Here is a 72,089-nt window from a genome sequence, read left to right as displayed (position 1 = left end):
ATGCCACTGTTTTGCTGATGTCACTCTCATCAGAGCTGTATTAGTGTTAATGTCCTGATTTTGATAGTTGTATGGTGATTATGTAATAGAATGTTATTGTCTTTTAGTAAACATATACTGAAATATTTAGGATATTGGGATTAAAGGGGAATCATGTCTGCAATATACTCTTATATTGTGCTGAAATCTTAAATACACACACATATGATAAAGCAAATATAAGAAGTTAATACTGAGAGAATCTGGGTGAAGAGTATGTGGGAATACTTTGTGCTATTTTTATAGCTTTTGTGGAACTCCCAATTTATTTTGGAGTCAAGAGTTAAAAAAACAAGGCATGATTCTTTTAGCCTTACGTTTCTTTCTAGATGTTACACATTCAGTATATTTTCTCTTTATAGCCAAAAATGTTGGAAAATTAGTCTACCTTCCTGGTACTAACCTCTTTGTTTTACCATAACCGGACTGCATCTCTAAGTTAGTGAAATTCCTTTCTTCCAGGTGATCAGTAAACTCCTAGTTGCAAATTCCAACGAAAACTCAGTCAAATCTTACTTCATTCCCTGACAGCAACGGTATACATTGTTGATCTCCTTATTGATACCTTTCTTATTAGCTAGACTCATGCTTGTAACCCTGCTTCCACAACCACATACCAGAAACATCCCCTGTTCAAATCTTCCAACCTAAATGTGTCTCTTTATCTTTCCCCTTCTCCTCTACTCCCCACCTGCCTAAATATGTTCTTCCTTCCTCTTTATTTTGGGGAATGACATTGCTGTCTATCTATTTACCTGGGTCAGAAACCACTTTCCCCTCACTCTACCTTAAATCAGTCGCAATTCCTATAATTCTATGAATTTCTCTCAAGTCTAGTCCCTTTATCTTTGTTTCTATTTCTATGTCTATTGCTTTAGCTTAGGCCTGTTTATTTTCATGCTTGAGTTACTCAACTGTATTACAGATTTTGGACTCAGAGAGTGTTGGCTTGGGCTTCCTAGCTGTGTAAAATTAAGTGGGTACCACTCCTTGAGACTCAAGTTCCTCATCTGCAAAATAGGATTAATAATGTATATATAGGAAATTTTTTGGTGACCATTAGATGAGGTAAGGTATCAGGCAGTGTGTGTTAGCTGTGGAGGATTATACCTATGCTAGCTGCTGTATTTCCTAGACTGACCTACCTTTCTAGAAGTGTACTTATTGTACTGGGTCTTTGCTTTTATTAAGTGAATGCTGCCAGTGAGGTCAGGAGAGAGTGATGGCATATAAGGGGTGAGAATAGTCAGCTGGTTCAGATAAAATGCCATTCTCCTTTGCTTTTTTCATTAGCTTACCAAGGAACAAATGCATTGGTAAAGATTCAATAAATCAATTAATTAGGCAGCCCTTTTAAGCAACAATGGAAATAGGAGTCAGGAGCTCTGTTAATACCTTGTCTTGGGCAGATCAATGCTCAGTGCTTGCTCATGTACTAAAAGCACAGTCACAGGTCAGTATTATGTTTGCTGAAGGCTGATTGGTTATTTTACTGAATGGATGCTGCAGCTCTTGTGTCAGGTTTTATATACTTAATTTAATTGTTGCCACTGGCAACAGTGGGATCCATGTTAACTACCGATGCCATTTATGCTACTGAAGCAAAGTCTGTGCCAGCATTTCCATTAGTAATCTCTATGTTTAAAAGAATACTGATTGAATAAAGAAACAAATGGAAGGAGAGAAGCTTCAAGAATTCTGAAGACAGGGAGATAGGGCCACTCCTGGCCAAAAAGATAAAGACTGTGCATTAATTTGTTCATTCACTCAACAAGTATTTACTGAACATCTACTATGTCCTAACCAATGTGCAGAGTATACCTGGTCAACAAATCATAGTCCTAAGCTTCCATGAAGTTTATAGTCTAGAGTGAAACACAAATGATAAGTAGATAACAAACAAGCAAATATGTAATTACTAATTGTGAATAAGTATGATAAGGAGCATAAACAATGCTATAAAAAATTTAAACTAAATGGTGTATACATAGAGTCAGGGAAACCCTTTCTCAGATAGTGATGTTCAAACTGAAATTTGAAGTGTGAAAGTTGTTGCCAAAGTTGGGCAAGTTCTAGGGAGAGAGACCTGCATATTCAAAGTTCCTAAGACTAGAAGGGGGTTTGGAGGGTCCAGAGGTGCAGCAAATTGGCTGGCTTGGTAGGAATGATTGTTGATTATGGTCATTGTGAATTTATAGTGAAGCTAAAATGTCCAGGTTTTTTTTTTTTTTTCTCCTATAGTGTCAGTCAACTCTACAGGTGTAGGTGTGGACAAGTTAGACAGTTGGGCTCATTTGGAGTTGGGTTTTGTTTTGTTTTGTTTTGTTTTGGTGAGTGTGATGATATAGAGAGAGATGGAGAGTTGAAAGAAGTGCAAGAGAGTACTTTGTAAATCAATCTTAGGATCTAAAATGAAGACGAATGGAAGTAAGGCAAGAGGGATTGTATGCCTAGAGAGTAAGGAGTGGGGAAAATGAGTTGATGGACTATAGATAGAGAGGTTAAACAACATCCAAGGGGTGACAGTGAGAGTGGGTATCTGAGGCCTAGAAGAAGAGCATTTTGGTAATGAGAAGTTGTGAATATGGGGACCTTCCACTTAGAGGGATGGAAGTGCTGTGGTGTTCTCAGAAGTCTGCCTATATTGGTAGTTTTACTACCTCTAGATTTGTCTTCATCATCTTATGTGCCTTTATATTTACCTTTGATATTCACCACTCCTCACTCCCTAATACACGGCTTCCTCTAAGTCTGTCTTTCCAAAACTTAAAACCCTTTTGGAAAAAAAATCCATTATCATTAAAACTTACTTGCTTCTCTACTCCATTCTCTGGATCCTTGCTAGTTGATATGTTAGTTAACAAGAAAAACAAATTCAGTTAAAATTAATTTAGGATGATAGTTTAATTTGTTGTTCCATATAACACATTTTCATTTTAGCAGAAGCTTTTAATAACAAATAGAAAAGAGTATCTAATATAGAAATTCAAGCTAGAGAGAAAAATATTGTGGTGCAGAACTGTTTTTTTTTGGGGGGGTTGCCTTTATGTAAAATCCTGGGGATAGTCATTTAATTTACTTATATCTGGGGTTAAGCCTAAAGATGACTAATATGAGAGTCTTTTTTGTTTTTTTTTTTCAAAGCTGTAGCAGAATTGGAGACATATTACTTGCTGTAGTGTGAAGCGAATCTAGAAATTTAGTCCCATTTCTAACTTTTGGAGGTAAAGAAAGTAGACCTAGAAAGCAATATTAGTTCTCTCACCTAGTTACTCAGTTAGATAGCGACTCAAACCCCTGTCTATACCACACTATATACACTGTACTTCTTATCTTCCAGAGACATTAAAATTGAACCTTCTCAAATAGGTGGAAGAATGTCCTATTATAAAAGTCATTCAGAAATGGAGATGCTACAGCCTTCTAAAATACCCTGCACAATATTTAGGAACCTTTAATAACAGGAAATTATCCATTACAATTCAGCATAGGGTAGTGGAAAGAACTCTGGTTTTGAAATAAGACATGACTTGTGGTCATAGCTGTGGTAGGCTGTCTCTAAAATGTCCCGCAGCTATCTCTCCTTTGCCATATTCATGCCTTTGTGTAATTCCTTCCCCTTGAGCGTGGGCTGAAATTAGTGACTTGCTTCTAATGAAGAGTATACAGCAAAAATGGAGAAATATCACTTCCAATCTTATAAAAAAGGTTATTGAAAAAACCTGTGTCTTCCATATTGGGCACTCTCTTTGCTGTGTCTTAGCTCACTTTGGGGAAGCAACCTGCCATTTTGTGAGATAGCAGCCTGTGTGACAACGAATCCAGGTCTGCCAACAACCACATGAGTGGATTTGGAAGTAGATCATTCTTCTCTCCTCCACTTCAGCAGCCCCGTGTTCAATTGAAAGTGAAATTGTGATGTTGGCTGGTAGTTTGGCTATCCTGCAACCTCATGAGATACCTTGATCCAGAGGTACCCAGACAAACTGAGACCCTATTCCTGACCCACAGAAACTATGAGATAATACATGTTTGTTTTAGTAGCATACTTTTGTGTTAGTCCTTGCCTTTCTGGGGCTCAGTTTTTTCACGTGTGCGTGTTCAACAATTGAACCAAATAGTCTTTGAGGTCATTTATGTGCAGATGGCTGTTAGTCATCTAATTCCTCACGTGTTAGCATAAGCCAGTTCTATCTAATTGTATCTTCAGTAGTGATGAAGAAGAGTCAGCCATAATTTTCTAAAAGTAAGCCTTCAAATATTAAGACTATAGGAAAGCCTGTAGCCTCCCTTCCAATCCAACATGTGAAAATAATATGAAACCTTTGATGTGTAAGGATTTGGTTTTATCTTATTAATCTCTGATGCTAAATTTATTTATTTCCTTAAATAACACTACACTGTTAAATGCTATATCACCTAAATCTTATTCTTTATAAAATCTTAGAAGAAAGGGCACATAGATGCATTTTTTGCCTATATAACTTGACAGGGGCTTTTTAAAGCTTTAATTTCCAGGAAGTAAATGTCATGATTGGATCTTATTTAACAAAACAGTCATAAAGACTCAGTCTATTTACCCTGGGTAAATTGACAACCCTGAAGATTGTATCAGAAATGTGTTTTCAGTATCTATTTGGACAGTGCATTTTGGATGTGGGGATGACTACGTAGTCAAAAATATTTTTTCTAAACATGCACAGAAGTCTTTCTGCTAGGCACCTATTATTAGATGGCCAATATCTTGTTATTGATTCATTGATCTGGGTTTTAGCATATGTTTTCCCAACGGAACAGAAACTACTCTGTTGGCACGCTAGAGGAATGAGGCCAATTAGCCCTCAGAGAATCCTAGACTCCATTCATTTGTGGTAATTCTATACAGCAACTCATTAAAAATAATAAGAGTGCTATGTAAAACCTTCTCTGGGTATTGATTTCTGTTTCTCAATATGTTGTCTTTGAATCGGAGCCCTTATTTTGTCCACATTGCGTGCCACTGCCTCTCCTGCAAAGCCAAAGAAATGCGTTTGTTTGGTTTGGTTTGGGGTGTGTGTGTATTCGCGTGTGTATTGTGTGGCATGGTGGATAAATCTACAAAGGAATGATTGTGGTGTCTCATATTAAATTTGCTACTTTATGTTATTAAGCTATGGAAGTTAGCCAGGAATGGAACCCACATTGTAAACAAATGTTTATAATCATTAATGCCAAAATGGTAAAAAAACAGACATTTAGAAGCCAAAAAGATGAAAGCAGACTGTAAGCAGCACATACCATTTTTCTGAAATTTGTTGAAGATGCTAGAACTTAGCCACTCAGGTTCCGAAATCTCTTAGGTTATCCAACAATGTGATTCAGCCTGATGAATGAGGGGGTGTGCTGGCAGTGCCCACAGGCCACTCCCTGCTCCCTTCGCCTCTCTCGTCCTTGACAGAGGTCGTGTAAGGAGACCGCTAACTGAGTGCTGTGATAGCTCGGCCAGTGGTGAGGTGACCTGTGACTCAAGGCTCAGGGAAGACCACCAACTGCTTTCAGCTAGGTCAGTGACCAGCTGTCAGCTGGGGAGAGTCTCCTGTCAGTACCAGCCTGGGGGAGATTCAAAGTGCTGACCTGGAGGGGAAAGGGCAGAACTTCTCGAGAACTCACTCCATTTGCATTATAAAGACAGAGAAGGAGGTGACTTTGGGAGGCAGCCCTCATTCCTTAGACCTCCCACAAAGAAGCAGATGCATTAAAGGGGTGGAGGCATGGGGCGAGACAGAATTCTCCTTCTTTGTTGATTCACTGCCTGATTTTTATGCGGCTTTAAATGCGGAGGCTTTCCTTTATTAGGAAATGTGCTTTAGACTAGGCTTAATGCTGCATCTCGCTGATTTTTTTAAAAACTTGTTCTCACGAATCCTTCAACTTGATGTTAGCTAATTTGCAAATAAGAAAATAAATAACTTAGGTTTCTTTGCAGGGCTAGAAAGTGGCTTTTAATCCTATAATGTTTTCCTCAGTCATCACCAAGCTTAGTGAAGGGAACAGCCTTAAAAACAGAAAGCTTTGCAGTGATTCCACAGCGGTGTGTGCCGTGGAGAGAGAGAGTGTCTGAGAGCATCATAAAAACCAGGGGAAAGGCGCTCCATAAATATGCGGGTAGTTATTTATTACAAAATAAATTATGTATTGACATGAGGAATTACACCATAATTTTCTGTTTGAGATGGTACCAAAGTAAATTGGTTTCTATCTAAAAGGTCACATGGAATGTTGGCTTTGTGTTCCTGTCATGACATTTGCCTTATTGACATTCAGGAGCATTCCCTCTGCTTCATGCAATCACTGTCTCCTTTCACTGTGTTTACAGATAATCCAGCAACTTTGCAGGCCAAATGGTTTTCTGAATATGAGCCCACAAAGCATTGAATCAGACAGCCTCCTGCTTAGAGAGTTTTCAGCACAGTTCAGCCATAAGGCAAACATCAATAATTGCTTTAGAAGGGAAAGTGACAGGAAATTGTTCATAATTTGCCATCACAATAATTAAGAGTGGCTAGCACTATTGCAACCACTATTTAATTTCCCCTTCTTTAAAATTAACTCTGTTATTGTCACCAACTGCTCAGTGGTGAGACCGATTAACACTGTTTGTCTGAGGGCTTCTATTCCTTGGAACGCATCATTCACTCACCTCCATGTGGAACCAACTATGCATCTTGATCCAAGCTGTTTTACATTTACAGTGAGGACACGCGTGAGCCTTAAAAAAGTAGCCCAATTGCTAAACTGCTGTTTAACAGGCCTCTCTTGAAATATCCTGAACTGCATATGGCTGAGAACAAATAATCAAATGCCTTACAGCCCGGGGAAAAAAGGAAAGTAGAAAGTGTCTTAACCATTGTTCAGTGGTTTTCATGCCTGATTTGGTAGGTAGAGGTTATCCGAAAAGTCAGTTCCAGTGTGCTTAGAAACCTTAATGACACCTCTCAACTCCCTTGGCAGGCATATCATGAAGGGGAACAGGTTATTAGAGGCCAAAATTAGAAACCGCATCTTTGGTAAATGAACTGATTAGTGTCATCCTGCGTCTGAGCTGCTCACGGCTAGAATGGCTAGAGTTTCGGTCTTGGGTGTCATACTTCAAGCACCTTCTCAGGACTCCAAAGTCACGATGCTCTCTGTACACTTTCCCTAGCTCAGCACACCCTGCCTCTTACTGCACTAATTTGTGTGTTGATTTCCTCTCTTTTATCAGGCATTGAGCCCTTTGAGGGCAGAGTTTTACAAGCTCACAGTCCCCAGCGTGTAGCTTAAAATAGTTGCTGAATAAATATTTGTTGGCAGACAGACTAAAAGATGAATGACTGACAGTACTCGCGCGGAAGTTGGGGGAGAACATCTCTGCACTGTAGGTCCAGTGGACTATCATTAACTGTCCCAACCTAGGAGGACCCTGGCTACAGAATAGCAAATTAGATTCTGTTTAAAGAAGAAAGATGCCAATTACTCTTAGGTGAAAATTTTGCTAAAATCCTTATTTATTAATTCAACATAATGTGTTGAGTGCCTAGCCTATGCCAGGCACTGCTTTAGGCACTTGAGACTTATCGATGGGCCAAACAATTCATGAAGTTATTGAATTTATATTCTGATGCAAGAATCCGGTAATTAATAATAACCATAATAAGTCAGTCATGTATTAAGCTGGAATGTGACATATACAGTGAAAATAGTGAAGCAGGGGAAATTAGGTTGAGGTACTAGGGGTGGGTTGAGGCATGGATGGGTCTCAATTTCGAATAGGGTCAGCAGGGTAAGCCTCATTGGGATGACAGCATTTTGGAAAAGACGGGAGGTTAGTGTAGGAGTTACTATGTGGCTGTTAGAAGAGGAGCATTCAAGGTATAGGAACCGCCTGAGCAAAGGCCCTAAGCTGGGAGAATGCCTGGAGAGTTCTGTGTGGAGGACAGGGAGGTGGGTTAGAACAATCCACAGGGATGTAGTAGGAGATGAGGTCAGAGAGGTAATAGTATACCCGATCAAGGGCTTGGCTCGCCATTGTAAAGCCTTTGGCCTTTACTCTGAGTGACAGGGTTAATCTAATTCACTCCCTCCTTTGTACTTGGAACTCCCATTTCCCATTTGTACTCATATCTATTTCAGCAAATAACACATCATGTTAAACTGTTTGTGTCTTTTTCCCTTGCTAGACTCTCGGGTTCTAAATGCAATTTTTAAAACTCATTCTTCTCTGTATCTGGACCAGAAGAATGAATGCACATTATAAATGCTCCATTATTGTTTGTTGAATTGAATTATGACAACAAACAAATCACAGGAGTAGGGATCGCACAATATTGTAAAGGAATGCAGATCGCAGATAGTTTCTGGGGCAAAAGAGTTGGTGCAAGGATGCATCATACACTTCTCAGCTATAGGCTAGTGTTTTTCTTTTTTCTTTTTTTTTTTTTAAGATTTTATTTATTTATTTGACAGAGATAGAGACAGCCAGCGAGAGAGGGAACACAAGCAGGGGGAGTGGGAGAGGAAGAAGCAGGCTCACAGCGGAGGAGCCCGATGTGGGGCTCGATCCCAGAACGCCGGGATCACGCCCCGAGCCGAAGGCAGACGCCCAACCGCTGCGCCACCCAGGCGCCCCTAGGCTAGTGTTTTTCTGCTCAAGTCCTCTAATTTTTTTCCTTGTGTGCAGTTTTCTCACCATCGTCTAATGGCTGCTTCCAAAAAATCAGCTGCAATGCTGAAGCCGACAGTATCTTTCTCTCTAGGGAAACTTTGGTAGTTAAGGTACTGGTCTCATGAGCTAGGACTCTGAATATCAACCTCAGATGCACATTGGAATCCTTGAGGAGCCTTTATAAACTATTGTGCCTCATCACAGAGCAATTGGACTAGACGTTCTGAGGGTGGGACTCAGGCATGGGTATATTTTAAAAGCTCCTTGGTGATCCTGATACCCAGCCAGAGTAGAGAGCTATGGATCTGGAGCTGTTCCAAGACTTTCAGAGGTGGCCCATGTTCTTTATGAACATTTGAGCTACAACAAAGGGAATATAAAAATTTGGTCATTTCCCCAACCCATCAGTTCTTGGTAGAGGCATGGCTTTTGCATCATGGTGGCAGCTCAAGGGTGTCTTATTACATCTGCATGTTTGTATAGGTACAGGTGTGGTGGTGAGAGGGCAGAGCTTTGAAGGTTGTCTTTTCTCTAGGATAACCAACTTATTTGTAAATCAGCCCATGTGAGATACTTACAGAAGCTAAATTAGGAGACAATTCCTGGGCCGTCTCTCAGAAGAACACATATCAAAGTGAACTTGCATTCTGGGAAGCAGTTGTGTTGGCTACATATCCTCAGGGACAAATGAAACAACCTTGTACCCCAGCTTGGTTCTCACCACAGGATGAGTACTATTCCACCATGGCTTGGCACATTCTAGTCTAAAGATTGTGAAAGCATACCTATGGCCCCCCAATTTAGGCAACCTATGCATTTATTTAGTCACCTTGGGCTTGGGTGTCAAATGCCAGCTACTCAGTGGTAGCCGATCCTTAGCTGACCATGTGAGTGCTGATGGTGCCTGCTGCACACCATGGTCATGTATACATTTACTCTTCACAAAATGTTAAAGCTGGTGTTTTGACATACTTGGGAAAAGATCTTGCCTTCTTAATTTAGTCGTCTTTCAGACTATTCTCAGTGCCAGAGCAAGGCCGTGCATCATCAGGCTCTGTGAATATGTGATGAATTTAATTCTTTTATATCTTCATTTTTGCCTTTTTGTGTGTGTGTCACTAAATACTCTTGGTGTATCTACTAGGTACCGTACTGCATTCTGGGAGCATAGGATAGGTATGGTACTCTTCCTTCAGCTCACATTCTAGAGAAGGAAATGGACATAGAAGCAGAAGATCAGAACTTAATATAGGAGCTCTTCAGGCATGGAGAAAGATAGGAGGTAGAGGGAAGGTCTTATGAGCTATGGGTGCCATGAAAAGTGAGGAGTTAGGAAAATGCATTAGGGTTTAGAGAGCAAATGTATTCCTGAAGTAGAGGGAGTGGAGGGGATGGTGGTAGAGGTGAGGCTGGAGGCATAGAATGGGATCAGATTGTAAGGCATTTTCATGCCAAGGAAATTTGGACTTGATCCTGAAAAGGCAAGGTGGTACAAATGAAAAAAAGATAAAAATATACTTAACATTTGTAATCAGAAAAATCTGATTAAATTCTGACTCTGCCACATATTAGTTGTATAATGTTGTACTAATGATTGTAAATGGTCCATTCTCTATTTCTTCATCTATAAACATGATAATAAAATAAACATGATAATACCTACTTTGCAGGGTTAGTTTGAGGGCTAAATGAGACAATCCTCATGAAAGTTAAGGGCAGCCATATGATAGATTCTAGAGCTATGCTATCCAACTACTCACTTAATTAAAATGAAGTAAAATAAAAAGATCTATTTTTGAGATGCACTAGCCACGTGTCAAGTGTACAATGCCATATGTGGCTAGTGGCTATCATATTGGAAAGCACTGATATAGGACATTTCCATCATTCCAGAGCATTCTGTTGGGCAATGCTACTCTATAGAGGTTTTCCTTGCCTTTCTGGAAGCATCAGGCTTCTAACTGATGTGGTTAATGTGTTGATAGTATGTGATGTTGTATTCTAAGAAAGTTTTTCTTCAAAATAAAGCTTGGAAATGTGTTCAGATCAAGATTGGATTTCTCTCTGAGATGTCAGTCAGAAGCTCACACATAGGCCTGTGCTGACATGCAGCTCCTGCTCCCCAGATCTCTCTTGCAGTCGTTCTGCCTGCCCTGCTTCTAGCCTTGGATTTATACTGAGTTCTCTCAGAAATGGCCACAGTAACAAGCAAATTGCTCTGAGCTGAGGCACAAGTTTCCCTGGGGACTTACTTCAGGATCTAAACAGCATTCTCTATGGAATTGCCTATAGGAGCGACTCATGCCATTTCAAATAACAGCTTAATTCATCCTGTTCCCTTTACTAAGGTTTCGTAGCCCAGAACATCAGGGATGATGGCCATTTCTGGTGACAGGTAGACACCTGCACTGAACTCCCAATTTATTTCAACTTAAGCCACTTGCCCAGAAAGAGTGTATTAACTTCCAGTTTCTACTTAACTTTGATTTTGCTCAGGGAGTCAGCTAAAGTTGTAAGTGCAGGTCCTTTTCCCACATGGAACAGTTATTTTCAGGATTAAAAAAATTTAGAGGGACCATTGAGAGAATGGAATGTATAAAACTTAGTAAATTAAAAAAAAATTAGTTAAAGCTTTCCTTAATCACCTTGGGAAAAACAGGTTCTTGCTGACAATTGTATCATGGTGCTATATTATCACATAATTTATTTTGTACACATGATTGACTTTTACTTGAGAAGCAAGAAAGCCCATGTGGACATGTTAAAAAGAAGTCAAGTGGGAGACCAGCTAGGAGAAATTAAATCCATCAGTGTGTAAATATAATAAGGTGAAAGGAATCTGGCATTTATTGAGGGGTATATGCAAATGCAGTGAGTTGCTAGAAGGGATATTCTCTGGGGCCTGCAATGACTCAGGGAATTTTGAAGAATTGGCAGAGGTTCAGCTGGTCATGAAAGGTGGTTGGGATTATGGTGAGAAATGGGGAGGGATTTCAGACAGGGAAGATGCGTGAAGTTGTAGAGATAGAAATGCAAAAACTGTCTTCTTTAATGGTAAGTGAACAGACTATTTTGACCAAACACACATGTATTATATAGATAAGAAATAGATGAGAAGGAAGGGTAGCAAGGGACAGATGTTGAATAATATAGCAATAATTCGGGAAGTTTTTTTTTTTTTTTTCTACCCCACACTTTTGAGTCAGAAAATGAGCTAAAACATTTTCAACATATATTATTTAATTTAGGCTTTGTAACAGTCCAGTGAGGTGGGTATTATTATTCACATTTTACAGATGAAGCAACTTACATTGAGAGAGGTTAAGTAGTCTTCCCAAGGTGTCAGAGGAGGCAGTCCTCCATGGATCTTTTGCATCTCTGTACATCTTTAGAGCAGGACCACTAGCTGCCTCTGTTCTGGACTAACTTTTCATGGATGTTTGCATAGCTAACAGCTTTGAAAGGTAGAGCCAGTATCTCCTTCTGGAGCAGGGAACAGGTTTATTTATTGTCTGGTGTAATAAAAACAATGTCTTCCTCTGGGGCTAAGATTGAGCAAGTTTGCTTGCCCATTATAAAAGATTTGGGTACCCTGAACTCAGGGTTCCTTTCCTGGAATGCCATGTGTAAGAGTCACTTGATCCTTTCACATTGCCCTGTGGGAGCCGAGGCTCAAGGAGGTGGAGTGAGTGGTGACACTTTTGGCTACCTAGTGCTGTTTCTCTGAGTAGTTTGTTTTTAATTAAACTTATTTGTTTTTAATTATATTTATTATTTATTTGATTTTCTTATCTCTGACCCAGGAATTTTATATCTTCTTCCAGCATCTCTGAAACTGTGGCAGACTAACTTGTTAGCAAAAATTAATAAAGTGAGGAGGAACTTTATTATTAGAGGAATAGGGGCAGGGTGTTTTCTGCTTTTAGAGTTTTACTTCTCTGAAGTTAAGAGCTAGATGTTTAAAAATTCTCTGCATAGGATCTAGCAGAGGATGCATGCAAAAAAACATAACAACTAGATCTCTCCTCTTCTCTGTGAGTGAGGGTGTGGGGGGAAGAGGAGCAAGTGCTGGAGCAATGGCCCAGTTACTTCTGAGGCCATTTCAGGCATTCTGAGGCTGGCTGCAGGCTGTGTCTCTCAGAGTAAAGCTTGGCTTCTAAGCACTGTTGTTTTGCAAAACACCATTGCAGTTATGCTAGGTGACCTCTTTGCCCTCTTACTCTTTTCTTAGATGGATTTTTTAATAATAAAAGCTCAAAATGTCATCTATTGCTCCTGCAGTGTCATTTATGGTGGCAAAAATTTAAATATTTTCTTCCTTTGTTACGTATATAATATATTTTTTTAAGTAGCAATGACAGACAGATGAAGGGAAAGGCAAATAAACTGCATCTATTTATATATTATTATCTCCTGACCCCTCTGTCTTCACTAATAGTTCAGAACATCATATCAGGTTGTCTTTTTAAAATAAGAAGAAAACCTCCAAGAAGAATCCAAGTTGGTAGAACCTGAGAGCACAGTTGCAGTGCTTAGTGTATTGTATTCTTTTGGGGAAAATAAAATTGCTCAGTGTTTTTTATTTCTGAATCAGTTGCCAATGTTTGGTGAACTTTATCTACTGCCCCACATTCCCTTAGTGAGTGGCAGATTTTGCAGTGACATGATTATGTTGCTATCCTTCTCAGGAAGTCCATGGAGGCAACATTTCATGTTTCTCTGTCTGGAGCCCAGGTGTCTTGGGAACAGAGTAGCACCAGTCAGTGGTAAAAAAGATTTTAATCTTTAAAAAAGGTGGCATGATCTTTATTAGATCATTTTAGGAGTTGTAGATTAGTCAGCCACAAATGTACTATGTAGGCATGAGCCATTTTCTCTCTCTCTCTTTCTTTTATTTTTTGTATGTATCATTTTTAACATCTTCTGAATCCATGGATAACAGGTTCTTAGGTGAAGTGCTGAGTATGTCACAGAAAGCCCAGTAGAGTTAAGTGTGCAAAGTCAGTCTGAACATATGCTGTAATAGATTTGACCTCGCAGAGCACTACAAAGAGAAATTGCAGATAACCATCTGAACTGACTTCTGAAGCTTGTAGTTCTGACTCCCAAGATACAGAGAGAAAAGGGAGACCAAACAGGTTGGAATGAACAACTCAGAAATAGCAGAATGTAATTGAGCCAGATTTTAAAAGTAAATAAAGCTACAAAAAATGATTTATTCTCTAATACTTTTTAAATGTTCTTTCTTTTGTTCCCCAAAATGTACTTGAAGTACAGTAAATAGTTTGTTATTCATAATCTGCTTTTCCTGATCACATTGATGCCTATTTAAGTGAATATTTGATCAATATATAAACATATATATATATATATATATATATATATATATAAAATAAGAAATCACTGGAACCTCAGACTGTAAGCAGGTGACAGTATTGTACAGGTAACCTAGTCCTATCCACTACTAAGGGTAAAAATAGCCTTAACAACAGTGATTTAGGTTAGGGCTTGAATGTTTCCTGTGATGGACATCGCAGTAATTTATGGTTGGTTTTTGGTACTACAAAGATAAAGTGTTTAGGGGCATAAAATTGCAGATATTATGAAATATTATAGCAAGCATAATTTTTGCCATTTGTGCCGTGAACACACCATTGATAGCATATATACTTCTTTTACTACTGAGATCAGTTTGTTTGCAGTCTGTGTTTTATGTAATCTAATCAGTAACTAGTATTTGTTATGCAGCTACCTGGGTTTAAGATTAAAACATGTGGCCATGGAACAGTTCTAAGCTGTGTGGCTTACCTGGAGTTCAGATTTGTGATCTTGATATTCTGTTACCTAGACCCATAAAGAACATGCTCCAATCAGCTAGGCCATAGGAATTTTGCATAGTCTTCAAATATATAAACACAAACATATACCCAGAAGCTTTCGTATTTGGACTGTTACTTAAATTGTGCTAGAAAATGGACTCTAGAAATCATATGGACTATACGAGTTCAGATTTTGCTATTGCTACTTATTGTTTACAAGCATAAACACACTCTATATAATAAGGGACAGTGGAAATATCAGGGCAAAAATTCCAGGGACCACAGAAAACAGAGTTGTGCCAAACAAGGCAGAGATACATTAATTATATTGATTGAACTTCAGGTTGCAGTGGCCTTTGACTTTTTTCTTTCATTTAGAATTGCTTTCTTTTTTTAGTAGTGGAATAGCTAGGTTTCCATGTGAAACAATTTGAGAACATTTGCTACCTACAGCAGTGTTGCCACAGTACATTCTTATAAGTGTCAGATGATATGCTGGTGATTATGGCTCCTATGCTGAACAGTTATTTCTAAACAATGCTTTGCAAAATACTCTACTGTGTAATTTGTTTGTGTAGTTACAAACCTACTGATGGCACCCTTTAGAAAAATGTTTCTTTACAATTAACTCCCATGGTGACGATAGAGCAAGATGACTTCCAAGTTGTCTTTCTTGCATTGTGTTCCTCTTTTCTGCTTCTTAGGTTTTTCCCTCCTGTTTCGAGTCTCAGAGCAGTATAAATATAAGATCATGTCAGAAGTCTGATAGCTATCATGAGACACGGTTGCATATATGCAGAATGTCGAGGCTTAAGCCACCAGGTTTGCATTTTGGTTCATGAAAAATGTACAGCCAGAGTGCTGAGCATGCTGTTGTATAGACCTGAACTCGCTCTTGGTAAAATAAACAGATAAATAAATGGTAACTTGGAATAAAGGGAATGTTTAATATAACTGCCAACAGAAATATTCAGTGCAATAAAACAACCCATGTGAAGGCAAACATATTTACAAACACAGTCACATTATGTGGATAGTTTTTTTTGTGTTTCCTTCTCTAGTTTTGGAGACTCAGAGCAAAGAACAGACAGTATGTAGGGAAGCATCTCAAAATGATGGTTTGTGTTTGTCCTTTTTTGCATATCTGAGAATGAAGCAACTCAGCTCCAATCGCTATCATTGTGCTGGTTTTTAAAAGTACTTGTCCTTGTTTTATGGAACACACCAAGCCAAGCACAGCAGCCTCTGTGGCACTGTGCTGTGGGGTGCAAAGTTGAAGCCATCGAACACTGAATTTCCCCAGTGTGTCTCAGTGGCAGAACCCCTTGTGCTAAATGTGTGTGTGCTGTTCCACTGAGAAAATTCAATGTTCAACAGCTCTCTGAGTTTCTCATTTCATACCTACGGAGAAGAGGCTCAGTGCTGCCTGTTGAGTTTCAGTGTGAAGTACATACAGATGGTCTGGTTCAAGGTTCTTTAAAAGGCACAAAGGGGAGGAAATTTCTGCTTATTTTTTCCATTTTACATGCATTTCTTCCCTTTTAAAATGTATATTTTGTATCATTAGTCAAATATGACATTGCTCTACTTTTAATGTAGGTAGAATGCATTTAAACTAACAATTCTTCTGAAGAAATAGACATTAGGGCTGCCCGATACCAGACACTCAAGCAATGGATATACAGTAACTTAGTATATGTTTTCTAGTCTCTTCTAAGTAAATGCTGAATTTGGTTAACATCTAAGCCTGTAATGAGAACATTAGGCAGTCGGAAAGTTGCCAATTGCATTGTAGCTTTTTCTGAATGCTAAGTTTCTCTGGACTGACTGAATTTACCCTCTTGAAGACCTTGTCAGTGAGTGCCTCTGTCTGGGAAATCTAAATAGAGGAGATCCATATTTAAATAATGTGCACAATATTTTAAAATTCTTCAATACGTTAAGAAAAGTCTTTGGAATAATTAGATAGTTTATATTTCATAGCATATCTGTTAAATGAATAACTATTGAATGGAAAATATCCCTGCAACTTCATAAGCAGTTTTTGGCAAATGATTTATTTTGCCATAATTATATTTGTGTCCAGCCTTATAGTTGTCAGGACATTGCTTTCAATGAATTTTTAGCTAGTAGATTAAAACGAATTTCTTCGTCATTAAGTATAAAAATGCTCTCTTGTGGAAGCAGAGAAATTTTATGTAGATGACTTTAGCTTTCTCACAAGAAAAGAGTAAATGGGTATGCATTATAGGACATGCAAGTGGAATTTGGAGACCACCTTGTGAATGTAAACTATGAGTACTACTTGTATCATTTTCATTTGCTTGAAAAGATAATCATGACAATTATGACAGAATAGAAGAGGAAAATGGGTGTACAAACAGTGTAAAATAGATACAATCTTAAATGGAGAACCGTCACTGTAGTAATACAAAGTAACTTCACTGAGTCCATTCCCTTCCTGAAAATTAGCTTCAATTTCATACGTGATTATTAAAAATGGAAAGCACAGATTAAGAAAGGGAAAAAAGACAGTTTAGGCTTTGGCCAAAGATGTCAACTCAAACGCAAAACAGACTCACTTCTTGGTCTAGATTGTGATAAATAAATTACTAGTTTGATGAATAGTTGTGAGTTCAGTAAAGTGATGTTTTTGCATTGTTCAGACAGTACATCCTATTTAAGTAGGAAATATAGACAAGTTGTTATGCAAGTATTATATGATAAATGATATCACAAATATAAGACATTAAACTTTTCCCTCTTTTTGGAGAAGAATGTTCCAAATACAAAATTGTTGAGAATCAGATTCTGACATGGAGAAGTAATTTAACTTGAAAGGAATTTCTCCTCTGGTGGAGGTGAGATTTGGGTACATTCATACAGAAATTTCCTTCAAGCCAGTTGCAGAGTGTCTAATCACTGTATTAGTCATCATTTAAGAAGTGAATGATAACATGCTAGTAAGTTGTTTGTAAAGGTAAGATTTGTTAAGAAAGAATGAAAAAAATCGCACTTCAAATGACATTGATACTGGAAAAATGTCCCTACAAAGACTGAATGACATTTGCCTAAAAAAAAAAAAAGGTAAGGGACTTAAGGAAAAAAAAAGCATCATAAAAATGCAAAATGCCTGGCTAAGAATAAGCATCACAGAAGAAGTATTGGTGTTATAGTTGACAAAAAATATGTTGAGATGTATAAATATGTTTGACTCCTTGTGGATTGACCCGATTATTAAGTCAAATAATTAAATAGATTTATGAATATAAGTACAAATTATAGTCATTATTGTGGTGCTGTCATCAGAAAAAAATGCCAGCATATTCCTAAGTTATGTGAAGAATTGTTGTAAAAAATAGATGAGCTAGAAAAAGATCTTTTTTCAACATTAGTCAGACAGATACTAAGGTATTATACTGTATCTTGTTTCTTGTGCTTTTAAAGTTATCCAGACAAGAAAGAGTAAGTTTTTAAAAGAATTTTGTTGTTTAAGGTTGGAAGAGGGTCAAGTGAATTGGAATTGTTAAGCGATGAGGTAAATGTCTGGTAATTGTTTCTAACGTTCATGAGCTGAACTACTCACTAGGCCATAACACACTTATGGAAGCCTAATATACTGGTACTTTGCCAATATTGCATGAGATCCAGAAAAGTCTTAGCAGTCCCTGTTGTAAGGAGCTTGCAGTATTGTCATGGAAGATCAATACAACAGGAATTAAATAGTTGAAAAAAAAATAGCTAACTATAGCTGTGTGTTACTGATTATTAGAACAATTGAATTGAAGAGAAGGGATATCATTGTGGTTTGTTGGAGGGAGTTTCATAGGGACTATGAAAAATTGCTTGCTTTTGCAGAATAAGCAAGTTTTGGAGAGGGCAGAGTGACAAGAGAACCTTTTGGTGAGAGATTGAGGTGGAGAGAGAAATGAGAAAAGGCAAAGGAGAAAGAGAGATGGCAGGAATGCAAAATTTTGGGGTTGGTTCCAACTGATACAGACATCATTCTTAATTCTGAAAATTTTCTATTTGTTTCTTTGGAGATTGGCACATCCTGCAGTCAACAAATATAAGTGTTTAGTGATGTTGAAATTTATAGGAAGCAACTCCTGGGTTCAGTAGTTCAGAACTAGAAATGACTTTAAATACCATGAGTCAACTCCTCATTGACCTACTGGTCTTAGAGAGATTACGTTAGTTGATGATGGTCACCCACCTTGTTAGTCCTAGCGTAAGGACTAAAAAAGCCAGATCTCCTAATCTAGGCTGGTGTTCCTTCTGCTAAATCCTGCTGGCCTTTCTTGTATAAAATGAAAGGACAACTTTCATCTTGTTTTTTGGACTTGTTTGATAATGTTTGAACAATAGTGAGGTTTCATGGTTACAGACCTTGGAAAAAGTTTCTGATGAAATTGCAAGCAATTGCTTATCATGGCTGTTCATGCATTTGATCCATTGAGGTGGCTCAGGGGTGAAAACTTCCTGTGTTGTTAGTGATGATCTTAGCCAAACAGTCTGAAGGCTGTCATCAGAGCAAAGAAAAATGAGTGTTAGATTTTCTTTATTGATACACAATGGCCTTCTAACCTTACTGATTAACAAAGTCCCTGAAGGTATGTTCTTTCCTGCATGGCCCCCAGCCCGGGCTCCTGGCTGCATTCCATAATTGTGTCAAGGGTGCTCTGCATGCTGCTGCAGCTGCTATTTTTTTGCCAGCTGGCAAAGTGCTTGTCTGTCCATTAATGTTTTAGAAAATAATCAATAGACTCCCCCAACCCACACTCATAAAAGAGGAGTTCCAAACCATTCATAAATGTATAGAGGGATGAGATGCCTAGTGACCTCCTCTGGTCCAGTAGCCTCATGGACACCCACCCGCAGCTGGAATGTAGAATGAATTTTTCTCACGACAGTGTAGAAATCTTGAAAGTACAAAGGAAAATGCAAAATTAAATGTCACATGAATGTGTGCACTTCTAAATTTAATGGGTTTTTGTTTGTTTGTTTGTTTGTTTTACAATTCAAATAAGGCTAAGAGATATAGTGGAAGACCGTCTAAGGATTTTGAGCAGGTTTAATTTCTATTTATGTTAATAATGTCAAACATTATTCTAGGATGCATTCCCTCTTCAGCCTGTCCATCTGTTATATGACCAGAATGACCTTCCTTGTTTCTTCTTCATTTGTACAGTTTCTTTCCCCCTTGGTTGAATTAAAAAGAGAGAATAAAATAGCCTTCTGCCTTCTCTTATTTAAAATGACTAATGAACAACTTTAATTTTATATACTTGGGGGAGAGAACTCTTCTTCCCCTAGCACACACCATATCCTTAATTGATACTACAGACCAACTAGGGCATTAAGTATGTAGTATGAAAAGAGATGAAAAGGAAAGGTCATCATTATGAAAAAATAATCACGAAGTGAATGGATTTAGGAATAATTTTTAAAATATTTTAAAACTTTAAGAGAATAGAGTAGTCATATTTTTAAATGTCCACAAGATACTGTTTTCTTTTTAATGAGATTAAGTAATTTGAAATCTTTTACTCCTGAACAATTTAAAAGGGTTGCTATTTTTTCTTTTATTCACTTCGATTGACTAAATCAGTTGGCTGCTTTGTATTCTCTGTGGGTGCAATGACAGCTATCATTTGATTCAGTAAAAAACAAAAGCCATTAAATAGATGGAGTCATGTATAAATTACCGATTAAATGATTGAGCATTTTATTTTTTGAATTGATTGATTTTATATCATTTATATTCAGTTTTTAGGTTTAGAAAGGTTCAGAATGGTCTAGAGTGGAAGAAATGTCAGGCTGAATATTTGGGTTCTGTTTCTGACACTTTCTCTAGTTTTCTGAGAGATCTTGGCTAAATTTCCAATACCTCACGTTTTCTCTCTGTAAAGTAAAGGAGAGAGTCAGCTATAAGTATGCGTGGGAAAGGTTTTGAAATTTAAAATGTTGAATACATTTAGATTCGTTGGCATTACATGTATCTGAATTACATGCATTTTCAGAATGTTTTGTTTTTCTAGTTATTATTTTTCTTTCAAGGTCACACTATAATAATGCTTCTTTGCAATGCCCATGTATTCTTCCTCTTATTTTTTTTTCATCCACTTTGCTTCCTGTATTTTACATTATTTTTATCTGTTGGAGCCCTGAGGATTCTTTTTCTATGAATGTTCTGCTGCTTATGTGACCTTTGTTCTCTTCATCAACTAAGGATAATCACCAGCATCCTCAAGGACAATTTTTAATCTTTTTTGACTGATGTTGGAATATTTTAACTTAAAATTGTATCTTTAAGATATCATTATATACTATGTATTTGGATTTTTTGTGGATATCCATCAAATCCAACTAAAGTGTATGGGTGCCGTTGGGGAAAGGGAGTATGTATTTTATGAATTTGAACATCTCAAAACTATTTTAGACATTAGGAGTTTAACAAAATGCATTTTATAGAGTTCAAAGAGGAGAACTGATTTTTAATGCAGCTGTGAAATTAGGATGCTCTGGAAGATCTAGAGGTCAGAGGCAAAGCCTAGACGCGCTGGGTCTTTTGTAACTGTGGACAGTAGTTACAGTGGCTCTGCTAATGGTGCCAACTCAGCACTTACTGTCTCTCCCCCCTCCTTTAAGCTTGGTCTTTGATCTGTTCTGTAACGGAATTAAAGCTGAGTATGTTGCCAGACCCATGTAGGTCCAGTAAGGAGCAATAGGGAAATTAAAATAGAGATTTATCCTCATGTCAGCTCTTGGTTAAAATTGTGGCTGTCCTGAGTAAACTTAGCATTTTTATTTGTGAAGAGCTGTTATACTGACATTCTTTCATGTGTTCTTCTATTTGTTTATTAAGAAAAAATATTTATTGTGGACTTACTACAAATAAATCAGTGTTCAAGGTGCTAGGAAAACAGTCATGGAAAAGGAGGCTCAGTTTCAATCTGGCAGGACTATCCTTATTCTTGTTCCTTTGGGTGTAGGTCGTGGGGGTTAGAAAGGTGTTGGGAATATTAGTTGCAGGGGGTAATTTTTATCCAAAACTGTGACAAGGTCCTATGGAAATACCCAGTTAGTATATTTTGTTCATTCCCACAATTTTGGGAATTAATATATTAAATTTAATTTTTTTCTTGTTTGATCATATTATCAGTTGCCGAATTCTGGAGGATCAAACATACTACAGTTTGACATTTTAGTTTGTTATATGGAATCACATAGATTACTTCTGTTCTGTTCATTTTAGGGAGAATAAATTGTTTTTCATTGCCACGGGAAGGTTGCAAACAATAATGACAAAAGTTTTCTGGCAATGGATAAAAAGAAATTTTTCTTAAATTTTTTTGATGCATTTAGAATCCACTATAAGGTTGTATTTTAATGATTTATAAAGTTTTCCTTTGTGAATTACTAATTCATTTGTCTACTTATAATAATTTTTCCGGCTCTGTTGAGATATAATTGACATATAAAATTGTATACCTTTGAAATGTACATGGTAATTTGATACACTTATATATTGCACTATGATTACTGCTATAGTGTTAGCTAACACCATCTTGTCACATAATTACCATTTCTTCTTTGTGTTGAGAATACTTAAGACCTACTCTTTTAGCATATAATATCGTATTGTTAGCTATAATTACAAAGATGTGCATTACATCCTTAGAACTTATTCATCTTTTAACTGGAAGTTTGTACTCTGACCAACATCTTCCCATTTCCTTCTCCCGCTCCCCAGAGCCTGGTAACTACCATTTGATTATGTTTTTACAGTTCAGTTTTTAGATTCCACATGGAAGTGATATCATACGGTATTTGTCTTTCACTGTCTGACTTATTTCACTTAACATAATGCCCTTAAGGTCTAGCTATGTTGTCTCAAGTGGTAGGATTTCCTTTTTTTCTCATGACTGAATAATATTCCATTGTGTGTGTGTGTATATGTATATCTCATATTTTCTTTGTTTATTCATCCATTGACAGACACTTAGGTAGTTTCCATATCTTGCTTATTGTGAATAGTATTACAGTGGACATGGGTGTGTAGATATCTCTTTGATATCCTATTTTCATTTCTTTGGGATATATACCCAAAAGTGGAAGTGTTGGGTCATCTGGTAATTCTACTTTTAATTTTTTGAGGAACCTCCAAGCTGATTTCCATAGTGACTGTACCAGTTCACATTTTCACCAATAGTGCATTGGTTTCTCTTTTCTCCATATCCTCATCAACGCTTGTTCTCTTGTCTTTTTGATGATAGCCATTCTCACAGGTGTGAGGTGATATCTCATTGTGGTTTTGGTTTGCATTTCCCTGATAATTAGTTATTTTGAGCACCTTTTCAGGTACGTGGTGCCCATTATAATTTTTATTATATACTACTTAAGATCCATGAAATTTGTATATGATAAAATTTATTTCTTGCAGCACACAGGTCTATGACTTCTGGCAAATGCAGAAAGTCATCAATTTACCACCGTGATCAAAATAAAGAATGTTTTCGTCACCCCCCCAGCCTCCCTACCCCCATGCCAGGGACTTTGTAGTCCTTTCCGTCCCTTTCCCACAAACCCTGGAAACCACTGATCTGTTCTTTATCCCTCAGTTTTGCCTTTTCTAGAACGTTACACAAGTGGAGTCTTATTGCATGTGAGTACAAGTTATGTTTCTCTTAGGAAAATACCTACGACTGTATGTTTAACTCTGTAAGAAGCAGCCAGGCTATCTTCCAAAGTGTCTGCACCATTTGCGTTCTCACCAGTGTTCCAGTTATGTTCCATCTTCATTAGCACTTGGTATTCTAAGCTTGCTTGCTCTATCTTCTTTCTATCTATCTATCTATCTATCTATCTATCTATCTATCTATCTATCATCTATCAATTATCTATCTATCATCTATCTATCTATCTATCTATCTATCTATCTATCTATCTATCTATCTATCTTTCTATCCATCTATCTATCATCTATCTAAAGTAGGCTCCATGCCCAGCATGGACCCCAATGCAGGGCTTGAATTCAGAACCCTGAGATCAAGACCTCAGCTGAGATCAAGAGTCAGTGACTGAACCATCTGAGCCACCCAGGCACCCCAACAGCTTTTAAATTAATTTCCTTATACTTGAGTTCTGAGAGTTTAACGTTTTCTTGATACAAGTGTTTTGTCAGATATGTAATTTGCAATTATTTTCTCCCAGTTCAAGGCTTATCTTTCTCAATAGTGTCTTTTGCAGTGCAAAACACTTTAAATTCTTATAAAGTCCAAGTTATTAATATTTTCTCTTTTGTTTCATGATTTTGGGGTCAAGTCTAACTTTGCCTAACTCGGTGTCCCAAAGAATTTCTCCTATGTTTTTTTAAATGCTGTATATTTTATATTTTATATATAGACCTGATGTATTTTGAATTAGTATTTCATATAAGATGTGAAGTATGGACTGAGAGGTTCTTTTGCATATAAATATCTATCTGATTTTCTAAGGACTATTTGTGTGTGTGTGTGTGTGTGTGTGTGTGTGTGCATGTGTATTTGAGACAAGAAGATAAACATGCCTATTTCTACCATCCCAAATGGAATTTGACTGTTTTTGGTCAGGAGTAAAAAAAGAAAATCTGCATATTTTAGTCACCTCACAGTGGAAGTTTAACAGTTCAAACACATTGGCCGTCAGTGTTCCAGTTACAATAGTGTAACTGTGTATCTCATCTCTGACACTCTATCTGGCTACTGCTGGGAAAACCAATAGAGGGAAATTATTATTTTATATCGTGGAAGCAGAATTTTCTGTTTTGTGTTACCCCCCAATAAGATTGTATATTTTTTTTTTTTAAGATTTTTATTTATTTATGTGACAGAGAGACAGCCAGCGAGAGAGGGAACACAGCAGGGGGAGTGGGAGAGGAAGAAGCAGGCTCATAGCAGAGGAGCCCGATGTGGGACTCGATCCCGGTACGCCGGGATCACGCCCTGAGCCGAAGGCAGACGCTTTAACGACTGCGCTACCCAGGCGCCCCTAGATTGTATATTTTTTAAGATAACTAATGATTGCAGCAAAATGTCTAGGGGAAGACAACATTTTGTGTAATTTGATCGGATGAGACTATCAGGTAAAGTGATCAGAAGTGTAGAACTATTTTTTACCCAAGAGGGTGTTAGAATAAGGAAGCTCTGCTGACAGACTGCCAGACTCCACCTGTGGCTTATAACCACAGTGTACATAAATCAGATGTTATCAATTTCCCTGAAGCTTACATCTACAAGCAAACCCTTTTCTTCCAACATGTTCAGTGATAACCAAATCTTTGTACCTAGACATGCAGTAAAAGGAACTAATAGTTATTAAGCTTCTAATAAATGGTAGCAGAGGATTTGGTATTTTACATTTATCTGAATCCAGTTTAGCTTCACATTTACCTAGTGGGTAGGTATTAGGATCCCACTTCCATAGCGGAAGAAAGTGAAGTTCAGAGAGTGAAGAGCTTGCTCACAGTCACACACCTAGAAAACAGAGCAGCCAGGTATCAAACACAGTAATTACACCTCCAAAGCCCACGAGTGAAATCCAGGAATGACTCTACCCTGTAAATCTTTAAATCCCTTTTTGATAACAACATTCTCATTGTTGCTGAGAAATGACCTTTTTGCTTTAGAAAGCTTGTTGCTTAGTTCTAAGTCCTTTGTATTGAAGTCCTGAAGTGTGAAGGCTGAAGTGTGGTGGTTGGCCTGTGTTAACTCTTCTGTACTGTTCCCATGTGTTCTAACCATGAGAGCTCTGCCACGGAGCCATATAGCCTTGGCACTGAGGGAACTAAAAAATATAATGAAGTCCGTGCCTCCATCCATCACAAAGGAATCTTAGGGAGAGATGCAAAGGGACCTACTATATCAAACAGCTGAAAAATAGCATGTGTTTACTCTCAGCAAGGAGGATTGATTTTTACTTGCTCTGTTTTCAATTAATTTACCTAATTTAACCTTTAAAAATGTCACCTTCCCTTCCAACCTCAGTAATAAATATAATTTTTTTTTTTTTTTGCTGATTTAATTTCAGAAACCTCCACATTTACTCTCAGCAGCTGCTGCCCTTTTGAGTTGAGTTGGGATAGGGAAGGAGAAAAGGGACTTATGAAAAGAAAGCTTTTAGATCATTCATGTCTTTTCTTTTTAAACTTCCTCCAGCATGAGGTTCCAGAATGTGTATAATGTATTCTCCTGGGTTGAGAGTAGAACGGTAGGGTTAAGGGAGAATAATAAATCAATGATAAGTTAATGAAACCACACACTATAAAGAATATCCAGCTATGGAGGACTTCCCATGTTGGAAATGAATGATTTCAGAGGCTGTTGCTGAATGAAAGGCATGTCTCTTGCTTTGAAGTCAGTAGACATTAGTGCCTGTGCACAACACCTTCACTGAGCTCTCCAGCACCATGTGGTAGCCCAGTGATTCTCAGATTTTTATGTGCATTCAGATCACCTGGGAGTCTTGTTAAAATGCAGATATGATTCATCATCAAGCCTGGGGTGGGGCTTGAGATTATGCATTTCTCATAAGCTCCTAGGTGATGCCAACTAAGTTCACATTTCAAGTAGCAAGGCTGTATAAATTTTGATCCCTGAAAATATAATCTTTTTAAAGGACTCTTCATGGAAAACATAGCCTAAGTTTGCATGTACTATACCCATATAAAGAGAAACATTTAGTTTAATTTTTTTTGATGGAAGGCTTATAAGTCTTTATACTAATAAGTATTTATATATAAGGAAACCAAATCGAATAATGACAGCTACAACTCATGACTTAGTCCATGCTAGGCTCTGTCCTAAGGACCTCATACATACTACATTATTGTGTTCTCACAGCCTCCACGAGAGAGCTAAATGATCTTTTACATTTAAAATAAGTAAACTAAGGCATACAGCAATGGTTACATACTCCATGAAGCCACATAGCTAATCAAGTGGTAGAAGCTGAATTCAGATTTTGGTTGCTTGCCTATAAAAGCTGTCTTGTTAATCACTATTCTATGATATAAACCATAGGATAGTAATTTTGGGGTGCCTGGGTGGCACGGTTGGTTAAGTGTCTAACTCTTGGTTTCAGCCTAGGTCATGATCTCAGGGTTGTGAGATTGAGCCCTGTGACAGGCTCCACGCTCAGCACAGGGTCTGCTTGAGATTCTCCCTCTGCCTCTCCTCCTGTGCGTGCTCTATCTCTAAAATAAATAAATAAATCTAAAAAAAAAACACTATAGGATAGTGATTTTTTAAAAATTTAAACAAAATTAAAAGATGGAGAGCATGAACTTTTCAGCCAGATATGGATTTTAAAGCCTGAGTCTCCCATTTACCACCTGTTTGACCCTGAGAAAGTCTTGCAGATCCAGTTACCCTACTGGAAAGTGGAGATAATACCTGCTCAGCTCTTTTCGCCATTTTGAAGGTGTGACGATCCAACAAGATCATGATGTAATGTTTTTGTGAACTGCAAGACAGCACACAGAGGTTATCTCCTCCTCTCCCACAAACATGTACTGTCCATTGCATGTCAAGAATAGGCATCGTAGCTTAAAAACACTTTCTGGCCTGGTCTCATTTGATACTTGCATGGAGGAAAAGCTTCAGGCAAATATGGAGTTTGTTGCATGTGGGTCCCAGCACAGAGTTAAGACATGTCTAATTCAGGACACTCAGTAGGATTCTGCCCAATCTGAGGCCTGTTTCCTTATTTTCCATTTGCAGAGGATAGAGCTGATGATCTTTAAATTCCTCCCCAGATCTAACAGCTGAGTTTTGATTTTTGCTCTCAAGTGATATATTAACTTCCAATTGGTTAGGTGTCTTCGCAGGTTTTAGATGATGATGATTTTGCAACTTTGCCTCTGTTTCTTTGTGGATAACTACTTCTCTCAAATTCTAGTAAGGGAATTTTTCTTCTTAGAAGCTGCAACTGGACTTCCTTCTGAGTAAATTTAAAAGTAGGAAAGAACTTATAGAGATGACAAAAGGAGGTATAATTTGTAGGCTGAGAGTAAAGGAGATCACTGGTCAGCACACAATATTTTAGACAGAGGACTGTTTTAGGGAAATGGGACCTGCAACCTAGCTTTAGTAGATATTACAAATCTTAGAGTTGAGGAGAAGCAGAAGGAGCAAAGTTATATGCTCTGTTTGTCAGGAGTCAGGGGAAAACCCCAAACAATAAATTCCTGAGCTCCGTGGGTTGAGTTTGGAAGGAAAAGTTTTCCATGACTGAGAGGAGATCCAGAAGCCAGACAGGTGCTCCATTAGAAAAGTGAATGGGTCTGATGCCTATGACAACAGCAGGAAAGACATGAAGAAGGGGGTGTGCATTTTGAAATGATAAGAAATACCACTTAATGCTTTTCAATGTATATATATCACCACAAAGTATAATGCTGCATTTTATCCTGAGAGCATTCCTTTGTGATAGAAATATGAATCTCCATTCTACAAATGAAGAAATTAAGCGTCAGAGAGGTTAATTTATTTACCTCTGAAATAGAGAAACTAGGAACTCTAAATTCCAAGCATTTCTCACTGTGCTCTGTAGCCTCTTTTAAGCCAAACTTACTAGAATGCATTTATTCCACAAAGCAATAAAACTATCCATTAAAAATTATAATATGTATATGTATTATCCTTGTTCCAAAAACTAATTCTCACAACTTAGATGGTGCTAGGTTCAATTCCGAAGTCTGCTGTAGGAGAACTCAAAATCCTTCCCTCCCTGCATCTGTGTTGATGTCCTCGGACACCCACTTCTGGACTGCCTCTCACAGGGCTGGAAAGAATTCATCTCCTTGCTGGGGTTGAGGAAAGATGTCTTTCAGAGTCCTTGAGGATCTTCATAGAATATTTTCCACAATATCTAGAGTTTCTAAAGGGTAACCTTGGTAAATATGAAGCCTCTGTGGATTGGCTAAAATGGTAAACTATGTAAAAATAGTATTGGCAAAGATAATAAAGTAGGCAGAGACCGCATAGCTATCCTATAGGAAATCATTACCTTGTTGAGGATGTGTGGTTCTTTATGCCCCAAGCAGGTCTCTTTTTCTGGGATTCTCTGCCCAGCTCTAACTTTTACAAGTTATTCAGATCTGTGGATTATTTTTATTGTGTTTACTCTGCTTACTTGACACCCTAGCTTAAATCTGGTGAAAACCGGTAGATAGTTGTTGTTGTTGTTGTTGTTGTTGTTGTTGTTGTTGTTGTTGTTGTTTTTAAGGAGAGCTTTGAGTGTTTGTGTGTGTCTCACCGTGATTGTCTCTCTGCTCAGGGTGCTGCATTGGGTTGCTGACATCACAGGTTGGACCTGTCCGCCCCCAGGCCTGGTCCACCCCCAGGCTGGCCTGGGCTTCCAGGAAGCAGGTCCACAGCTGCAACCTTTGATTGCTGACCTTTTTATTGAAATTCTCTTGATGCAAGGATTTTCTCTGTTTTCATGTTGTCCAAAAGACAATGTTATTTATATTCCACACATTTTGAAGAGTTTAGGGAAATAATTTTCAGAAATAACTAACAAGATAAAAGAGCAATAGATACTGTTTACAACTAAACTCCTTGTGATCAGGTGTCCTTTTTATGCTTGACTACCTTTTATTCTACATTTTGGTTTTTCCTGGGATCAGGCAAGTGTGCGCCCTTCCAGAACCCTCATTTTCTGCCAGATTTTGGCCTCTAGTGAAAGTACTGGCTCATTTGTTTGTTTTGTGTGTGTGCTCTCTCTCCCTGCATTGAACTTGGCCTTCTGGGCCACTTGCTTGCTAGCATATTCTAAATGGAAAAAAAAAAAAAAAAGAGGCAAGTAATATAAAGTCCTATTTTCAAATACTGAGAACTTCAAACTGAAGTGTTAGAACCTGGTGCTCTCTCAACATGTGTATCTTCTATTTCCCCAAACACATTTTCAAAGGAAATTGGTCCCATAGTGGTAAGAAACAAACAAACAACACACTTATTCTAAATGGAAATTTAGCTATGTATGCAGACCTCCTAGTAATTGGTAGGAAAGCCTTAGTTCTTAACCTATTTATGGACTCCTGGGAATAATGTGGTGGTGTTTGAAAACCAGTGTGTTTTTGAACGTGTTATAGTACCTATATTTGGGGAAAAAACTGGTTTTAGCTTTGGCTTAGTCAATTACTTACTTTATAATTTTTTCTGTCTGTAAAAGAAAAATCATATCCATAACAGAAGAGTGTAATGTAGAGAGGGGAATTTAAATTCAATTTTAAAAAGAGTGATAGGAATGACAGATAACAATTCTTATCTTAAGGTTAGATTTGTATTATAACACATGATTCTGGTATTGCATGTTGTTCACAGGTAAGTGTTTTATAAGATTTGGATATAGAAACATTCATCTTGATGAATCATATAAAAACTTCGGCATTCCATAATTTCCACCTGTTAGCAGGATATATGTTTTTAGGTCTTTTGAAAGATTTTGTTATGATACCTATTAACGTACCCCAATTAATTTTAGAATGATAAAAGGGGTACGTGCATTAAAATTTTTTAATTAATCTTTGAAATGAGATATTAATAAAGTATTTCTTAGAATGGCAAAACTAAACTATGGGGGTGACATCAGAATGGTAGCTTCCTTTGGGAGAATGTGTGGACTGGGAGGAAGCACAAGTGAACCTTCTAGTTGCTGGAGATGTTCTGTGTCTTGATCCAGGTGATGGCTACATGATGCACCACATCTAAAAATTCACTTACTAGTTATGTACTTTATGTTATACTTCAACTGAAAAAAAAAAGGGAGAGGCAGGAACAGATGCTTTTAAAGATATAATGTTTAAAATATTGTTAAAAGAATTAATTGGTCTGAGTAGGCAGATGTCAACTTTTTCTTTTCTTACTTAGTTTCTCCCTGTCATCCAAATCCCCTAACCCTACAAAATAATTTAATAGCAAATTGAATAGACATAGCACAAATTTTTTCCCAATTACAGGAGAAAGACTTCATATAACTCAATACAAATAGGTAATAAAAACTAATAAGAAGTGTATTAATACCCCCAAATTGAAATTGGAAAAGGGCAAGCAGTGAAATTCCGTGAAAGAGGATCAGTAAACCAATGAAAAAGGTGTTCAACTCATTAGAAGTTAAAGCACTTCACACTAGAGCAAGATAATGTTATTTTTAAAATTAGCAGAGACAATTGAGAGATTTTTATTTAATATTATTAAAAGGCAATATTTTAATATTTCCCATATTTTAAAGAATTTAGAGAAATGCATTTTTCAGAAACAAAGCACTATAAGATCAGGTACCATTTTTAAAAATTGTGTGTCCAATTGTATTTCTTAGTTTAAGACACCTAAGAGTTTTAAATTCTTCTATTATAAAATATAAATATCATTTGATATTTCATTACAGTTGTGAGCTTCCTACAATTTTTCAGAAATTCTAAAGTTGAGAGTTAGATGGCCAATTTTCCTGAGTTACTGGGCTCAGGTGCTGTTTAACAAGATACCATAATTTGCCATCCACCAAGAAACCTTGTGAAATAAGAGCTCTCAGCGCAGAATCCTTCTGTGAATTCTCAAAATAAAGCATTGGAATGATATACATTGGCTTGTAAAATATTCCAGAAGAGGAATAACTTCATGGTGAGCATATCTGGGGAAATAGATGTACCTGGGACACTTAGGGCGCAGGACAGTAGATACTGGCAATGAACTCATTCTCACCATATGTGCATTGTCCTCTGGCCTTCTTTCCTGAATAGTCTCAACTATGTATAGCACCTCCCAGAATATGGGCCCACTGTGTTCCCTCTGCTTATCAGTCCTTTTTCCCTATTGCCCACGAAGTGAATTAATCCTCTATGAGTCTGCTTAGATACCTGATATTTGTCTCTAGGCTTCCAGAAGCTCTCTGCCTGGAGCTGAGCACTCCTCCTACAGGCTCCCACAGCACTCACCACCTGCCCTCTCCACACACTGCTGTCATGAACCATGGGCATGAACCATGTGTTATTAGTGGACTATGTGTTATTCAAATGCAGACACTTATTTCCAGTGCCTGGAGTCTGAATAAATTAATGCATATTTATAGAATGGGTGAGAATAATTATAGCCACACAGGGAGGCAATGTGGCAGAGTGGAAAGAACCTTGAAAATGATGAGATAGACTGGCTGCATCTGTTGGTAGTTGTCTGACCTGGGAAGTCATTTCACTTCTCTGAGCATCAGTGTCCATGTGTTCAAAATGGGGCTGATAATTTGTCCCAGTTTAAATTATGGAAATAAAATGTAGTAATTAAATAAGAGAACAGATGTGAAACACTGGAGTTCCTGGCACACAGTGGACATTGACTTCTCCTTCCTTCCGTCTTCCTTCTCAACTTCAGAAGGGCTTGAAGTCCCATTTTTTTCCATTGGTATGAGTGTGTCTGTGCAAGGATAAGGAACAAGTACATGTCTGATGTGCTTGCCTGTGGGTACACGCACACACACATAGGTATATAGAGGCACTTTTCCATAGACTCTTTGTTATGGGGACTCTTTCTACCTTGGATCCTTTGAATAACATTTAGAAGAAGATTTCAACTTTAACTTTTTGGAAAGATCAACAATTTTTAGCTCAGTTTGGGATACAAAATGACTCTTTTTGATCGTCAATAATTATTTGAAAATCTAGATTCTTGAGTATTTGCCTCACATATGTCTTTCTTATAGAACACATTGTCATAATGCTCCTGCCAATAAAGCATTCTTCATTTGAACATTTTCATTATGCAATCTGATTTTTAACCTTGAAGATTTTTAATGGAGCTATATAAATTTACCTCAAGATGACATAAAATACTACTGGATCTTTTTCTATCTGTCCTTATCACCTAAGCAGGTAAGTTATTTTTGGTGAAACCTAGGAACATATTACCCAACTTGTGTCGACTCAATGTTTATAAGTGGTACAAGATTTTTCTGTTCTACTTTTGGCATTGCAATTATGCTGAAGGGGAGTGGTTATTATTTGTGGCTGAGAGTTTAGTTACTAAAGATGCTGGCTGCTGTGCTGAACCTTAATGTACTTTTTGACATTGTGAAATAAGTAAATCTATTAAACATTTCCTCAATCTCATCAGTTCATGATAAGCTTTCAGGCAGGCCATAATATTGCTTTTGTTGAAACATCTTTGTTGTCAAGGTCTTATACACAGAAATATAGCTCTTTTGGATTATAAATTCTGTTCTTCTAAATAAATATTTCTCCTTTCATTTCCCTCCCCAATCTGCACTTTATTTATTACTTTGTGATCTCTCAACTCTTGTTGCCTTTCATGGCTCCCAGTCGATTCCCTGTGTTGCCATCACTTATCTGTCCTCTCTACCTGGACTCCATGAGCAGCAATTTTCCATGAATTCCCTCTCCCACCCCTCTCTTTCTCTTTTTCTGCCATGTCTTCCTTTGATTCTCCAACACTGGTTAATTGCCACTGCCCACTTTCCCTGAGAAAGAATTACTCATTCTTTCATTCATCCAGTACATATTTATATAATTCCTCCTACATGCCAATCACAGTGTCAGATGTCAGAACGTAGCAGCAAATAGTTTCTGCATCCTTGATGTTTAGCATTTAGTTGGGAGATTACTATGTAATTGGATGACTACTCCAACTCTGGACCCCTACTCCCACTCCACAATCCTTTTGCTCATTGCCAGCAGGTTCCCTCTGGTCTTGCTACCCAAAATAAGGTGGGTCATCAGCTTTCCCAGAGCGTTTGATAGAGATGCAGAGTGTCAGGCCCAGTACTGAGTCAGAATCTGCATTTTAACAAGAACCCATTGTGGTTTGTGTGTACTTTCTGATGGAAATCCCCATGCCAAGTGTCCTTGTTCCTCTCCACCCCTTTCAGGTCCCTGCTCAGACACTTTTCCTTACTTTTAATGGAGGACCTTTCTTATTCAACTGACTAGATGGTTGAGACCATTTGATGATATTTCCTCCTGTCTAGCTGAAGAGCTCTATCTCTGTCTTCATGTTGGTCTTCTCTTAACACATTCTTCCTTTTGCATGGACGAATGTTTCTCTTTGAACTCCATCTTATGTCTTCTTTCCTTCATTACAAACTTACCCATGAATTACCTTTTCCTTTAGTTACATTTTCCATTTCTCCAGAACAATTCATATTTATCCATTTCTTCAAGACTGTTGTTCTGTCTTTACTAAGGGCACCTTTCTTCTGTATACTGAAAAAATCTTCACTTTTACTTTTTAAGGTATAATTCCATATCTACATTGCGTTTCAGTATGGGAGAAGCGTGGACTCATTTCCCTAATTTTTTTTTTTACCACTTAAAAACTTTTAACCCATTGAAATCTAGTTTCTACCTCTATCTTCTCTCCTGAAACAAATTTGGATGTCAGAAATGACCATATGATTGCCCTGAGTCTCTGTTCTTATACCCCTTCTTCCTATGTGTGCTAACATTCAGTGATGCTGACTACACTTTTCTTATTGGAACTCCTCTTGGGCATCTGTGAGCCTCTTTGGTTGATTTTCCCCTTGCTCCTCTGCATACTTCTTTTCTGACTCCTCTCTGTCTCTCCTTTCCAACCTCTAAATGTAAGCTTTAAAAAATTAATTTTATTGAGATAGAAGTTACATATAATAAAATATACCCATTTTAATTGTATAGTTCTATGAGTTTTGACAATGCATATATCCAGATAAACACCACCATCACAATCAGGTTAGAGAACACTTATATTACCCTAAAAAGTTCTTTTGGTCCTTTGCTGTCCATTCTTCCCCACCCCAAGCAACCACTGATCTGCCTTCTGTCAATACACATTAGCTTCCTTTTCTGGAATTTTATATAAATGGAATTATACATATTTACTCTGTTGGTTTGGATTCTTTCAGTTGGCATACTTATTTTGCAATTCATCCAAATTACTATGTGTATCAGTACTTCATTCCTTTTTATGGTTGAGTGAATTCTTTCTATGCATACAGCACAATATATTTTCTTTAAATCCAGGTGTAAGTATTTTTCAGGGACTTCTTCCAATTCCCTTTCTTTCAGAACTTGTACACACTTTTATGGTAGCAAATGTCATCTCCTTTTGTGTGGCTTCTGAATCTCCACTGATAGCCTTTGCCTACATCGTAGATTTTGAATTTCATTTAAAGCTCTGTGCTTGATATCTGTTTCTGGGTTGCTTAGTAACAATTTAATCTTAAAATTTCCAAAACAGACTTCAGTCTGATGTCTCTTTTTCTGTTAATGGTACCTTCCTTATCCTTATTGTTACCCAGGCAGAGTATGTTTTTTTGTTTTTGTTTTTGTTTTTTTGTTTGTTTTTTTGCCCATTATAATGACTTGATTTTTAAGCTCTATATGTTCTGTTTTTCAGCCTCTCACATTCATCCTATTCTTTTCCATTCCTCCTGCCATTATTTGATTTCAGGCCTTTTTTAAACTTCTCTGTCTGCACTTCTAACTATTCTCTTCCCAGCGGTCATGTTTATTTTCCTAAGATACAGATCTCACAGTTTTCTGTCCCTGCACAAGAACATCCTAGTTCTCTCCTTTTGCTCCTGGAATAAGTCTTAATAATAAGTACCAGGGACTGAGTAACTTCTTCATGTCAGACACATTACATTCATAACGTGTGGCTACAACTCTTGTTGGGCTGTGGCAACATATTGGGTAAATGAAAAGACTATAGCAGACATGCTAGATGGTCCTTGCTTCCTTTTCCACTTCTCTCGTTAAGCTGTTGTCTTCCCTACCTCATGCACCTCAACTAACCAACAAACTGCAAGGCTTACAAAGGCAGAAAAGTACTATTCTGACAATTATTGGGATGGGACTGCACTGATGATCCTAGGCAAGAGGCGTGAAAACAAGAACAACTTCCAGCCACAAGTTTTGCAGCCCTGAGAGACAAATGCTTTTATGTGAACCCTACCACAAAGACCCATAGCCTTTCTTCACCCTGCGAAACTCCAGGTATATCTGGACACGGTAGTTACGAGGTCTTCAGGTGCTCCCTAATGCACGTTAGCTGATTAGTATCTTTAACTTCTATTTGAACCATTTCGTTATTTTGTTTTGAAAGGCAATATTCTCGCTGGTGGTAACTTGGGAGGTGGACTACCTGACTTAAGAACCCATGACTGTAGAAGAAGTGATTAGAAAAAGTAGAATGGGGCGCCTGGGTGGCTCAGTCATTAAGCGTCTGCCTTCGGCTCAGGTCATGATCCCAGGGTACTAGGATTGAGCCCCTGCTCAGCAGGAAGCCTGTTTCTCCTTCTCCCTCTGCTTGTGTTCCCTCTCTTGCTGTGTCTCTCTCTGTCAAATAAATAAAATCTTTAAAAAGAAAAAAAAAAGTAGAATGTTGGTGAGTTTTGGCTGCTTCTTGGCCCTTTTAGGACCAAGTACTGCATGAGAAAAGCTAAGTCCAGGCATGGATTGGTTAGCTTGGAAATGGAGATGGCAGGTAAAAGAAGTTTGCTAACGGAAGCACTCTTTGCCTATGGCCCACAATCTAAAATGAGGGGGGACCTCAGAAATTCTGGGCCTCATGAGATGGACCAAGCCAACTGCTTTTCCCCACCAAACAGCAAGAATACAGATTGTTCAGGGATTTCTAGCTGTGAAGATCGGGTTGAGAGTACTGCCTTGCATATTGTCTCAGATAACCGCGAGGCAATTGTCATGAAATTGAGGAAGATAAACATGGAAACCAGTGACTAACGGAGGAGAGTGGCAGGCTTAAAACTTATGATCAGAAAAGAGCTCTGGCTGTAGTTACTTTTACATGGTACTGACTGGAAGCGAATAGATCAAAAAACTATGTTTGGGAGAAAATTGTATTGCCAAAGCAAAAAATGATGGCCTGGACGTTCTGTGATACTTCAGTACTTAACACGACTTGCAGCTTTCCTAGACTGCCCCAGCAGCCAAATGCAGTTAGAGCTGTGTCGCTTCCAAGCAGAGCATAGGCTCCAGCACCCAGTTCAGATGGGGCCTTGGGTAAAAATGCACAAAAAATCTCTAGAGCATAGATTGGCCAACTGCATCTCTCAGGCTAAATTCAACCTGTGACCTGTTTTCTGTAGCTTATGAGCCTAAATATTGTTTTACATTTTAGTCTTTTATTAACTAATTAATAATAAAAATTAAATTATGTTTTAAAGGGTATTACTCTTTACATTTTTTAAATTTTATTTTTTTCTTTCTCAAGCTTTACTGAGATATAATTGATAAATAAATCTGTAATATATTTAAAGTGTGCAACATGATGATTTGGTGAACGTATACATTGTGAAATAATTACTACAGTCAAGTCAATTAACATGTCTATCACTTCACATAGTTACTTTTTTTTTTTTTAGAATGCTTAAGATCTATTCTGTTAGTAGACTGCAGGTGTACAATATAGAATGGTTAACTATAGTCACCATGCTGTATATTAGATTCTCAGGATGTATTCACCTTATAACTGAAAGTTTTTACCCTTTAACCAACATCTCCTCTTCCAGCCCTCCAGCCCCTAGCAACTACCAATCTCCTCTGTTTTTATGAGTGTGATTTTTTTTTTTATTTTAAGATTCTACATGTAAGTGATATCATACAGTATTTTTCTGTGTCTGGCTTATTTTACTTAGCATAATGCTCCAGTTTCAGCCATGGCAGGGTTTCCTTCTTTTTAATTTTTTTCCTTCTTTTTAAAGGCTGAATAGTATTCCTGTGTGTGTGTGTGTGCGCTCACGCATTGTGTTTTCTTTATCCATTTGTCCATTGATGAAAACTTACGTTGTTTCCATATCTTGGCTATTATGAATAATGTTGCAGTGAACATGGGAGTGCAGATGTTTGAGATAGTGATTTCGTTTCCTCTGGATAAATACCCAGAAATAGGATTGCTGGATCATAGGATAGCTGTGCTTTTAATTTTTTGAGGAACCTCAAATCTATTTTCCCTAATGGCTATACCCATTTATATCCCCACTGTTTTACATTTTCAAGAATTATAAAATTAAAAAAGCAGCAGTAATAACAGAAAAGAAAAATATGTGACACCATATATAGGACACAAAGCCTAAAATGTTTATTTTATGGCACCGTAAGAAAAAAGTTGCATAACCTGTATCCTAGAGGGTAAAGCCAAGGTTCTTGAACAGTGGCCAAATGAGTTATCCTAAAGAACAAAAGCAAGAAGAGTCTGATGGACTAATTGAGGAAATCACTTCACTGCTATTTCAGAGAGTATTCACAATTCCTATTCAAGAAGATTTGATAGTTACTGTTTTGGCGATTTCTCACATTCTTCCCCTTTCCATATGGGAGTGACTACAGCGGTTATCACATTACTATTTTTTGTTTGCTTGTGACTTGTTGAGGAGCAGATAACATGTTAATTGTTTCATAGGTCACTAGACTTTGAGGAGTTATATCTAGACATTACAAGAAGAACAGCCCATCAACCCAAGATCCTGGACTTTGAACTGGCTTTCATGTCAGAATGGGTGTTGATTTGTATCCCTTGGGCTAGGGGTGAATGCATTCTGTATGTAGGAAGAAGGGTGAACATGGATATTTGGTTGACCACAGGGGCTACTGAGTGCATTCAGTGTCAGTTCTCCACTTTTTACTTTTGCAAACAACTCTGTGCTTTTGCTGGATACATGGGCGCACAGGTAGAGAGACTACCTTTTCCAGCTTCCCTTGCAGGTATAAACAGCCATATGACTAAGTTACAGACTATGGGTTGGGAGTGGAAGTGATAGTACAACTTTAATGTTACTACCCAAAGGGAATTGTGGGAATTGTTTGGTGAAATATTAGTCAGCCATCAGAAAAGATGAATACCTACCATTTGCATCAACATGGATGGAACTGGAGGGGATTATACTAAGTGAAATTAGTCAAGCAGAGAAAAACAATTATCATATGGTTTCACTTATATGTGGAACATAAGGAATAGTGCAGAAGACCACAGGGGAAGGGAGGGAAACCTGAATGGGAAGAAATCAGAGAGGGAGACAAACCATGAGAGACTCTGGACTCTGGGAAACAAACTGAAGGTTACAGAAGGGAGTGGGGTGGGGGATGGGGTAACTGGGTGATGGGTATTTAGGAGGGCACATGTTGTGATGAGCACTGGGTATTGTATGCCACTAATGAATCATTGAACACTACATCAAAAACTAATATTGTTGGCTAACTGAACATAATAAAATTTAAAAAAATGGGAATTGTTTGCTGTGGACTTCTTTCCTCCTTTTCACAGGCTGAAAAATGGCAAAGACTAGAGCAACCATGGAACCCCTGGGTTAAGATGATGGGTTTCCTTGTTAGGCCTGGACGCTCACTTATAGACCCCTAGATGGGGGAGAAATAAGCTATTTTATTTAAGCCCCTGTATTCTGAGGTCTTTATGCTATGGAAGCTTAGTCTGTATCCTCAGTAATACAATGCTGAAATCTTATTAACCTCAAATATTATTTTATCCATGAAGCTTTGTCATTTTTCCAACTCAAAATAATCTCTATCCTTTGAACTCCAAAAGAACTTTGCTCTTTTCTCACAGCACTTATTACACTTTGTTTTAAGGTCACTTTTATAGCCCTTCTCAGTAACTAGATTCTAAGCTCTTTTGGGAGGCATGGGGATAGAGAAAGGCAATATCTAACTAATTTCTAGACTTTTAGATTCACACACAGGGCTTGAAATATAAAAGCTATTAAATAAATATTTGTTTAATTGAATTGACTCTTTAATTATTAATTTTCTGAGCAGTATATGTTCATTAGCTGAATAGATATGGGAAACAGGAGATGATGAACCCAAGTCAGAAATCTTTCAATAAGATGATATGAACATAATGCATATTATATATTTTTTCTTATTATTAATATCTTATCAGTTATAGATGATTTATATATCTGCTGAATATTTTGTCTTTTTAAATAAAATACATTTCCTTGAGTATCCTTTAATAGACCATGAAATCAAGTCATAATTATGGACTGCTTAGTAACTATTTCCTTTTGCAACAAAGGAATATCTTACTTAAGGGTCATGTTAAAACAGGCAGTATGTCTTTGTGGTTATGAATGTTGAATTTGGTATTAAATAGTTCTCAGTCTGGATTCTGACCTTGTCAATTATTAGCTGTATGATCTTAGGAAGGAAACTTAACCTTTCTAAACCTGTTTCCTGGTCAGTAAAGTGAGTAGAACAGCATCTATTTTAAGCTGTTATAATAATTAAGCTAATGTATATAAAACACTTTTTTATTATCTTGAAGTAAGTCACAGCTACATTTCATTTGTAAGTATTTCTGTATGTATTCCTAAAAGATGACTTTACTCAAATACAAGCATGATATCATTATCACAGTCCTCCAAATTAACCAAACATCTTTAAAATCATCAAGTATCTTCTTAGAGTTCAAATTTCATATTGTTTCATAAGATGTCATTTTCATTGTTTGCTCAACAAAAAAGTTACAAACTGTATGTAGTGAAAATTTGCCAAACAGATAATTTACAAACACCTTAGCTCTTTTAAAATTTCAGTCCACAAAGTGAACACATTATTTCTTTATACTTGTGAAATGAACTATTCTGCATCCTATTCTCTTAGTAACTTGGGTTATGACAGTTCATCAAAATGTGTAGTGAGTTACCTGTCATAGATCACAACAAGAGATTCAGTGCTAAAATCCCTCCACATAGTTTCATTCAATTTAGCTGTTGCCTGCTGCATATGTGGCTCCATCATTTCTCGACATCTTTAAAGATGACATTGTAAGATATTGTTAGTTCCTGGTGGCATACTTCTACTGTTGGTAAGATTAAGGTTTGGAATTATTTTTAAGGAGATTGTGCATTTCCTGCCTTCATCCTGAGTATATCCGTTTCCTCTGGGGGAATGTCCTGGACACCTCCTTCAGGCATAGTTCAGAGGAAGGCTGGGGGCGAGGGTGGTATATGTAGAAAACAGAAGATATGGCCCCTTCTCCCTAAGAGCTATCCCCTAGTTGGGGAGAAAACATTTACATTGAAAAATGGCATAAAACCAATAAAAACATCACAGTCACAACTGCAAAAGCAAAGGACAGACAGCGTTTATAAGTTCTGATAGGGTACAGCACCCTAGAGAGATCAGAATCAGGTGGGTTTAATTGAAGAAGGCTTTTGGAAAAGGTAATCTTGAGTTCAGTTTGGAAGGAGCCAATAGACATAAATTTGAGTTGAATGAAAAAGGCATTCTAGGTGAGAGGAAAGAAACAGAAGCAGAAACAAGGAGTCATGAGTGGAGATTGAGTTTAAAATGAGTGGGGCCTGGATTAATGAGTTTTTATTGCATTGGTTTGATGCTAATATAGAAGGTATATTAAGGAAAACATGAGCCATGAATGGATATGACTTATGCAAATTTTAAAAAGCATCATTTCACTATTATAGAACTTTTCAAATGTCTCTGACTGCAGGAATTATTACTGTGTAGATGTTCTGGAAGCAAAGATGAGGCAGGCATAATAGCCTCTAAAATGAAACAGGCACAACATCTGGGGTAGCTTATGGGTGTAGCATGGAGGAAGCCGACTTGGGCGTCAGTTTAAAAAAACAAATTCCAATCTATGTGTGCCAGTTGGTAGCTAATAGAATTTTCTTTACTCATCCTGGAAGTATACAACAGTAATGGAGCCACAGACATGTTGGGCTCTGGGTATGACTGTAATTCAAATCGAGGCAAAGAAAAAATAAATTACTCTGGGTGTCCAGAGTTAATGACCATGATTCTAATTTATACTTCCTATTATTTATATTTTTCCTTCTTTCATTCAGCTGGTATGCACTGAGTACCTACCAGGCTCTGTTAATCAGTCACACTTGTGTGAGGTTTCAGTTCTGCAGTGAGCAATGTGGAGAAAGAAGTTTGGGTGCATCCATTTTTCTGGCAAGGGAGGAAGCAAAAGGCATCGGGGTTTTGCAGGCCACGGTGGCTGCAAGAGTTCATCTGTGGTCAAAAGTGGCATCAGTATTGGTGGTAGTGTTTGTAGTAGAGTTAAATTCTTGGCAGGAATCCTGATGGTAGCTGCTTAGAGGGAGCAGTGGTGGGACAGCAGTTGTCTAAGGCTGTTCTCAAAGGCAGATTTGGGGGTCTGATTCTGAAAAGTTTGCCCTCAAGCCTGGTTTTTTTGGCCCTCCCAAAAATTCTGTCAACCATTCAATAACCCTTTAATAAGTGCCTTCTCTGTGTTATTCCCTGGCTTGTAGCTAGGAATTCCTGATATAGAAGAAAATGGGGAGCGATCTCAGGAAGAAAGTATGGTCCTTTGGTTTTTGTTAAAAATGGATGAAAGTGTTAATACTGTTATGGAGGCAGAGACCAGACAGGCCAAGTTTGGAAGTGCAGAATGTTTTGAAGAAAAGAGGTTTCACGTAGGATCGAAGTGTGTGGCAGAGGGACGTTGAACAGTTGACCATTGAAGGAGGCAGGGCTGTTAGATCCTACAAGGTCTGTCTGGGCGTCCAAGGGGGGGGGGGGCACGTAGAAGGAGTAACATTAGAGGGAATGGGAAACTTTTCTTTCCTTTTTCTCTTCCTCTCTCCCTCTCCCTCCCCTGCCTCCTCCCTGTCTTTCTTTTCTTCAAAAGAAGGCTGCTGTGTAAGAGAAGAAATCCATTGAAGATGCAGAGTGTGTGGTTTTGAGGGCTTGGGGGGAGGGAAAGTTGAGGAACTTGTACTGTGGGAAAGGTAATAGAAAGCTAAATAGAAATGAATAGAAACGTGCAGAGTATCAATAACAGGTTCTGGAGTCTGAATGTGAAACCTTAAAATTATGTAACACCCTGAGAAGTCTTGGGGGCTGGGAGCCCGGAGGAGTGAGTCTGTCACTCTGCTGGGGCTTACTTGGGTTTGAGATTGGCAGTGCTGGTTCTAGGGAAGGACGAGGCAGGAAAAGCAATGTTGCATGTCTTCTGCTTCTCAGAAGTTGCTCACTTATTGTCTTCCCCCATCCCCTCCTCTCAAATATACTTATGATATCTTAATATTTCCTCAGCTCATTTATTAGTCTTTACTCCTTCTCTCCTTTTACCTCCTACTATCTCTCCTTGTCATTTCAGGATATATTTGCCTTAGGTTACTGCTGTGTTTCCTTCTCCTACTATTTCAATGCCTATTCCATGGCCTCCTCCCTAAAGTTTGTTTTACTTTTCTCTTGCACTTTCATTTTTTTAAAAACTGGTTTTATACTTCATATCTTATTTCTCAGCTTCCTAGTCTTTCTAGTTTTCATTCTGTGACCTTTAATTTTTCTTATTTAAAAAAAAATAAGTATCTTCTTCCCTTTCCTCTCTTCCATATTTCAGCCTCCGTCCTGGTCTTCTCCCTCCCTTTTCCCAAGGGACTTTGTGTCTTCACTTTCCAGTTCTGGTTGGCTTTTTTCCCATTTGTTCTCTTCTTACCTGCTTTTTGGCATCCAGACTGGTTTTATTTCTAACTCAACTCAACCTGGCACAAAAGTACTCTTAGCCCATGTAGATCACACATAAATGTATGCCCCCTTCCTGTTAATAGGGCTGTTCAGGGTTGGCTAGGGGTTTGGGGGAAGAAACAACAATAATAAACTACAGCCCATCACTACTCAATATTCAGTGCCTCTGCTAGGTTTTTTGGTTCTTCCATGCTTTGGCCATATTCAGAGCTCCATTTTCCTCTATTAATCAAATCTCTTTTAGTCAAATGAATCCCATGACTTCTATGAATTTGCAACCCGAATTCCAAGTCCTTGCTGTTGTTCATACTGTTTCTTTGCTTGGAATATTCATTTTTCTTCTGTCTTTCAGATCTTTAAGACCTTGCCTCATATGACTATTCTAGTTTTTTACTGATCTTTCTTTTCTTTGAATTCCTATAGCATTGGATGCACCAAACAATTTAACCCTAATTACATAATGTCTTAAATATTTTCCTGTGTGTTAGTTTACTTGACTAATCATAGAGGAAATTATGAGAACAGAGTTTATATCTTTTAATTCTGTGTCATCTATAGCATCTAGAATGGTTCTGAGTACATAGTAGGCATTTAATATGGTTGCTTTTTTGAATTATTACCCTCACATAGCATAATTCACATTACATTTTTAAAGCCTACTTAAAATATAAATTTTACTCTGATATTAAATGACCAAGGGGCCTGCTATCATTTATTCCATGCACCAATGATCTGTGCAACATTTCCTCCGGTGTCTTCCTGAGCTGGCAGGAGCCAGCCATTCATTTAAATTGGCAACAGACATGGAAATGAATTTGTGTGCTGTCTTACTTGGTAATAAAACTTAAAGTGCAGTGTAATTTGTGATGGTTTGAAGCGGTAATGCAATTTTGGCAAGTCTGCTATATCTCTACAAGACTTACTGTTCAAAGATTTTCAAGCCAGTAGGTTATAGACTCCTCCTAAAAACAATTGATTAAAACTACCTCCTTTTGGACTTGATCCAGTCCTTACTGGCAATAACTAAAGCTCAGGTTACATTTTTGGTTGGAGTTTTCAAGATCAGACCACGCTGGCCTTTTTTACAGTGCTTTTTCTGGTCTATTTTTATTACCAGATATAATACTTCTCCTCTCTTAATTTAAGAGATACAAGATAATAAAAAGTGTGTCCAATTCAGGTTGAGTTTGGAATTGAAGCAGCAGAAGAAATAACCTGGACCCAGGGGGAAAAATGGGAATAAGAACATAAAAACATCTCAGCTTTCCAACTTCTCTGCAGAGATAATCCTCACATTCTTGGATATGTAAATGTAAAACAGTTGGATGTCAGCATGCTAGATTTGATAGGTTTTCAATTGCTACCTCTATGTGGAAATTTTCAACCAGAAAGTAAATATTCCTAAATGTAATTGCCCCCAATCCAGAATTTATTTTAAAAATATGGATTCAAAAAAAATAAATAAATTCTGAATTTATATTTGTTCCCTCATTCTAATAAAGGTTTTTGTTAAATGATTCCCAGGCTTTCTATTATGTTGGTGTCTTTAGTCCTAATGATTGTTCTTAAAGTGATTTATGTCTTCAGAATTGCAAACCAAGTTTACTAGAATCCATCTTTTCCTGCTGGATAAAATATACTAGGCTCCCATGACACATTCATGTGTTCATCAAAAGGGGTAGATTTATTAGCTACCTGCATAGTCGTAACTTCCCGTGACAGAGTAGTTCTGCTAGAAGTCTCTTCTGGGAGGCTTACCAAAGAGAGAACGCAAATCTTACTTGATTTAATTGGACTCCTATAAACAGCTGTCATTATATTTCTGTGGGATTTGCTTTATCGGGGAGTCTAAAAAGTCATAATTTCCAGTAGGAAAAAGAACTTGGTCAACACTTTCTGTCCTCCCAGTTGATGAGCTACTTTCCTTGTTTATCCGCTCAGCCTCTTTTCTGCCAATGCTCCTAACACTGTCATCCTCTCAACTGTCCGTTGAGACAGACTGGCCTGCAAAACTCTAGACATTGAACAATCCAACCATCTCAGGTCACCCCTCCTTCCCTCTCACTACTGGAGAAAATTAGGCAACCACTAAAATTGGTGCAATTTTAAACATTCCTACTGAAAACACCTGGAATCATGCTGTGAACCAGAATTACTCATGCAATCCTTAAGCAGCTTCATCTTCCATTTGCCAGAATAATAGTTCCAAATTGTCATCAAATTTATCAGTACCCTTAGTCTAAACCTGATGGTCTCATACCAGTCATTGATTTTGCCTCCTATTTCATAGAATAAATGCTATCAAATATGACCCGCACATACCCATCTCCATTCCTGGCCATCCTCACTTCCTTCCTGGCCATCTCTAAGGACAAGTAGTCCTCCCACAAAATCTCTCCCATCATCTCATGCTTTACATTCACCTCTCTTTCTTCTAAGACCAGGTTCTCTCAATTACTTCCTGTCTCTAGTCAGTCTTCAATTTCTCCTTCTCCCTCCCTTCTGATTCACTTGCTTTGGTATGGGCAAGTTACTCTAGCCCACATTGGTCAATAAGGCTGTTTACAAATAGTGATATTTTCTATTCATTAACAGTGTATGGTTGCATTTCCCTGTTCTTTTGGAAGTTGAATAAGGCGATATGACTTGCATTGGCTAATAACAGGTGATGAGTTTCACTGATGGCTGGAAGCTCCTAAGAACCAAAGTGAGTGAGCCTCCCCTGTCCTGGACTCCTAAGTGACTATAATAAGCATATCAGACAACCCGCATGGGACATGTCATCTACAGGAGAAATACATCTTCAGAGTTTTGGGTTTTTAATTACTACAGAACAACTTAACCTATTTTGACCCACAGTTTTCTTTCTTAAAAATAACCTTCCCTGAACCTCTGCTTACATTCTCTTATGCTACATTTATTTTTCCCTTAACAACAAATTTTCTTAAAGGAAACTTAATTAACTTTTTCACTTCTCTTAGCCCAGTAAATTTTTTTCTGAGCCCACGAATTCATCAGAATTATTTTTTGCTAAACCTGCCAGTGACCTCTTAATTTTCAGGTGCAGTGGACTGGTTTTATTACCCTACTTGACATTGTGTAGCATGTAGCACTATGGCCTTTAGAAATGTTCCATGATATCATTCGCTTCTCATTCTCTTCCTTCCTTCTTGTCCCTCAACCTTTTGCTTTTTATTTGGCCTCTTTTAAAATTTGCTGCTCAAATGTTGGTATTCTTCAGTGTTTGGTTTTTTCACCCTCTGTACTCTGCCATCTCTCTTTTCATATAAGTTCCACTGATTACTACTTATTCAGTCAGGACTCCAAATCTACATGCAATAGAGATACTATTGTGAAATATTAAACTAAGGTATTTTTTAAAAAAGATTTTATTTGTTTGAGTGAGAGAGAGAGCACAAGTAGAGGAAGAGGCGGAGGGAGAAGCCCTCTGGGCCATCCCAGGACCCTGTGATCAAGACCTGAGCTGAAGGCAGACACTTAACCAACTGAGCCACACAGGTACCCCTAAACTAAGGCATTTTGATTTTCACCATTAAGTCATGAACTTCGCTCTGCCATTTTGATTATGTTGAAGCCATTTCTTTGATAATGATGGAGAACGTTCTAACATACCAAACTTCTCCAAACATTTCCAATTATGAATGGAGTGACAGCCTACTTTCCTGTGTAGTCTATTAGGGGGGAAAAAAAAGGTTGGTACTTTGTGTGTTTGCATGAAAATGGGTTTGAAAGTCAAGTTATATGTAGAAAGAGTGGATTTGCTAAATTTCTTTAGCCTCCTCCCACCCCCCACCACTCCCCATTTAACTCATAAAATGTTAAATCTTAAAGGACTAAATCATTGAGTTCTCACTCTGTTATAGCAAATACACCCCATCCATTCTTGAGGCTTCAGTAAGAGGGTGAGCCAGGAAGAAAATTAGAGGTAGCTTTTGTGTTTATTTTTTAAAGTACCCCTTCTGTACCTGGGCACTTATTAAGCAAGAAAGGGCAGAAGTGGGGGAAGTAAGCAAAATTGTCAGATCTGTGTTCTGGTCTCCCCACCCCAGGCTTCAAATAAAAGAGAAGATCAACCAGGGTAGACAAGCTAACCTCTTCCCTGTTGGAGCTTTAGGAGAAGACTGCTTTGTAAGGTAGACCTCCAATAACAGGGTACAAGCCTCAACAGAGGCAGGCAAACCCTGTGATCAAGCAGGGAGAAGAGTCTTTTTTGCCCTGCCAAACTTCCTTGTGCAAACGGAGTTGAGAGCTGGGGCCTGCCCTGGGGCCCACTATTGTGGGTCCATAGCAGAGGCTGGGAGTGGATCATTCTGGTCATAAAGGGCCAGATGGAGAACAGGGACATGATTTAAAGGCATCTATAGCCATGAAGTGACAATGAGACACTACATTGGCAGAGAGGGGCTACTAGGCTGTGACTAACCAAGAGAAGGGCCAGACAGGAAATGGATTACATACATTACAGATGTCAACAGAAGGTATAAATGTACAGAACTTGGCCAACCATACTTCAGAGGATAGCAGTCTGGCCTTTTGTTGTCCACACCATGAAGATTCAGAGAAATGCCGTATGGATCTGGGGATGCCCTTCAGTCTCCTACCATGAAGTTACATGAACACTCTACTCCTACATGCATGTTGTCATATTAAAGGGGTTATGGGGGGGCACCTAAAAATGAGAGTCTAGACAATTAAACTTAAAGGGCTAATTAAATTAGTGATTGGAAAACACTTAAAATCAGATGGGCCATTTAGTTATACCCACCTCTCCCCTTAATAAATGGGACTTGTAAATAAAGCCAGTTGAACTACAGACCAAATAAGGAAACTGCGTTTTATATGTTCATTCAAGTTAGAATGTGAGTTAAATTTGTTAACCTTGCACACACACTCACACTTACACACACACACACACACACACACACACAGAGGCATGTCCCATCTATAGTATGCTCAATAATTCAATTGTTTCTAGCTAGAAGTCTCATTGTCACTTCACATTTAAGGTATCTGCAAACCCTGCCTCCTCCCCCTCAAAACCTGCCCTCATTAGCAATTCTCCCGTCTTAGTTAATAGCATTACAAATACAAAAGCCAAACCAGGGAACTGTTAGTTTTCTATAATCTCTCCTACCCATTCTCCATATATCTGGTCACTATTTCTGTAAATCCAATCTCATATCCACCTCTAATTTCATAGAGCTCACTATAGAGAGACAATAGTGTTTGTAGAACTAGGCAAATAGATGCTCATTATTCCTTCACAGAAATGGAACTGGTGACCAGTGTTTTGCAGTGTTACAGGGTTCAAAAGAGTAGATCTCCCTAAGGTCCATTCCATGAAGAACAGAAAAAAACTGGACCTTGAGAGATAAATATGTAATAAAAGTATAAAAACAGCACACATGCAAATCATAGATACCAACTTCTAAGTAGTGGCTAACTCTGAGGATGGAGATTGGGAGCTGCAAGATTCTAGTTCTAAATGAATAAGAGAAAATTGAATGTGGCACAATATTTGCTTATGTTAAATCTGAGTGATGATAAGGTTGTTTATTATATTAACTAATGTATAATTCATTATACCAGAATATTTCACAAATAAAAATATTAAAATATTAATTTTGAATAATGGCAAACATAAAGATAATTACCTACAATTATTGTTAAACAGTGGTTTCAATACTTATCACAACAGTTGGTTGACAGGTGCTAAATAAAAATTTGTGATATGAATAAAGAAACAAGATCTTCATAGGATGGGAATGGTGTGGGATTAAGGAGAGGGGGTTGCCTTTCCTGAGGCAATTTGATAGGTTGGAAAGAGCAAGGATATCAGTGTCATGTAGATGAGATTTTGAAATTCAGTTGTGTCCATTACTGCCTGTGTGATGTCGGAAAAATTCTTTTTAAGCCTTTTAAGGGTCACAGTAACTATCCCTACATAGGATTCCTCACCAAATATTAATATATTTCCTATCACTTTTAAGAGGGTTGCCAATTTCCCAATAAAAAAAATTGGAACATTTTGTTACAATAACTATTCAGGCAAGGAGTTTTTATTTATATCTCTGTATATTCCATTATATTTGGGAATAGGGCTATGAGAAGTCCCAAGGCATGGACTTAATTTTCTCCCTAGGTCTTACATTGAGCTAAGAATATAACAAATTATTACCCAATACTTTTCTCATCTGAAGCATCCAAGTGGCCAGGAAAGCCTTGACCCCCTATAGAAGAGGTGCTGGATTTTACAGTATGTATTTTAATGCCTAAGTTAATTTTATAGTTGCTTGGGTAGAATGTTTATTACACGTGGATCTCAGCAATCTAAATCAATCCCTCTGTTTTCCTTGTAATGTCCTAAGTAGAAGAATTCTTCTAGGTACTGACATAGATGTTTGGGCCAGGTGAACCCAAATGGGATCTCATGTGCTTTGATTTCTAAGAGGACTGAGTAGATAGGTAGTGTCCATCCCAGAACCAAGTCTCAAAAAGTCAAGTAAGTGCCTTTCTGGGGTCCACAGGTTGCAATAGTATTTCAGAGTTCAGATTCCTCTTTCAGATCCTAAGAACACAATATTGTATTTGTGAACTTACTTGCTTTCACATCTCCTCAGCAATGTACTAAGTCAATTAATATTTAGATAGTTAAATTCCTAAAATCAAATGAAGAAATTCACCAATCCTTAGACCAGCCTAAGATCCCGTATCTCACTGGTATCAAAATTGAAAGCCCTTCAGAAAAGCAGGAAAAAGCAAGATGTTGATTCTTATTTAGGTTGAGAGTGTTGGTGGCTAGTACAGGGCTTGACCGAGATTTCAGTACACTGTGATTTGAATGAATGGATGTGGAGACAGAGCTGACACAGGGTGGGTTGGAACATACAAACATCAGAACACAGGGATAGAGCGAGAAAGGAATAGGAAGTTTTCCTTCCTCAGAAACACGTGTAGTAAAGGGAGTTCCTGGGGTGTTGTGCTAGTAAGCAAGCATGTGTGTTCAGGGTTGTAGAAAAGAGTAGACTCTGATAAGATTCCAGATAACAATTGAAAATATTTGCAGAATTCTGCTCCATGTATGGCTTACAGTTAATGAAACTCTAAATAATCCTGTAGCATTCACTAATCTCATGATCATGGTGATTGACACATCATGGTTATACATGTGGAAAATTTCTGAAACACCCCAGAAGTTCTTTGGTCTTGTTGATTAAAACAAATCTATTGTTATATCCCCCACACTTTGCACTGGAAATAGACTACAATAGTATGTATCATTTCCTCAGTGTTCCTGGAAGAGTAAACAACGGTGAGAGTTAATTCTAAGATAAATGGGAAAAAATACTTGAAAGCAAGCACCAAACGGCTATAGTGGTTGTGTGTTAGAATCCTAGGCATTTTCCCTCTCTCTCTTCTCAATCCTGAATAATGTATTACTTTAACATGTTATTTTAATAATGAAAAAAATAAATGCATTTAAAAATCCTCCAAGATGGTCCTAATCAGGTGTCCTGAATGTCATTCTCATGGCATATTTATTGCAGCTATACAATCTGACCCATGGGGAAGTGCACTGAGTGTCTTGCAGATGGTGAGAGAAATCTGCTTTTGAAAGAGGGGAAGACCCTGCTGAACTGGTTCCTCCCACAGAGAACCACTAGCTATTCCTCATCATTCTTCAGTGCCAGGTGCCAAGATGTTTATTAGTGGAATTTGCTTTTTTAGGAAAGCATTGATTTAGACCAGACCTAAGTAACTGTACTTTGACTATACAACCACAGGCCCTATTTGGGTTTATCAATAAACTCTTCCCTCAAGCCTGACCTCTTTCCTCCTGGCTGGCCATTGGTGACAAGCAATAGTTAGAAAGATGTGGAAGAGTCATCCGATTACCCCAGTAGCCATAAAAATTTTCAAAATAAGAGAATTTTGTTAATACAATTTTATTTATGATGATAATAAAATTAATAGATTTTTTATGGTTTTGCATTACAAAAGTTAATATTATTCATATCCACCTGTACTGAGAGCTCTCAAATGTGGCCCTTCATGTAAATTGTGTCCATTAACTTCATCAAAATGTCAATGGGAGTAATCATTCATGTTGGAAAAGTTCCCACCTCCATTTCAGACAAGGGGTCACAGGTTCACCCTGTGAAACAGCCTGTGCAATTGCACTGAAATCATAACTTTTAACAGGCATCCTTTTTATAGACAGAAGAAAACTTTAATGTATTGACATGAACCTGAACTGTGCCCTTGAAGTGTTTTAGAAAGGCATGCATTTGAGAATCAGAATGCTGAGGAATCCGGGATTAACTACTTAATATGTAAATTATGTTCTCTCTTGTACCACCTGGAATGACTGCCGACCGTATTAATGAGCTGGTGATACAGTAAGAAACAACGGTGCCCTTTCAAAGCCATAGGTGGTGGCGGTTTGCTGATTTATGATCTGAGGCTTATCTTTCTCCATTATCTGCATCACTTGACAAGCATCTCCTTCCCCTCCCCTCCATTGCCTCCTAGCTAACACCTAAGCTGCTGGGACTTCTTTTCCTCCACTGAAAGCACCATTTGCTTCTTTGCAGAAGTATTGCCCCAACCCAGTGATCCGGAAGTCGAACTCAGTCATTGTGCACAATAAAGATAACAGCTTCTGGCCGGGGTCCTATTTCAAAGCTTTCTAACCCAGTCGTTAACAGGCGAGCTTCAGACTCCTCTTCATTCAGCTGCAGTCTGTGCACTTGCTCGGCAGCCACGATAAACCTCGAGCAGGAGGTGCTCTGATGGCCAAACAGAACAGCTTGCGGTTTTTGACAAAACCTACATTGTTGTGGGTTTTTATTCTTTAAAAAACTACAAACATTGAATCTTCCTCACATATCCATCAGGCCCATCGATTGCAAGCTCAGGAGTGATCGTTTAGCTGCGGTATCACTTATAAACGGACCCCAAGAGGAGGAGGGGTTTGGTGTGGCAAGTCCAGGCACCTGCTGCAGTTCTAAACACCAGCCGCTTTTCATCTCCTTTGTTCTCTTTCAGGATGGAATTTTCAAAGAACTAACCCTGCACTTTAGTCTCATCTGTACTGCATGCTCCCATAATTCCACAGATTTCAGCTTTGCTGTGGAATGACAGTGTTCGGATCAAATCAGAATATAAGGGTGAGCTCAAACCACACCTCTTGGCCCTTCCTTGATTAGTGTAGATCGCTCTCTTGTTCGGCCTGGGAGGTGAATCAGCAGTCCCACTGGCCAGTGCAACACTACTCAGGCTGGCTCCCCTTTCTCCTCTAGCTCTCATTTATATTCCAGAGCCCTTCTAAGTAAGGACGCTACAAAGAGGTTCTGTCCATCCAGGAGTAAACAAATCTTAAATGAAATCTTTCAGCACAGATGCAGAGCACTTTATTATCAGCATGCACTTTAGGCAAATAACAACAGTGCTTTGTTAAAGATTCACTCCCTGATTTAGATAATGTTCTGCTGGAAAAATGTAGCACTTCCTGATAGTTCAATGTAGTGTGGTTTTATGATTACATTTAGATGGAGCGCTGAGGAAATGGAGGGGAAGGTGGCTTCTGCATGGTAAAACAGGAGTGCTCTGTGAAGTCCTGTCCTAGGAGGCACTTGTCCAGAGATGCATCTCTAATTTCAGGTTGCTTAATTGCAGGACTCTCACTGATCTCATCTTGGGGACCTCTGGTGAGGGGGGAAGGGGTGTCATTACAAAGGCTTCTTTGCTCACTTGTTTGATTACCTTCCTCTTCAGAATGAATAAAAAATGAGCTAAGGGCTGGGAAGAAATTAGGGTGGGCAAAAATGGGTTAAAAGAAGTAGCATTCGAAATAGGAAGATCGGTAGGAGAAGGAAGGGAAGAATGAAGGGGAGGTAAACAGAAGGGGGAATGAACCATGAGAGACTGTGGACTCTGGGAAACAAACTGAGGGCCTCAGAGGGGAGGGGGTGGGGGACTGGGATAGGCCAGTGACGGGTATTAAGGAGGGCATGTATTGCATGGTGCACTGGGTGTTATACGCAAATAATGAATCATGGAACATTGCATCAAAAACTGGGGATATACTGTATGGTGACTAATATAACAAAATAAAAATTATAAAAAAATAAAATGAAAGAAGTAGCATTCCATCCTTAATTACTCCACTCATGCCTTTTTTGTTTCAGTCACATATTTAGAGTGCTTACTGATGGCGAAGAAGACCATCAGTGAGAGCAATTAATCATCCCCAAAGAAAACAGGGTCCCAAACTATTTCTCCTCCCCCATGACTTCAAAACTACAACTTAAAATAATTATTAAAATATAATTGACGTGCAATGTTATATTTGTTTCAGGTGTACAACATAGTGATTTGACATTTCTATTCATTACTCAATGGTCACCACAAATATAGTCACTGATTGTCACCATACAATGTCATTACAGTCTTACTGACTGTATTTCCTGTGTGGTATTTTTCATCTCTGTGACTTATTTTATAACTGGAAGTTTGTATCTCTTAATGCCCTTGATTTATTTCATCTATCCACTACTCCCCACCCTTCAAGTTTGTTCCCTACCAGTGTGTTCTCTACTTATGAGTGTTTCTATTTTTGTTTATTTGTTGGCTTTGTTTTTTTTTTAAGATTCCACATGTAAGTGAAATTATATGGTATTTATCTTTCTCTGTCTGACTGTATTTCTCTTTGCATTTTACTCTATAGGTCCATCCATATTCTTCCAAATGGCAAGATCTCATTCTTCTTTGCAGCTGAGTTATATTCCTATATCTATCTTCTTTATCCATTCATCTCTTGATGGATGATTGGGTGGCTTCCATATCTTGGCTATTGTGAATGATGCTGTAGTAAACAGGGATGCAGATATTTTTTTGAATTAGTGTTTGCATTTCTTGAACACACAGTGGTAGAATTACTGGATCTTATGGTATTTCTATTTTTAAATTTTGAGGAAACTTCATATTGTTTTCCAAAATGGTTACACCAATTTGCATTCCCACCAACAGTGCACAAGGGTTCTCTGTTCTCTACATCGTCACCAGTACTTGTTATTGCTTGTCTTTTGATGCTAGCCATCTGACAGGTGTGAGGTGATATCTCATTGTGTTTTTTATTTGCATTTCCCTGATAGTTAGTAATGTATTGAGCATCTTTTCCTGTAACCAAGACAGTATGGTATTGGCACAAAAATAGACACAGATCAGTGGAAGAGGAGAGAGAGTCTAGAACTAACCCCATGGCCCTGACTATTAGATGCAGGCAGGCAACGGTTGGTTATTTCCTCCTCTTGATGAGAGTATTCATAGTGCCCCCAGTTTGGAGGATCTAGGCAAGTTTGCTGGAAGATTCTTGTGCTGGATGAACGTGTGCTGGATAAACATGTGCTGATTTCTTTTCTGCCTGGTTCCATTTACCTGAAATATAATTATTGGGCCTTAGAACTTTCCAGGTTTCTTTGATTTCATTTACTTGCCCATGTAATTTTTGAATGCTGACCTCTGTAAGACTGTGTTTTGTATGGATGTAAAGAAAAGTGGTCAGTCCTCAAGGAGACTTTAAAAAAAATATGAGGAAGGAAGCAAGAATATACAATGTGAAAAAGAAAGTCTCTTCAATAAATGGTGTTGGTAAAACTGGACAGCTACATGCAAAAAAATGAAACCAGATCACTTCATTACACGAAAATAAACTCAAGATGGACCTAAATGTGAGACATGGAACCATAAAATGCCTAAAAGGAAACATAAGCAGTAATCTCTTGGACATCACCCTTATTTATGGATATATCTCCTCAGGCAAGAGACACAAAAGCAAAAACAAACTATCGGGGGCACACCAAGATAAAAAGCTTTTGCATAGCACAGGAAACCATCGACAAAATGAGAAGGCAGCCTACTGAATGGGAGAATATTTTTGCAAATGATATATCCAATGTGGGGATGACATCCAAAAAATATAAAGAACTTATATAACTCAATATTAAAACAAAACAAAACAAAGTAATCTGATAAAAAGTCAGACAGATGACCTAAATAGATATTTTTTCCAAAGAAGACATATAGATGCTCTTTCTTTTTCTTTTTTGAAAAATTTTCAAGTTATTTATTTAGCACATTGAACTACAGATTTGGATATTCACTTGTGACTGAACTAACTTAAAAAATTTTTTTAAAGCCATATTATTGAAGTATGACTGACATATCAAAAGCTGTATATACTTAATTATACAGTTTGATGAGTTTGGGGATACGCATATATCCATGAAACCATCACCACCCTCAAGTCCATAGACAAATCCATCAGCTCCCAAAGTTTCCTCCTGCCCCATTTAATATGATGATGATGATAATGTGTGTGATAAGAACACTTAACATAAGACCTTCCCTCCTGGAAAAATTTAAGAATACAGTACAGTACAGTTTTGTTAGCTATAGGCACTATACTGTATAGTAGATCTGTATAACTTATTTATCATGTTTAACTGAAGCTTTGTACCCTTTGGCTCTCACCTCTTCATTTCCTCCTTCCCCCTGTAGCCTCTGGCAACTATCATTCTACTCTGCTTCTATGACTTTGACTACTTTAGATTCCACATGCAAGTGAAACCATATGGTGTTTTTCTTTCTGTGTCTGCTATAATGTCCTTCAGGTCCATCCATGTTGTCACAGATGGCAGGATTTTCTTCTTTTTTAAGGCTGAATAGTATTCCATTGTATATATGTATATACTGAGTGTTCTTTATTCATTCATCTCTCAATGGATATTGAGGTTGTTTCCATATCTTGGCTGTTGTGAATAATGATGCAGGGGATGTGGAAATGAAAATACCTCTTGGAGATCCTGACTGCAGTTCCTTTGAATAAATACCTAGAAGTGTGATTGCTGGATTGATCGTATGATAGTTCTACTTTTTAAGTATTGAGGAAGCTCTATTCTGTTTTGGTGTAATGGCTGCACCAACTTACATTTGCATCCGTGTGTGCCAAGGTTCCCTTTTCTCCATACCCTCACCAACACTTGTTATTTTTTGTTTGTTTGCTGGTTGTTTGATAGTGACTATTTTAGTAGGTATGAGGTGATATCTCGTTGTGGTTTGCTTTTCATTTCCCTGATGATGACTGATATTGATAACCTTTTCATACACCTGTTGGCTATTTATATGTGAAAGTGAAGTAAACCTTATCTTTTCTTTCTTTTTTTCTTTCTTTTCTTTTCTTTTTTTTTCTTTTTCTTTTTCTTTCTTTTTTTTTTTTTTTGAGAGACGGCTTGGGGAGGGTCAGAGGGAGAGAGAGAATCTTAAGCAGGCTCCATGCCCAGCATGGAGCCCAAAGCAGGGTTCAGTCTCACAAACCTGAGATCATGAGCTGAGCTGAAATCACAAGTTGGACGCTTAACTGACTAAGTCACCCAGGCACCCCAAATCTTAATCATTTCTAATTTCCCTTATAACTTTGCAGGTGGGAAGATGGTTAAGGGAGAAGATATTGTTTATCTATACTGACACCTAAAGGTTTAACAACTTTGACTAAGAACAAGTGCAAAAGGCAATAACCTATAGTATCAATTCAGCAATTTAATAAGCAATTTAACAATTATCAGGCAGCCACTGGTCTGCACCAACCACTGGTCTGGAAACAAGAAGTATAGGAGTAAATAAAATAGAAGAGATTCCTGTTTCTATGAAGCTTAACATTTTAGTAATGACACATCATTCTGATGAGGCAGGAATTTGAGTTAAGCTCTCTGCAAAGTTATGCTGTGAGGTGACTCATTTAGCAGATGCAGAAGTAGAGCTCATTGCTTAGACTCCTATTATCCCCAAACTTTGCCATTTTCATTTAATTATTATGAAATGAGCAGCTCAGTTGAAGACTTATGCAGTATTGTTGGATAATCTGAAGCTTCTTTAAAGTGTCCAGATGTCTCCTTTGTGAATTTACCAAATTTGGGTTCATGCTTAACTTTCTTTTCAAAGATAAAAGTTATTTGAGGAAAACACTCATCTGGCATTATATAGTAAATATTTTTCAAGCCCTGAATATCTTCATTACTCCTCACCCCCCCTCCCCAACCTTTCAGATTCAGGGCATCAAACAGACTGAGTTTTCTAGTACTAAAAAGGATCTGATTCAGAGTTATTTGATAGTCAAAACTCCACCCTATCTCCAGGCTGATTATCTGTATTTTGTGGCAAATCTTAGCTTCTATTTTATTATAGCTAGAAGCTATTTGAGATAAGTGTTGGTTTAATAGACTCTTTAAACTCGATATTCTTTGTATACATTGAAATAATTTGCTACCCAAATATTTCTTTTGAATTCTTATCTGTCTCTCTCTTCCATCCTGTACCTCCACCTTTCATCTCAATCTCCCCAGAATTTTGTGGCAGAAATGAGATAGAGTAAAAGCATGTCAGTGTAAGAATGGGGAGAATATACCAGCCTATTGTGGTTTATAAGAAATAATTGGGTGTTAAGACAGGGGAAGAAATGTATTTCAGAGAGAATCAACATGAGGAAACCAGAGCATTTCCTTGTATTTTCCAAATCAAGTTTTTCAAGATGTGGCACCAAGATGTCTTGGTTATTGTTTGTTTTGACTGATTAAATAGAATATCAAAGTTACATTCAAATGCAAAATATCCAAAATGTAACATTAATTATTTTAGTATTATCTCTCCTTTACATCATTCGTTTTTTGGCCTTCCTTATGTGAAAAATGAATTCACTGAACAGCACTATAATCATATACAGGCAGATGCCCATTAAATTGAATAATGCATCTGTGGAAACTAAGCCAAAAGAGACTAAGTAGCTTGTTCGAGTCACTAGTGAGTGGCAGAGTCGCGATTTGAACCCAGGTATCCTGGCTTCAGTGCCTGAGGTCTACTATATACTGTCTCTTAAGTATAGTAAACTTTTAAATATGTATATTCATGAGTGTTTTAGAAACACCTGGAGAGTTTGTAAAAATGCTGATTTCTGGGTCCCATTCCCTGGATTCTGATTCACTTGGGTATCAGGAAGCTATTCTTAACAACAGTTCTAAGTAATTCTGATAGGTATGGTCCATGGATCATTCTTTGAAAACAGTGGTTTGTGATAGTATGAAAAAGTATCTAGAAAAGCTGTTGAGGGTAAAGACTCAGAAATTGAATAGCCTGGTATTGTATCCTAACTCTTCTAGCTGTGGACATATTGCTTAAACTCAGTTTTCTAACTTATACAAGGGAGGGTGGGGATAAGGGATTTTGTGAGGATTTGGTCTCTTAATCCATTTAAAATGCTAAGTATAGTGCTAGCAAATAGTAAACTCTCAATTTATGTTAGCTATTGTTAGTACAGCATGGGTAGCTCAAAATTAATTCAGGTGTTGTGTGTGTAGACACCACAAAAATATAACAGAATTGTTTTCTTCCTTGATCCAAAAAGAAAAATGGGTGTTCTGACCTTTATTTATTTCTAATATTCCTTATTTTCCCCCTAACTTTAAAATAATTTCTTCCAAATTTTCAACCTTAGCTTTTAGATTCCTGGCTTGCTTTCTCCATTTGAAGGAATAGTAATCTGTTTTTCTGCCTTCTGTATCTCTTGCTGAGTTAACCTGATTGTGTAGCAATGAACTGGGTCAGTTGGGGGGAAAAAGGTGGGGGTGGGAGTAGATAAAAGGCTCTTATGGAAATCTGAGATTAAATTCTCACCACTAGTGAAAGTGTCATCGGAGTCTTTGTTCTCTGTGTCTTCTTTTGTGCTAGCGTGGTTACATGACATAAAGGTGAATTGTTTAAATAATGCTATTTTACTCCTCTTGACATAATCACCATTATTTCACTTCTTTCCAATGATGACAGCCAGGCCCCAGGGAGAATATTCAGAAGGCTTTGTAGTAGAAGGGAACTGAAATGAACCAATATCTCTTGATAAAAGAAATCCTGACTAAGCTTCATGGGGAGAGTATGGAATTTATCTATCCTTAAATATTCTAATAAAACAACTAGGAAAATCAAATACATATAGCTGGAAATTCAATTTTCCATTAAGATGGAAGAATGAAGAAATTAAAAACATAACGTGAAAATAGGAAGCATTACCCCATAGCTCCATCACTGAGTCCTTGACATATAAGTATGATCCCCTTGAGTTGAGACAGCAATATGTGATGTTGGGTCCAGACCAGAAGGAAGGGAATATTGTCTTATTTCTGGTACTATGTGGAGCTGCTAAGAAGATGTGTGACTTCCCAACCTTCTTTTAGCAACTTCAGTTCAGACTGCAGGGTTCCGAGATCTCTAGTCTCTATCTTGTTCTTTTGGCTGTGTTCTGGATGGTCAAGATTTCCCTGCCCTTTAATAGGTCATACTGTCTCTCAAAGCCTAGTGGGTGATGTAGTTATGTTGAATACCTTAAAATTCTTGTGAAGGAAGAAAGTGTTGAAAACTCCCTGAGTTATCCTCATGTCCTATTATCATCATGCCTAGATAATTTTACCTTTCAGCTTTCAAAGGAACAAAAGAAATACATGCTGCAAACTGACTTGCCCTATCTCAACAGTTTGACTTAATCCCTGTTTCTGTTCATAGTCGTAGATAAATTAAACAGTCCTGAAATGAGTTGAACAAATATATATCATATGCTACTTAAACATGAGAATTATGGCAAATAAGAAACAGGAGAACCAAAGAACTAAAGCTAATTATATAAAGTAATTAGTATGAATTTGCATAGTGTTTACATATGTGTTTTCTGTATAATATGTACCATATGCTTTCTACTTTACACCAACAAAATTTCCTGAGATGATGAAAATATTCTATATCTGAGCTGTCCAACAGAGTAGCCCACTAGTCGTGTGTGGCTATTGAATTTTTGAAACGTTGCTAGTGTGGCCGAGAAACTTGATCTGTAATTGTATTAAATTTTGATAAATTTAAATTTAAATAGTCATATGTGGCTAGTGTTAGATAATGCAAGCTTAGAATGGTATGAACTGAGTAGGGAGGAAGAGATGATGGTGGGAATAAGACCCACTTTTGGATAGGTGGGTTTACCTGGCAATCTTCCCTATCCTTGGATTTGTTTATTGAGAAAAGAACAAGGGATTGAAAGTGTAGAAAAGAAAAACTATTGTTTTTTTCTCTGTCAGTAATTTTATTATATCTGTATTTGGGTGAAATAGATTAAAAATGAAACACACAGGGATATACTAATACATACTCATATTCATGAGTAACAAATACACATTTTGTTAAGCAATGGAACATCTTAAAAATATTTCATCATTTTTATTTTAAAGTAGTACTTGAGAAAAGGTAACAGGTACTCCATCTTAAATTTTTTGAATGTTTTCTTATTCAGAAGAAATAAATAAGTGGAGTTATATCATCAAATGGGAGATTGTCTTTGAGTTAGAATTCAGGTAAGGCTGATCTGGTATTTCCAGGAAGGTATCTATGGTAGGCAAAACAGTGGTTCTCCAAAGATGTCCAAGTCCTAATCCCCAGAAACTGTGAATGTTTTTGGTTGTATAGCAAGGGGAAATTATGGGTGTCAGTGGAATTCAAGTTGCTAATTAGCTGACCTTAAAACAAGGAGATTATCCTGGATTATCTGGGTGGGACCCATGTAATCACAAGAATCCTTGAAAGTAGAATAGAGAGCAGAAGAAGGTCACAATCAGATGAGACTACAGAATAGTCAGAGAGATACAATGTAGCTTTAAAAAAAAGGTGAAAGACATAATGACATAGAATTTACCATCTTAACCATTTTTAAGTGTACAGTACAGCAGTGTTAATTATATATAATGTTGTGTAACAGATCTCTAGAATTTTTCATCTTGCAAAACTAAAACTTTATACCCATTGAACATCCTCCCTTTCCCCCTTTCCTTGGCTACTACCATTCTATTTTCTATTTCTGAGTTTTGCTACTTTAGATACCGCATATAAATGGAATCATGCAGTGTTTATTTTTTTGTGACTAGTTTATTTCATTTAGCATAGTGTCCTCAAGTTTCAATCATATTGCAGCATATGACAGGATTTCTTTATTTTCAAAGGCTAAATAATATTCCATTGCATGTATATACCACATTTTCTTTATTCATTCATCCACAGATGGACATTTAGATTGCTTACATCTCTTGACTATTGTGAATAATGCTGCAGGGGACATGGGAGTACTAATATCTCTTTGAGATACTGTTTTCAATTCTTTTATTCCCCAAAGTGGGATTGTTCGATCATATGGTAATTGTATTTTTAATTGTTTGAGGAACTTCCACACTGTTTTCTATAGCTGTGGCACCATTTTACATTCCTAGCAACAGTTCATGAGGGTTCCAATTTCTCCACATCCTTGTCAACATTTGTTATTTATTCATTTTTTTTATAGTGACAATCCTAACGGATGTGAGGGGGTATCTTATTATGATTTTAATTTGCATTTCCCTAATGATTAATGATCTTTTCATCTGCTTGTTGGCCATCTGTATATCGTCTTTGAAGAATTGTCTATTTAAGTCCTTTGTACCTTTTTTAATTGGATGATTTGGGTTTTTTTTTTGTTGTTGAACTGTAATTGTTCTTTATATATCCTAAATATTAACTTATTTTCAGATGTATGATTTACAAATCTTTTCTCCCATTAAATAGTTGCCTTTCACTCTGTTGATTATTTCTTTTGCTGCACATAAGTTTTTTAAGTTTTATAAAGTCCCATTTGTCAATTTTTGCTTTTGTTACCTGTGCTTTTGAGGTCACATCCAAGAAAATATTGCCAATCCTGTGTCACAAAGCTCTTTTCCTATGTTTTCTTCTAGGGATTTTATAGTTTCAGGTCTTACATTTATGCGTTTAATCCATCTTGAGTTAATTTTTGCATATGGTGCAAGGTAAAGGTGCAACTTCATTCTTTTGTAAGTGGATATCTAGTTTTCCTGACAGTTATTAAAGAGCCTATCCTTTCCCAATTGTGTAGACTTGGCACTCTTGTTGAAGATCACTTGACTGTATGCACAAGGCTTTATTTTTGGGTTCTTTATTCTGTTCATTTGGTCCATATGTCTATCTTTCTATCAGCACCATACTGTTTTCATTACTTTAGATGTTATAGACTGAATATTTGTATCTTCCCCAAATCACATATTGAAGCCTTAACCTTCAGTGTAACTGCATTTGTAGATAGGGCTTGTGAGGAGGTGATAAATGTCTGTGAGGAGGTGATAAAGATAAGAGTGGGGCCCTAATCTGATAGGGCTGGTATTGGAGAAGGTCATGGCTGGCCACTGATGCCCAGCTGGAGGCTGAAGCTCAAGTTACAAAGTTGGAAGAAGAGCTGAGGTTAGAGAAGGATCTGTGATTGTCCACTACTCTGCCAGATTCTGGGTTGTCAGATAAGGTTGAAGAGTAGGACAATAAGTTGAAGACTTTAGCATACTATTTTGCCAAGCTAGAAGGCACAAACTGGCATGGATTAAGGTCTGAGTGCTGTGATAATGCCTGATTGGGACACTAAAAGGTGGAATCTATGGGAAAATGAGAATGAAGAGGAGGATACTATGGTAATCAGTGAGGAAACAGAAGAAAGACCCTATGCTGTCTGACCCCTAATACAAAGGAAAGCAAAAGCATAGCGACAACAATCCCAGCCAGCAGGGCAGCCCCCAATTCAGGAAACATTCATGATGAGAGAATACACTCCTACTGAACTTACTGATACAGCTGCCAAGTTCCAGTAAAAGACTAGGGAAAGTACCCAAACATTGTTAGTGTTGCTGTGGGATGTGGGATTTGGGATGGGGATGGGTGGTGGGGAGGAAACCAGTGGCATTTCTCTTATAGGGCAGGAGGCAGAGAAAATGAGCAGCATCACCACACACCCTGCCCTTTGGCAGTGCCTGCGTGGTATTCAGGGTGGGAGGGGGTAGGGATGGTTTAAGGTACTCACCTCTTTATAGATTGAATTATTCCAACCTGGAGGGAGGTTTGGCTCAATTATCAGAATATCCCTGGACAAATGGGATCCTGGAAATCTAGGAAAGAACTACAACACATTCTTAAGGAGTTGGAAATGAAGTAGATCACTTACGCCCTTGTCTTTGAAGGCCGTGAAGGGACCATATTCACTGCAGGAATGAAAACCAAGATACTCCAGTCCACTCCTATCACCTAGTATGGGACTCTGATATCCATGGTGAGCCCAGTTGTGCAACAAGATATAGTAATATTAGGCAATTCATTGCAGATCTGGGGAAAACAGAATCCTAGGAATGAGTACAAGCAGTGGGAAAGAACTAAGACAGAGAGGGACCTCAAAAAGCCAAAAAGCTACTACAATCAGCTGTAAAGGATCTGATAAAAGTAACCTGGAAGCAAATGTGATTTGACCTCATCGCTGCCAGGTTCCCACCTGAAAAGATAGACCAGCAACCCAGCGCTATGTTGGTTGGTATATGGAAAGCCTTAAAACTTGAACAACGGTTCAGAGCTGCCCCACCTGCCTCTACCATCCTTGATGTCCCTTCTGCTCCAGCAGAGGCCTCGGGGATACAGTCCTATTCAGGGTACCCACTCATGCCCTGGGTGTAGGAAGCAGGTCAAGATTGCTCCCAGGTGAGGACCATTGGAAGTGACTAGAGGCCTTTGTTGAGCTCACTATTCACTGATACCCCAGAAATAAACAAAAGATGATAGGTCTGGTTGATACTGGAGCTTGATATATTATAATACACAGTAACCCTCAGAAGTGTTCTCACCCCCTTAGTGCCATTGATGGTTACAAAGGGCACATGATTAGGGTCAGGAAGGTCCCTTTGACACTACAAAGTAAGTGTTCTCTCCCACAAGAACACGAGGTTTTTATCTTTCTTATACCAGAAAGTATATCGAGCACTGATGTCCTACGGGGTCAAAAATCTGCAAACATCTATTGGTGATTTCCATGTTCAGGTTAGAGTAATCAAACCAGTGCTGAAGGGAAATGCCAACTGGGAGCCAGTAAGTCTATGAACGGTAAGTGTTAATATAATTTTCTTAGGAGGGGGAGCACAGTGAAATAGAAGAAACTATCTAAGAACTGCACTGAGTGACTGTCGTACGTTCTGCCCATGGTGCTTTCAACAGCCTGGTATGGCTAATAAAAAAGTCATATGGCTCATGGCAGTTGACTGTGGACTACAAGAATTGAGCAAGGTAGTGCCCCCATCCATGTGGCTGTTTCCAATATTGCCATCATCTTAAAATACCTTGGCCATGGTCCTAGAAGTGTAGCATGCTGTATTGGACTTAACAAAAGCTTCTTTTCGTTTTCCCCCGACTGCTTAGCCAGAAGATCAATTTGCTGTCACATGGGAAGGACAACAGTAGACGTTTCAAATGCTTCTCCAGGGCTACCTGCACAGCCCCACAGTATGCCACAGGACGGTAGCCCAAGATCTGCCCCTGTTCTCCTTCCCCATCTAGTAAAATGGGCCTATTACATTGATGATATACTGTTAACATGTGAAGACTTGCCTCTGCTGCAGGACACTCTTCAGACTTTGCTAGAACATACACAAAAGAGAGGATAGGCAGTGAACCCATGGAAAATTCAAGGTCCAGGCACCACCATAAAGTTTTTGGGAGTCATTATAGTTGGGTTTGATGCACACTGTTCCAGAAGCTATGATTGATAAGGTGCAAGCCTATCCAACCCCTAAGAATCCAAAAAGGGTACAAGCCTTTGTATGGATTTTGAGGTTTTGGAGGACTTTTATTCCCCACCTGGTACAGTGCACCCATCCCTTACACTATCTGATAAAGAAAGGGCACACATGGGACTGGGGAATCAGAGCAAAAGTAAACATTCCAGTGGGGGGGAAAAAGAAAAAATAGATAGTAGTGAAGCAGATTAAAGCTTTGGGCATCTCTCAAGCAGGGCTCCCATTTGAGTTAGATGTGTCTGTGATTTTGGAAGGCATGGGTTGGGCTCTGGGAAGAGGCTAAAAAGAAAAATATAGAATACCCTTAGGATTTGGTTCCAGCTCTGGAAGGGGACAGACAGAAACCTGATATACCCCTACAGAGCAATAGCTTCTAGCAGTGCATACAGTGCTCCTCCACATAGAGCCTCTTATGAAGCAACAGCATATCATCCTAAGAACTTCTCTGCCCTGGGGAAAGGGGTTGAGAATATGTTCTGTTGACCCACTTTTGCCATGACTCGAACTGCCACTTTGACTAATTTGCATGCCTATTTGCAACGGAGGAGCACCCAGTCTGCCAGTCCACTCTCTAGGAATGTGGGTGTTACTAGTCCCTGTAACAGTTGTAGATCCTCCAAATGCCCCCACCCCTACTCCTGTGTTGGCTCCAGTTGCTTATAGAAAGGGAGTGGGAGAAATTCCCTCTGAGCCTTGGTATACAGATGGGTCTAGTTGAGACAGCCTATCCCCATGGACTATAGTCTCTATTCAGCCCAAAATTGACATTATCTAGCTGGAAACAGGAATGATCAGTGGGCTGAACTCTGAACAGTTTGGCTGGTGATCACTCATGAATCCTGGCTATTAACCCTTTGGACTGATAGTTAATGCTTTTCTAGAGATTAACCCTGTGGCTTGGACAATGGGAAGTAAGCCCTTGTGGGGTCAGTGTATGTGTAAAGACAGTGAGGCAGTCCTCACTGTTTTCTATTTCCTTGTTCAAAAGGTGTTGATATCCTCTGGCAATCAGGAAGCTGATACCCTAGCTCAGGTGTAGGAACCCTAGCAACTGACCCTTCAGTAAATACAGCAGATCGGGTGCCTTGAAAGGGTGGCCATGCGGTGCCTGGGTGGCTCATTGGTTAAGCGTCCAACTCTTGATTTCAGCTCAGGTCATGATCTCAGGGTTGTGAGATTGAGTCCTGTGTTGGGTTCTGCGCTGGGTGTGGAACCTGCTTAAGATTTTCATTCTCCCTTTTTCTCTCTCTCCCCCTCCCTCTCTAAAAAAGAAAGAAAGAAAGAAAGAAAGAAAGAAAGAAAGAAAGAAAGAAAGAAAGAAAGAAAAAAAGAAAGGAAGGAAGAAAGACAGTAAGCGAGAGGGAGAAAGGAAGAAAGCGAAAGAGAAAGGAAAGAAAAGGGTGGCCACTGTTGCACCCCCGTGGAATAGTGTATTGCCAAAGATGCTGGATTGCCCTTGAAATACAATGACTTGGTTAATGCATTAACCTTTGTGTCTTTTGTGTTCTAAACAATATCCAAGGCAACTGACAAAGCAGTCTAGACCATCCATCAGAATTCCCAACAGTGAGTGATTGACATAGATTATATTGGCTCCCTCCTTCCCAGTGAGGGTTCCAAATATGCCTTGATATGTGTGGACACTGCATCTGGCCTAACCCAAGCTCTCCCCTATAACCACACAAACCAGGTTGCCACCACTAGGGGATTAGAGAAGCTTAGTACCACGTGTGGATATCCTTGTCAAATAGACCATGATCAGGGGTCACACTTCAGAGGTCATGATGTGCAAGAATGAGCAAAAGAACATAACATTGAATGGAAGTTCTATCTTCCCCACAATCTGTAAGCAGTAGGGTTGGTAGAAAGGAAGAATGGAATATTAAAGCAGCAGATTAAATTATTAACAAATAAAACTACCTTGACTAGGTGGACTAAAAAACTGTCCCAGCTTTTAATACGCTTGAATGATTAACTGGTAGAGCCTGTTGCTCCATATGTCAGAATGGGGACCCCTGCTGAGCCACCCAATACCTAAAGATATGAAAGTCATGGGAAACAGCGATTGCTCTTACTATCACTGTGGATCAATATGCTATGCTGCTAAGAACACCACTTCCACCATTCCTGGAAAAGGCATTATGTACTGGAATTTGCAATGGGATGTCCCATTGGGGTGGGTGAGGGGAGAACCACTCAATCTCCAGTGAGATCCTCTTGTCTTGCTGCAAACCAGATCTGTGGAAATGCACTATACATGGAATGGAACACACATTGAAAGAGGGGAGCAAAGGGGAGTCCTGGTTTGGCATATGCTGCCCTCACCCAGCCCATTTCCTCATGCCTGAGAGTACTGCCTCTCCATTACCAACATGTGTGGTATGCACAACCAGGTCAAACTTCTAAAGCTGCAGCCTCATTAACAACTAGGGGTGAGGCTACAAGTGTAATTCTTATAAAAGTGTAATTCTTATAAAACCAGACCTAGAGCACACATAAAAGCCATTATTAATTTCACCCAGCAAGCTTTTACCGGTAGCAGCAAAGCTGTCTTTACTGAACACAAATATCTCTAATGAGAAAAACTTGTCTTCCAATGGGGTGGCCTTGGACATTATTACTACCTTGCAAGGAGGGACCTGTGCCATTATCCAAACAGAAGGTTGTGTGTTCAAACTTGATGAATCTGCTAATCTGTCATCTTTATTAAATCATATGAGGACATAAATGAGTGGCTGGAGTGATCTGACGCCCAACCTGGGGGATCTAGTAAATCGATGGTTTGGATTATGGAGATCTTGGTGGAAAAAAAAAATTGTTACTTCTATTGGGAATCATGATCTTAATCTCTGTTTTCTTTTGCATGTGCCTATATTGTTGCTGTGTTATCTGCCTCCAGTGTAAGCCAGTTAGCTGCCAAATGAGCCACCTCTAAGCTCAGGAAATCCCTTGCAGACTGCTTACGGCACACTGCTTAGGGCATGTAAGATTGTAAGAGCCCGTGATGAGGTGGGGGTAGAGTATTGGATGAGGTCATTGAGAGGATGTGTTATCTAGCTGACCTCTGAGCTGGACCTAGGCAATCAAACGGTCCATACCCCCTCCCCTGTCCTTGGAGTGTAAGCTCTCCTTACCATTTCCACTATGGAAGGACACAACTGTGAGAGTAAAGCATAGTTGAGATCATCTGGATGGTAGGTGGTGATACCCAGTTAAGGCTTCTGTATAAACTTTTGAGATTCTGGTGGGTAGGTGTGGAGATCTATTTATTATTTTACCACCCAAGACAAGTCTCATGGGTACGTTCCCTTGTTTGGTAAACCTGCCACCTACCAATCTGGAGTGCTCTGCCTTTTTCTTTGGCTTCTTGCTCTCTGTGTGTGGGAACCAGTTTCAGATTTCACCTGAGAATCTCCTGAGGCTTCCAACCAGCAGTGGTACTCTTATAAGGAGAAGAGACTCCAGAGCTTTTACTCTCCACATGTGTACAAAGAAAAGATCATATGAACATGAAGGGAGATGGCTACCATCTGCAAACCACAAAGGGCGCTCTTGCAGGAATTGGATTGTAGACTGGATTCCAGGGCTTTACAACATCCCAAACTATGAGATATAAATTTCTATTATTTAAACTACCCAGTCTGTATTTTGTCATAGCACCCTGAACAGTTTGAGATAGTAGCTTTGTAATATACTTGAAATCAGGGAGTGTGAGGCATCCAGTTTTTTTTTTTTCCCTCAAAATTGTTTTGGTCATTCAGGGTCCTTTGAGATTCCAGATGAATTTTAGAATGGTTTTTCTTTTATTCCTGCAAAAAAAAAAAAAATCCCACTGGGATTTTGGTAGAGCTTGTATTGCATCTGTAGATTACTTTGGATAGTATGGACAGTTTAATATTAAGTTTTCCAATCCTTGAATAGGGATGTTTTTCCATTTGTTTGTCTTCTTTAATTTTTCAGCAATGTTTTGCATTTTTCTTTTATTTTTTTAAAAAAAATATTTATTTGAGAGAGACAGCAGGTGAGCAAGAGCAGTGGGGGCGGGGGGCAGAGGGAGAGGAGAGAGAGAATCCCAAGCACACTCACCTCTGAGTGCGGCCTGACATGGGACTTGATCTCAGGACCCTGAGATCATGATCTGAGCTGAAATCAAGAGTTGGACACTTAACTGACTGAGTCACCCAGACAACCTGCGTTTTTCAATGTACGAGTTTTTCACCTCTTTCGTTGTTTATTTCTGATTATTTTATCCTTTTGATGTTCTTGTAAATGGTATTGTTTTCTTAACTTTCTTTTGGAGTGTTTGCTATTAGTGTATAGAAGTGCATCTGATTTTTGTATCCTGTAACTTTGCTGAACTTGTTTATTACTTCTTACGGTTTATTTTGTGTAGGATTTTTAGCATAACATCGAACCAAGAGAATTTTATTTCTTCCTTTCCAATTTGGACGCCTTTTATTTTTTCTTGCCTGGCCAAACTTTCAGTCCTAAGTTAAATAAAATGGTGCAAATCGGTATCCTTGCCTTTTTTCTGATCTTAGAGGAAAAGCTTTCAGTTTTTCACCATTGAATATGATATTTGCTGTGGGCTTTTTATATATGGCCTTTATAATAGTAGGGAAATTTTCTTCTATTCCTAGTTTCTTGAGTGTTTTTATCATGAAAGGGTGCAATAATCCTGGTTTTGAACGTGAAGGAAGGAGGCAATGAGCCAAGGAATGTGAGTGGCCTCTAGAAGCCATTCTAGTGTCTCCAAAAAGGAATACAGCCCTGGGCTAAAACCTTTATTTCAGCCTAGTGAGGCCCATGTTGAACTTCTAACCTACAGAACTGTATGATAATAAATTTGTGTTCTTTAAGCCACCAAGTTTGGGATAGTTTGTGACATTAGCAATAGAAAACTAATACATTATGTTTATAATGGGAGTTTTTCTGCAAATAGGCAGACTCTTATAAAGTAGTAATCTCAGTACATATTGCTTTACAGTTTGCAAAGCACCATATGTATCCATCCACTTAACATTCATTCAGCTAGGTGATGTTTATTCTTGCCTACTATGATTTTTTTCTAGGCTTTGGGGAAATTAGGTAAATAATATTTATTCATTACTGAACACTTTGAGATGGTTACTTTTATCCCCCTTTCCAAATAAAAAAGTAGTGAGATTCTGACTAATTAGGTGACTTGCCCAGGTAACACAATAACCTTCTTACTACGAACTCTGGGCTTTTGCCACTAGAAACTCGTAGAAGAACAGCAGATTACATTTAGTTGGATATTCGTTCTGATGTAACTTGAAATTCCATTGTCATTTCCTATCTGTTCTATGAATATAAGCAGCCATTTAGGCTTTTAACATCTATGTTTTCTGTGAAATAAGAAATATATGTTTACGCCTATAGCTCAAGGTTGAGTGGAGTTATGGCTAGAGTTCCTTGGCATGTCTTGGAAGAAAATGTTTATAAATAAATGGTATGATTGTGTCTATTAGTTTAGACATCAAGATATTCTGGGCTGTATGTGTATCTCTTTTAATAAGCAATCTATTTAGCAAATAACCATTGGTAGGTAGTGGTATTGGTGGTATTAAAAGCATGAAATAGCCATACTAGCGGACAGGCTATAGTCATAAAACATGTTGACCTTAAGTATCATCTGCTTATTATCTCATTTGCTGAAAAGTTATTTTGCGTCATTACAATTCTACAGATGTTTCACAGATGTCTTTAAGGATGTATTTCTGCAGCTTGTTATTAAGCTAACTTCCATGGACTATGGCAGATTTCCATAGCATATTAATGAGAACATTTTGGAACTGTAAATAAATATATTTGTAGCAATTGAGATGAAGAGCAGAACTATAAAAATGGTTATAAAAATCTAATTAACATTTTAACAGTAAAAAACTTAATGCCTCGATACTGCAGGAGAATGGTCTCAGTCAGTAGATAAAATGAAGAATTCCCAAATGGTCTTAAAAGTGGATGAAACACTGCTATCAGTATTTAATGGGATATGTCAGATTTTACCACCATTTGAAAGAATGCAAATAGGAGTTACCATAGAAATCACCTTGACAGAAAACTGCACATAATGCAACACAAACTATCCCTCAAGCAGCCTTGCAGGGTTACTGTGATGTCCGACTATAGTCTTTTCATGTAATCTCTTGATAATGGGGAGAAATGACAGTGTGTATGTGTATGAATGTGCATGTATGCCCAATATAACTTGAAAATTAAAAGAACAGTACAGAAATTCTAGAGGCAGATATATTCATTTTTCTTTATATCATAATTACTCTTTGATAAAGCTATAAATGCCAAAGTTATTTACAGCTTTAACAAAGCATCCATCATAGCCATGCTACTACAAAGACAAGGCAACCTTGGAGATGCCCATACTATTTGAATTTAATATGCTATTTTACATTTTACTGATAACCTTCTTTTGTATCATGGCTCTGTGATATTTAAGCGTTGCATTTTAGCAGCCTGGTCTTGCCCAGTCAGACCAGTTGCTTTACCAGAGGCAATCTTCCATTGTCATTGGAAAGAACTTTTTTTTTCAATACTTGGAAAAAAATTAGCCCCGCGTGCTCTCCTTTAACTATTCTGCACTTATAACAAAAGGTCAAAGCTCAAAAACCATACTTATTTCATGGGATCTTTTAGTAAAAGGAGATTACATTAAAAATGGGTGGAATAGGAATGTGGGGTTGTTAAAGGTATTAAAAAAATGCATTAATTTCTTTACCAAGGGAGGGGGGACAGTTGTAGACATGTAAATGTAAAACAAATTGTAATGATTGTCTTAAAAGGTAAGGAGAAAAGTCTGACACATTTTTCCTCAATTTATATGTGTTTGAATTGAATGAATGTTATTTTTAAGAATATGAACATAAGCATTATTCAATAAATGAATAAGAATCCTGAAGTTTCACTTTATGATCAATGGAGGGAGACAGAAACGAGGAAAAGAAAAATGGAAATAAATTTAAAAGACAAGAGAATGGTTAATAGAGAAAGAGAGAAGTTGATCTGAAGGAAGTAGGAGGGATACAATACAGGAAGCTTTTGAGCAGGAGGAGGCAGAGCTAGTCAGGGAAGGGAGGGGAGGAAACACAAAGCAAGGGAGACAAAGATTCTCTCTCCACAACCTACCCTAGAGAGATTTCACAGATTTAAAAGAAGAGGGTTCACATCCCTCAGAGCTATTTAAAAATTAGAGATGATTCAAAAAAAAAAAGAAATGGTCCATTTTTTGTCACACT

The sequence above is a fragment of the Ursus maritimus genome, unplaced genomic scaffold (genome assembly GCF_017311325.1).
Source record: "Ursus maritimus isolate PB19 unplaced genomic scaffold, ASM1731132v1 scaffold_13, whole genome shotgun sequence".
Taxonomy (NCBI): Eukaryota; Metazoa; Chordata; class Mammalia; order Carnivora; family Ursidae; genus Ursus; species Ursus maritimus.
This window is presented reverse-complemented; position numbering follows the sequence as displayed.